This window comes from Triticum urartu, chromosome 5A, assembly GCF_056163025.1.
Source record: "Triticum urartu cultivar PI428250 chromosome 5A, HENAU_Tu73, whole genome shotgun sequence".
Taxonomy (NCBI): Eukaryota; Viridiplantae; Streptophyta; class Magnoliopsida; order Poales; family Poaceae; genus Triticum; species Triticum urartu.
The window spans coordinates 17,021,048-17,093,136 of record NC_141877.1 but is presented as its reverse complement, the minus strand read 5'-3'; the positions used below and the strand labels follow the sequence as shown (position 1 = coordinate 17,093,136).

Below are 72,089 nucleotides of genomic sequence, written 5' to 3'. Positions count from 1 at the left end.
ATGCATAGGTAGATGCTTTTTTTTGTAATAAGTTATTTTTTGGCAAAATGTAGGTGCCAATTTAGTTAAATTTGCCACTTGTTTTTTTAATCAATTATCTTAGGCAATAGGGGCCAGATGAGATGAAATGTCTTGGTAGTTGGTACCCTTATTTGGTAGATATTTGTGAAAAGTTTTTTCGGCAATAGGTGCCACCGAAATGCTTTGTCCATAAAATTGCTTCTCGCGGAAGAACCAAAAATATCACATGCTACTGTTTTTCTTTCGTGTGAAGTGAATCATTAATCCTTTGCTCATATTGCTTTAGGAAAATAGCGCCGCCACAACCACCACTATGTCGACTGTGCAAGTCAAGGTGCAACAGCAGCCTTGCAACTGGCAAGCTGTTCGGCATCTACTTCCAGCCGAGTTTTCGTCATGTGGCGGTAAGAAATTAGATGAAATGTAACAACTATTTTATTTTTAGTGTTGGCATTACTGCATTATGTCATTTTTCTTTTTTTACACAGGTCGTCCCATGCAATGTGAGGTTGAAATTCAACAAGCTAACAGGAGACACTGTGACATTTGAGGCTCCTGGGGGGCGTACACTATGGAGGTCGAGAAAGGATGCAATATGTCGCAGATTGGAGGAGATGGATGGGCCCGTTTCCTTGCCCACATGCGTCTTACTGGTGGTGAGTTGATCAGCTTCTCCTTCAGATCAGAAATACCCAAGCTGGCTGTCATTTATCTCAACTTGGTGGAAGATGACGAAGATGATGAAGATAATGAGGACCCACTCGATGAAGATGATGAGAACCCACTTCATGAAGCCATCATAGCTCAAAGAATGAGGCTGAGCGACGAGGAGGTGTGCAACCTATGGGACATAATTTCGCCACGTGATGACTTTGTCGGGGTGCCATTCGTGACCCGCCTGACAAGTACCATGGTCGATCGGCATGAAATGGTATGTTATATGTACTGCCTGTAGTAATTTGATGATATATATATATATGCTTTATTGTTATACTTACAAATGCAAATTATTCGATGATATGCTTACACTAGTGCAGAACCGGGCAATAGCACCGGTTCGTAAGGCCCTTTAGTGCCGGTTCGGTAACCGGCACTAAATTGTGGGCACTAAAGCCCCCCCCCCCTTTAGTACCGGTTCAGCACGAACCGGTGCTAAAGGGCAACCACATGGCACGAGCTAGCTCCATGGGCGCGTAGGACATTAGTATCGGTTGGTAACACCAACCGGTACTAAATGTTTGGGTGTGTTTTGGTTTTATTTTTTATTTTTACTTTAATTTTGTGTTTTCAATTTAATTTAGTGATTGTTTTACATTATAATGAGTTGTTAAATCATTAGGTGAATGTACCACAGATTAGTTTGACTGGATGCGTGGATCCTAACTAAGTCATCAAGTATATGTCATATCCATATTATATATACTTGATCACCTACTTAAGTGATCGAGGTAATATGGATATGGCATATACTTGATCACTTAGCTAGAATCCATCCAGTTGAAACTAATATGCAGTTTCTTTCATAAATGATATAATAACTCATCATCATCATCATATTAATATAAAAACTCTTGCATCATATATATCATCACCAACGGTTTTCATAGAAAAGATATCATCGAGTTCAACATGGTAATGATATTATAAGCGTTCATAACACCACAAAAGCAAATCACTCTTTGAGATTAAAATCAGGATGAAGAACACGGACATGAGAGGACAAGTACTAAGAGCATGAACTAGCTAATTAATCACTCCTGCTGCTCTCTCTCTCAGGTAAAATAGCATAGAACATGTATAGCTTTGCTGATTCATCATATTGGAGCATGCAGATGAACCTGTCTCCTAATCATGGGTTGCGCTTCTGATTGCTGCCCCCTAGTACTTCTCTGTGATCATTCACAATTTTGCTCCAGTCTTTTAGTATTAAGCATTCCTCGCTATTAGAAATCCTAAATGCACTAAAGTGCATTGTAGGATATCTTGGCCGTAAGCTAACAATATTCATGGTACCTTTAGTCTCGATCCAATCAGGCACAACATTCATCGGGAGTCCCTGTTGAAGAACATCGTATAGTAACATACTTAGCAATGAAGTTTAGCTTAAAAAAATAATGTATGCAAAAGATGCACTGAGGAGAAATAGTAGAAATCTTACCATCTTTCCTAAATATATGTGACCGTAGTTCAGTACGAACACTATTGGTCGCACGTTTTGAGTACTAACATTTCTAAGTGCAGGAAAGAAATTTGTCTTGACAGCATCAAGATCCTCAAGCCATGAAACATAATGACTTGTCTCCTCGCAGTTTAGTTCAGCCCCGGGACAGTGCACGGTCATGTCTACCAAGCGCCGGACATGTTTGCTTGATTGGAAGTAAGCTGTCAATATAAATTGAGATCTATTAATTATTCAACTGGTTCAAATAATCTCATATCGAAGACATAAATATGGTTGAGAAACTCACATAATGGTAGAACTGGAGGCGTCTGCACATCGACCCAGATGTCTCTATTACCTTCAATATCATCTTCCGGACGAATATCAAAGATGGTAACCATATCAGGCTCAAATGCATAAGCCTTGCATAGTGCTTGCCAAGTTTTGCATTCAAAATAGGTGTATGTGTCTGCATTGTATAATTTGACATTGAGGGTATAACCATGCTCGGTCTTCAAGTAAACTCTTTTTACCTCCATAGTTTCGTTAGGACTGAAACCTGACTTATACAAGACAAAAATTCTTGCATGGCAGGGGATACGCTAGTAGAATAGTGAAAAATTAAAATTAAAAGTTGAAGCAAATGAAGCATAAGTCACGCTTAATTACGAAAAAAGACTTGTCGTTGTCACTTACTGTATCCACTTCGAAGTTCTCATCCAGCTTGATGCTGAAGCGTCTATCATCAACTAGAAAATTTCTGCCGCACAGGCCGCGCTGGTCTTCGCAGTATTCACACATAATGAAATCGTGTTCGCCGTCAGACGACATTCCTATGTTCATAGGTGAAACATTAAACACTTATTAGTTCTATTAATTCAACTAATTCTGTTAATTCAACTAGTTCAACTAATTAATTGAACTAATTCAACTAAGCACTTACGAAAAAATACCTAATTAATTGAACTAATTCAAATAACTAGTTCAACTAATTAATTCAACTAATTCAACTAAACTAGTTCTATTAATTTTCTTACTAAAAATAAGGTAGCTAGTTCTATATAATAAAATGTTAATTAGATAATGAAATCTCATATAACTAAATTAAATATATATCTAACATATAATTTATATCTAATTCATTTAACATTTGACATTAATATCTAACATATGTTCATATATAGGTGAAACATTAAACACTTACTAGCTAGTTCTATTAATTCAACTAAATAAACTAGTTCTATTAATTCAACTAAAAATAAGGTAGGTAGTTCTATATAGTAATATTTTGATTAGATCATCAAATCTCATATACCTAAATTTTCTTACTAAAAATAAACTTGTTCTATTAATTTTCATACTAAAAATAAACTAGTTATATTAATTCAACTAGTTCAAATCTCATATATATACCTAATTAATATCTAGCTATACTAATTCAACTAGTTCAACTTATTCTAATTCATGTAAAATTGACATTAATATTTAACATCTTTTCCATATAATTCATCTAACATTAGCATTCTAACATTATTATCTACGTAATTTATCTAACATTAATCTAAATAACATAAAATAGAAAATAAGTAAAAACAATGTGTGTGTATGTGTGTGTATGTGTGTGTGTACGAGCGGGGGGCGGCGGCGTACGGGCGGCGGCGGGCGATGCGACGGGGACGGGCGGCGGGCGAGGCGGCGGCGACGGGCGGCGGGGACGACGGCGGTGACGGCGACGACGGGTGGCGGGGGCGACGACGGGCGGCGAGGGCGGCGCGCGATGGGCGACGGGCGCGGCGAAGAAGTTGGATCGAGAAGAAGTGGTGGTCGATGAAACTGATTTTTTCATAAGTGCCATATATATAGGAGGGGTCTTTAGTACCGGTTAGAGTCACCAACCGGTACTAAAGGCCAATTTTCGCCAGGCCAAGGGGCGGGAAACGGCCCCTTTAGTACCGGTTCGTGCCATGAACCGGTACTAAAGGCCCAATCATTAGTACCGGTTGGAGCCACCAACCGGTACTAATGGTTGTGCGCTGCCACCGGCGGTGCACAATGTTTAGTCCCACCTCGCCGAGCGAAGGGCAGCCGCACTGGTTTATAAACCCAGCCGCCGCTGCTCCTTCGAGCTTCTCTATATATCTGTCTTCTGGGCCTAACTAGGGCGCACTGCCCTTTGAGTCTGCTGGCCCTTCTGGGCCTGCATTTGCACACCCTAGGTCTAGCAGGCCCACTGGGCAGCGCCCCAACAAATTTTTTATATAGTTTTTTCTTTTCTGCATTATTTATTTTCTTCTATTTATTTTTGAGTAATTTTTTATATAGTTTTTTCTTTTCTGCATTATTTAATTTCTTCTATTTATTTTTGAGTAATTTTTTATATAGTTTTTTTCTTTTCTGCTTTATTTACTTTCTTCTATTTATTTCTGAGTAGTTTTTTTGTGACCCTCTCTACTCTGATACTCCGAGATGATAATACCATTGCAAGTTTCAACATTTTCAGAATTCATTTTATAGTGATTTTCAATTTCACGGTCATTTAGCTCTCTAAACAATTAGGTAAATGACCGAAAAACAACAAATGATGTCAGAACATGTTGGAAATTGATGACGTCGCTTTGAATGCTGCATACTGAACACAAAAGAAGTCCGGAGTTCAAATAAGTTTAAAAAACATTGAAGTGCCCGTGTAACAGATGAGTTCTCGTCCGAAACCCTGATACTCCGAAAGAGTTTGTCCAGTTTGTACACGAAGTGCGTCCAGTTTTTACCATGACCCTCTCTACTCTTTCGCACATGCTATGCGGGTGAAATGATGATACCATGCCAAGTTTCAACATTTTCAGAGTTCATTTTGTAGTGATTTTCAATTTCACGGTCATTTAGCTCTCTAAACAATTAGGTAAATGACCGAAGAACAACAAATGATGTCAGAACATGTTGGAAATTGATAACGTCGCTTTGAATGCTGCATACTGAACACAAAAGAAGTCTGGAGTTCATATAAGTTTAAAAACCATTGAAGTGCCCGTGTAACAGATGAGTTCTCGTCCGAAACCCTGATACTCCGAAAGAGTTTATCCAGTTTGTACACGAAGTGCGTCCAGTTTTTGCCGTGAACCTCTCTACTCTTTCGCACATGCTATGCGGGTGAAATGATGATACCATGCCAAGTTTCAACATTTTCAGAGTTCATTTTGTAGTGATTTTCAATTTCACGATCATTTAGCTCTCTAAACAATTAGGTAAATGACCGAAAAACAACAAATGATGTCAGAACATGTTGGAAATTGATGACGTCACTTTGAATGCTGCATACTGAACACAAAATAAGTCCGGAGTTCAAATAAGTTTAAAAAACATTGAAGTGCCCGTGTAACAGATGAGTTCTCGTCCGAAACCCTGATACTCCGAAAGAGTTTGTCCAGTTTGTACACGAAGTGCGTCCAGTTTTTTTCGTGACCCTCTCTACTCTTTCGCACATGCTATGCGGGTGAAATGATGATACCATGCCAAGTTTCAACATTTTTAGAGTTCATTTTGTAGTGATTTTCAATTTCACGGTCATTTAGCTCTCTAAACAATTAAGTAAATGACCGAAAAACAACAAATGATGTCAGAACATGTTGGACATTGATGACGTCGCTTGAATGCTGCATACTAAACACAAAAGAACTCCGGTTTTCAAATAAGTTTAAAAAACATTGAAGTGCCCGTGTAACAGATGAGTTCTTGTCCGAAACCCTGATACTCCGAAAGAGTTTGTCCAGTTTGTACACGAAGTGCGTCCAGTTTTTGTCGTGACCCTCTCTACTCTTTCGCACATGCTATGCGGGTGAAATGATGATACGATGCCAATTTTCAACATTTTCAGAATTCATTTTGTAGTGATTTTCAATTTCACGGTCATTTAGCTCTCTAAATAATTAGGTAAATGACCGAAAAACAACAAATGATGTCAGAACATGTTGGAAATTGATGACGTCGCTTTGAATGCTTCATACTGAACACAAAAGAAGTCCGGAGTTCAAATAAGTTTAAAAACATTGAAGTGCCCGTGTAACAGATGAGTTCTCGTCTGAAACCTTGATACTCCGAAAGAGTTTGTCCAGTTTGTACACGAAGTGCGTCCAGTTTTTGCCGTGACCCTCTCTACTTTTTTACACATGCTATGCGGGTGAAATGATGATACCATGCCAAGTTTCAACATTTTCAGAATTCATTTTGTAGTGATTTTCAATTTCACGGTCATTTAGCTCTCTAAACAATTAGGTAAATGACCGAAAAACAACAAATGATGTCAGAACATGTTGGAAATTGATGACGTAGCTTTGAATGTTGCATACTGAACACAAAAGAAGTCCGGAGTTCAAATAAGTTATTAAAAATAAAAAAGAGGTGCAATGCTGGTTAATTTGCTTCAAGCCTTTCGGAATAGTGTAGACTGCACTGCACATAGCTCAGTGCAATCTATGCTATTCCGAAAGGCTTGAAGGTAATCAATGTGCAGGTGAGCATTGCGCCTCTTCGTCATTGTCTCAGCACTCACGGCTTATAAACCGCTCATACTGCCTCTCCCTTGGCGAGGTGGGACTAAAAATCAGCTTACTAAGAAACTCTAGTACCGGTTCATGCCATGAACCGGTACTAAAGGTCTTCATGGGGGCCCTAGCCTGACAACAGCCGCACTGGCCTCATTAGTACCGGTTCATGGCATGAACCGGTACTAAAGATTGCCCACGAACCGGTACTAATGATGCCCGCCCGCCTAGCCGTTGGAACCGGCACTAATGGTCACATTAGTGCCGGCTCAAATTCAAACTGGCACTAATGTGCTTAACATTTGACCCTTTTTCTACTAGTGTTAGTGAATCCGATGATATGCTTAGTGTAGAGTCCAATGATATGCTTTGTGGAATCTAGTCGATGATATGCTTTAGTGTAGAGTCTGATCACATGCTCTTATTAGTGTAGAATCCAATGAACTATTAATAGTGTAGATAATCCATATATACTTATTAGTAGAATTCATGATTAGTTAGTACAAATGCGTAGTACTGTGTCTTCTGATAGTGTAGAAATCTAGACTTAATAGAAATATATTGGCAAGAGTATGTGCGAGGCTATTTATTAATTGATATGTTTTTCTTATTCAGAAATTGCCAAAGAACCTATCTGTGAGTTGTGGTATCGAGCCTGATGAAGAAGGCTCAGCTAGACTATGCCTTACCGCAAGGGGCTCCGTCACCACCTGTACTTACCGCATGGACACAGACGGTCGCACACACTTAAACTCAGTTGGGTGGAAGAGATTCCTCGTTGGCATGAATCTTCGTGTTGGACAGGCCATCCTAATTACTATCAGGAACACCCACCGCCCAGGCTTGAGAATGATGATCGTCGTCTATATCATCTAGAACTACATGTGTGTGTGTGTGGCTATATCATCTAGAACTACATATGATGATCGTCGTCGATATCATGTAGAACTACATATGATGATCGCCGTCGATATTCTCTAGAACTACATATGATGATCGTCATCGATATCACCTTGTACTTCTTGAGGATGCATGTTGAGTATATATGAAATTATTATCTAGTACTCCCTCCGTTCCAAATTACTCGTCATGGTTTTAGTTCAAATTTGAACTAAAACCACGACGAGTAATTTGGAACCGAGGGAGTACTACCTAGTACCTATAATGCTTTATGAAATTGATATCTAGTAGTACCTAGTATTTGGAAATTGCTATTTATTGAAGCTAAAATGTACTAGAAATTGCTACTTATTGAAGCTGAAACGGGGTAGGAAGCCAGGGGGAAATGATGAAAGATATAGCAATAGCGCGGGGCAAGGAAATCGCTACAGCTAATTAATAGTAGCGCGTTCCGAAAACGCACTGCTGATACAGTCCAGAGTAGTAGCGCGTGTACAGACCGCACTACTACTAACAGTTAGCTGTAGCGCCTTATTGGTAGTGCGGCTGCCCGCGCTGCTAATAGCCCCAAAACCCGCGCTACTACTAGGGTTTTCCCTAGTAGTGAGGGGACGCCGGACATCGCCCAGTTTGGACCAACACTTAGAGAAGCACTGGCCCGGGGGGTTAAAATAAAGATGACCCTTGAGTCCGCGAAACCCAAGGGAAAAAGGCTAGGTGGCAAATGGTAAAACCAAGGTTGGGCCTTGCTGGTGGAGTTTTATTCAAGGTGAACTATCAAGGGGTTTCCATTATAACCCAACTGTGTAAGGAACGCAAAATCAAGGAACATAACACCGGTATGACAAAAACTAGGGCGGCAAGAGTGGAACAAAACACCAGGCATAAGGCCGAGCCTTCCACCCTTTACCAAGTATATAGATGCATTAAAGTAAACAAGATATAATAATGATATCCCAACAATAAACATGTTCCAACAAGGAACAAACTCCAATCTTCACCTGCAACTAGCAACGCTGTAAGAGGGCTGAGCAAAGCGGTAACATAGCCAAACAACGGTTTGCTAGGACAAGGTGGGTTAGAGGTTTGACATGGCAATATGGGAGGCATGATAAGCAAGTGGTAGGTATCGTAGCATAGGCATAGCAATAGAGCGAGCATCTAGCAAGCAAAGATAGAAGTGATTTCGAGGGTATGATCATCTTGCCTGCAAAGTTCTCCGAGTTGACGTAAGCTTGATCCTCGTAAACATTCTCAACGGATTCCTCGATCACATACTCATATCCCGGCTCTACCCAAAGCAAGAACACAAGCAAAGGGAGACTTAATCAACCAAAGTGCAATGCGCAAGTCACATGATGCAAAACATGGCATGATATGCGGGATGTGATATGCGATGCATATGCATGTTTCGGAAAAGAAATATTGAACCTGGCCTCAACTTGGAAAACCAAGAGTGCCACTGGAAAGAGAAGTTGATTTCGGTCGAAATCGATATAAAGATCACCGGAATCGGATGCACGGTTTGCAAATGGCAAGCAAAACAATAATGGCGCAAAGCAGCAATTAACAGCACGAGGCCATCTAAATGCATCAAGAACAACAATCTACTGCACTCTAACGTAACAACCAAGCACATGGCAGTGATCCACTCAAGATGCTTGACAAAAGATGAACACTGAGCTACGGCCAATTCACTCAATAGTAGGCTCAAACAAGCATGGAAAAAGTGCAAAAGATAACAGGTTACAGACTTTGTGAAAATAACATGTCAGGAATTTAACATCAGGAAGCAAAGTTTAGAGCACGATAACAACATGCTACAAGAACATATCATGGCAAAGCAAGGCATGGCATGAAGCCACTCAAAGCATACAACAAAATTCCTTTACTGACCATAAGCCAAAAGGGATCAGAAAATACAATGGCAACCATGTGAACATAGCAAGTTTCGTTAACAGATTCAGACTTACTAGAAAACTGGAACATGGCAAAACAAATTCACGTAGGCATGTTTACGAGCTCGATGCACTCACCACAAGACATTGCATGACAAACTAAGCATACAACCAGTAAGTAGACATGGCATAAAAGCTAAACATGGCAAGAACAACCTCATAGCTTGCACAGATCAACTACAACAACCTCGGCAAAATTTCTTAACATGTAAACAATCTGCCAGGAACATTTTATAGCAAAAGTAGAGCAAGATTGAGTCATTCTAGGGTGCTACATAAATGCAAACAAAGACATGAATGGATAGAGCACAACAATATCTCAAAAACATCCTTACTGAACATGCTCAAAAGAGGCATGGATCACTCTGTAGCAACAAGAATACATGGCATAAAAATATTATCAGGGAAAGACTTGGAAGATTTCTAAGTCCCTGAAATCAGCAACATCACGGGAGCTACTTTGCATGCTTGTGCTAGTCACCACAAATATCACAAAAATACATGGCATACACCCCTGTAAAGATGGCATGACATACTTCAAAACACATGTAGGGCTCAAGTTCATAGGAGGCACACATTAATCATGGCAAAAATGACAAATGTCCAATTACTGATAAGAATCTGAAACTAACATTACATAGCACTCTTGCAACAACATTTAGGGCATCAAGATGAACTCAAATGAACATCGCGCAATGAAATGAAATGAAGTACTCATCAAGACGAACAATTTGACATGCTACACGCCCAAACAGAGCCACGGATGCAAAGTTATGGCATGATGAAATATGCTAAAAGTATTGGGACTTCGGGAAAAAGTCAACCGGTTAGGGTTCGTCCAGATCTGGATCCGGCGGCATGCAAAATGGAGTTGACCGGACTTCTCGCCGGAGCCTTGCCGGAATCGGCGGGGAGGAGGAAGATGGAGAAGCCGGCGGGGTCGGAGCGGCGGACGGCGGAGGAGGAGGCGGAGGCGACGGGCGGCGCGGGCGGAGCCGGGCGGAGGCGAGCGGCAGCGGATGGCGGCCGGCGACGGCGAGGCGATGCGGCGCCGGCGCGGAGGAAGCTAGAGCGGGCGGCGCTCGGGTGCGGCGGTGAACCGGTGGAGGCGGGTGGCGGCGCAGGCCTCGGGGGCCCGTCCCGGGCTCGGCGGGCCGACGGCGTGGGAGGCGGCGGCGGGCCACGTGGCGGCGCGGGATTCGTCGGGCGGTGGCAAACAGACAGGTCCTGCCTGGCGGTTTTCATCCGGCGGCGCGAGGAGAGGGACAGGTTAGGGTTTCATCCACGAATTTCTGGAGGGGATCACATATTTATAGGTAGAGAGAGCTAGGAGAGTCCATATGAGGTGCGGTTTTCGGCCACGCGATCATGATCGAACGACCGAGATGATGGAGGGGGTTTAGGTGGGTTTTGGGCCACTTCGGAGAGGTGTTGGGCTGCAACACACACGAGGCCTTTTCGGTTCCTCGGTTAACCGTTGGAGTATCAAACGAAGTCCAAATGGCACGAAACTTGACAGGCGGTCTGCCGGTAGTAAACCAAGGCCGCTTGGCAAGTCTCGGTCCAATCCGAGAACGTTTAACACTCGCACACGAAAAGACGTAGAAGGGGACACTGGAGGACATAGAAGCGTCGGAATGCAAAACGGACAACGGGGAAAATGCTCGGATGCATGAGACAAACACGTATGCAAATGCGATGCACATGATGACATGATATGAGATGCATGACAAAGACAAAAGAAACACGATGAAAAAAACCCAACAATGAGGAAATATCATAACTTAGTGCCGGAAATGGCAAGAGTTGGAATACAAATATGGCATGTTACATATGGGGTGTTACAACACTCCACCACTACGAAAGGATCTCGTCCCGAGATCTAGGACTGGAAAAACTCCGAGTATTCAGAACGGAGGTGGTCCTCGCGTTCCCAGGTGGCTTCACGGTCGGAATGATGTGACCACTTCACTTTCAGGAATTTGATAGACTTGTTGCGAGTCTTGTGCTTCGTTTCTTCAAGAATAGCAACGGGATGCTCATGATAAGACAGGTCTTCTTGGAGATCAATCTCTTCGAACTTGATTGTGCGGTCAGGAGTCTTAAAACACTTGCGAAGCTGAGACACGTGAAACACGTCGTGCACGCTTGCAAAGTTGGATGGAATCTCTAGTTGATAGGCGAGATCGCCTCTTTTGCCAATGATCTTGAAAGGACCCACGTATCTAGGGGCAAGCTTCCCTTTGATACCGAAGTGACGAGTACCTTTCATTGGAGAGACGTGGAGGTAGACATGGTCCCCGATCTCAAAAGCCAAGTCACGATGCTTGCTATCATAGTAACTCTTCTAGCGCGATTGCGCGGCTTTGAGATTTTCATGAATGACTTTGCACATTTCTTCAGCCTCTGTGATCAAGTCATTGCCAAGAAGTTGGCATTCACCAGTCTCTGACCAGTTAAGAGGAGTACGGCACTTCCTGCCATAGAGAATCTCGAATGGGGCCTTGCCCGAACTCGCTTGGAAGTTGTTGTTGTAGGAGAACTCGGCATATGGAAGACAATCTTCCCACTTCATACTTAAAGAAATGACACATGCCCTGAGCATATCTTCAAGAATTTGATTGACTCGCTCGACTTGGCCACTGGTTTGAGGATGAAAGGTTGTGCTAAAGCGAATGTTGGTGCCCATGGCCTTCTGAAAGGAATCCCAGAACTTAGAGGTAAAGATGCTACCACGATCTGAAGATATCAACTGCGGAATGCCATGCAGAGAGACAATCCTGGAGGTATATAGCTCTTCCAACTGAGCTGTTGTGATAGATTCTTTGATAGGAAGAAAATGAGCCACTTTAGTGAGCTTGTCGATGACAACAAACATAGCACCATTGCCACGCTTGGACTTTGGAAATCCAGTCATGAAGTCCATCTCAATATGGTCAAACTTCCATTCTGGAATGGAAAGAGGTTGGAGGAGACCAGCTAGTCGTTGGTGTTCTGCTTTCACTCTTCTGCAGACATCACATTCATTCACGAACTGAGCAATCTCGCGCTTCATTCGAGTCCACCAATACGACTGCTTGAGGTCCTGGTACATCTTTGTACTTCCAGGGTGAATAGAGAGGAGTGAATTGTGAGCCTCGTTCATAATGATTTTAAGAAGGTCACCTTTAGGAACAACAATATGATCCTCGAAGAATAGAGTATTCTTGTCATCAAGGCGATAGCACTTGTACTTGGGTTGACTCTTGGGAATCCCAATCTTCACCTTCTTCACCATAGCATCAAGAAGTTGAGCCTCACGAATCTGATCTTCCAATGTAGGAGAGACTTGGAGGTTGGCAAGGAATCCTTGAGGAACAACTTGGAGATTAAGTTTGCGGAAAGCTTCACAAAGCTCTGGTTGGTAGGGCTTGATAATCAAACTGTTGCAGTAAGCCTTCCTGCTCAATGCATCAGCAATTACATTGGCCTTGCCTGGAGTATATTCAATACTTGGATTATACTCTTGAATCATTTTGACCCAACGAGTCTGTCTGAGGTTGAGGTTGGGCTGAGTGAAGATGTACTTGAGACTCTTGTGATCAGTGAAGATGTCCACTTTTCTTCCCAACAAGAGATGTCTCCAAGTTAAAAGAGCATGGACAACTGCCGCCAACTCGAGGTCATGAGTGGGGTAGTTCTTTTCATTGGGCTTCAACTGGCGAGAGGTATAGGCCACAACTTTCTTCTCTTGCATCAACACTGCACCGAGACCTTGAAGGGAAGCATCACAGAAAACCTCAAACGGTTTGGATTCATCAGGAGGAGTCAGAATTGGAGCTGTGACTAACTTCTCTTTGAGGGTGTTGAAAGCGATGTCACATTCAGGCGACCAGACGTACTTCACATGCTACAGGAGAAGGTTGGAAAGAGGCTTCGCGATCTTTGAGAAGTTCTCAATGAACCTTCGACAATAGCTTGCGAGCCCAAGGAAGCTGCGGAGTTGCTTCACATTCTGAGGAGGTTCCCAATTCACAATTGCAGACACCTTCTCAGGATTAACAGATATGCCCTTGGCGGAGATGATATGCCCAAGGTAGAGAACCTCATTGAGCCAAAACTCGCACTTTGAAAACTTCGCGTAGAACTGATGTTCTCTGAGTTTATCCAGCACCAATCTCAAATGTTAGGCATGATCCTCCTTGTTCTTGGAAAAGACCAAAATGTCATTGAGGTAGACCAAGACGAAGTCATTTGTGTAGGCATTGAAGATGAAGTTCATCATGCGAGAGAATGTTGGAGGTGCATTGACAAGGCCGAAAGACATGACAGTGTATTCATATGAACCATAGCTTGTTCTGAATGCTGTCTTGGGGATATCTTCTTCACGAATGTGAATCTGATGATAGCCCATACGGAGGTCAGGCTTGGAGAAAACTTGAGAACCTTTGAGTTGTTCAAAAAGCTCATTGATGTTGGGAAGTGGGTACTTGTTCTTTATGGTCTTCTTGTTCAATGGACAGTAGTCGACACAAAGTCGGTCCGTTCCATCCTTCTTCTTGACAAAAAGAACACCACAACCCCATGGAGAAGAACTTGGTTGGATGAGACCCATACGCTCTTGAATATCGAGTTGTTTCTTCATCTCCTTCAACTCTTCAGGTCCAAGCTTGTAAGGACGTTTGCAAACAGGTTCCGTGCCAGGCTCAAGATCGATGACGAATTCAACTGGTCGGTGAGGAGGCATTCCTGGAGGCTCTTCTGGAAAGACGTCTTGATATTCGCAAACGACTGGAATCTGAGATATGGCATCCAACTCGCCCTTCTCATTGAGAGAAAATAGTCGAATTGTATCATCACGAGCGGCAAAAACGATTACATCCTCAGACGAATGTGTCAATTGAATCTGCTCGGCAACACAATCAAGCTGAGCCTTGTGCTTAGAAAGCCCATCCATTCCGAGAATAAGATCAATATCCGAGTTACCAAGGACCATTGGAGAAGACAGAAACTTATAGTCGCCCAACATGATAGAAACATCCGGAGCCATCATTTTGGTGTTCATGAACAAACCGGAGAGGTAACCGCTATCGGCTTAGGCAAATCGACAGTATGCAAATCGTGCATGGATGCAAAAGGCTTCGATATGAATGACAAAGATGCACCAGTATCAAAAAGAACTCTTGCAGGAATATCATTAACAGGGAGGTTACCCATGATCACTTCTAAAGAGTCATCTGCTTGAACTGCGTTGATCATGTTGATCTTAGCAGACTTTGGATTATGCTTGACCACTGCAGTGCTAGCAGATCTCACAGGAGGAGGAGGAGGAGGAAGACGCCTCTGATTGAAGCATTTGTTGGCATAGTGACCCTTCTTCTGACACTTGTTGCACGTAACCTCCGAGAGCGGACGGTGATACAGAGCACTTGATCTTGGAGTATGAGACGAAGTCTTGTTCTGAAAGCCTAGGTTGGGTGGGTGGGAAGATCCATTGCCACCTTTGCTCTTCTGCTGATAAGGCTGACGGAACGGAGGAGGAGGAGGCAACCAATACTTTTGATGCTTAGTTGTCACTTGAGTTGAGGAAGAAGGAGTTGCATCCCTGACTCGCTTCTTGGAAGCATCGCACTTGAGTTGAGCAGCCTCTTGTTTCAGTGCCATATTGTAGAACTCATGGTACTTCTTCGGCTCGAAAAGCACGAGAGCTAGTTGCAGATCTTCTCTGAGGCCACCTCTAAACTAATAAATCATGCTCTTCTCGTCAGGGATGTCTTGCTTAGCGAAACGAGCGAGCTTCTGGAACATGATGGTATACTGGTAAAGAGACAAGCTGCCTTGCTTCAGATTGCGGAACTCCTCACGCTTGCTCTCAACAACACTCTGAGGAATGTGGTGAGCTTTGAAGTCTTGACGGAATTCATCCCAGGTAATCACACGACCTCCTCTGGAATCTTTGTATTGCTGATACCACTCTGCGGCTTGGTCTTTGAGTTGGAACGAGGCAAACTTGACAAAGTCCTCAGGCCTGACGTTGCTGCACTCGAAATGCTTGCAGATATCCACGAGCCAATCATCAGCGTCTGTTGCCTCGACACAGTTACTGAAGGACTTTGGCTGGTTTGCGAGAAACTGGTTGAGTGTAGCAAACTGATTCTGATTGTTGCCATGGCTTTGATTTCCTTGGTTGCGCTCTTGCAAGAGTTGCATAAGCATCTGCGTGTTGGCGTTGGTAGAGGCCATCACAGCTTGCCATGCCTCTGGAGGTGGAGGTGGTGGCAGCGGTTCAGGATTCTGACGCGTTGGAGGAGCCATCCTGAAGAGGGTGACATCCGTTAGCATCATGACAGACATATATTCAAGCTGAATCAAATGGCTCGAAATTGCAACATATAGTATTAGCATTCGAACAAGAATGAATGAATGCAATCCAAATTAAATGGTCACACTTCCATAAATTGAGAAGCCACTTAGATAGAAATAGAGGAATAAAACAACAAGCTACGGACAAGAAAAAATACTTGGTGAGGATTACCCAATCACAAACCAAATATTTGCGGAAGAAATACTAGAGCTACATGAAGTCCCTGTAGGGGAACGTAGTAATTTCAAAAATTTCCTATGCACACGCAAGATCATGGTCATGCACAGCAACGAGAGGGGAGAGTGTTGTCTACGTACCCTCGTAGACATTTCGCGAAAGCGTTATATCAACACGGTTGATGTAGTCGTACGTCTTCACGATCTGACCGATCCAAGTACCGAAAGCACGGCACCTCCGAGTTCTCCACATGTTCGACTCAGTGACGTCCTTGCCTTCTCGATCCAGCAAGAAGGGCGAAGTAGTAGACGAGTTCTGGCAGCACGACGGCGTGGTGACGGTGTTGGTGAAGAACAATCTCCGCAGGGCTTCACCTAAGAACTACAAAAACTAGGATGGAGGATAAACTAGAGGGGGCGGGGTTGCCGGCACACGGGTTGGTGTTTCTTGATCTCTCTTGGGTGCTAGCCCTACCCCTCTATTTATATGTTGAGCCTTGGGGTCAAAACTTGGAGTAAAAGCCTCCACAAAGTCGGTTTCACCCGAAAGGCAAGAGTCCTTCTCGGACTCCAGGGCCAGACGCCAGGGTTCCCAGCGTCTGGACCAAGACGCCAAGGACCCCTGGACTCCGCAAAACTTCCTTTTGCGCTTTCCAAAAACCTCGTGGGCTTTCCCCTTTGGCCCAGATAAAGAGTTCTCGTGCCCAAACATTTCGGGAAACATCTGGAACCCCTTCCGGTGAATTCCGGAACCCTTCCGGTGACCAAACACTATTATCCCATATATCAAACTTTATCTCCGGACCATTCCGGAGTTCCTCGTCATGTCCGTGATCTCATCCCGGACTCCGAACAACATTCGGTCACCAACATACATAACTCATATAGTACTATATCGTCAACGAATGTTAAGCGTGCGGACCCTACGGGTTCGAGAACTATGTAGACATGACCGAGACACCTCTCTGGTCAATAACCAATAGCGGGACCTGGATGCCCATATTGGCTCCTACATATTCTACGAAGATCTTTATCGGTCAGACCGCATAACAACATGTGTTGTTCCCTTTGTCATCGGTATGTTACTTGCCCGAGATTCAATTGTCGGTATCTCAATACCTAGTTCAATCTCGTTACTGGAAAGTCTCTTTACTCGTTCCATAATACATCATCCCGCAACTAACTCATTAGTTGCAATGCTTGCGAGGCTTATAGTGATGTGCATTACCGAGTGGGCCCTGAGATACCTCTCCGACAATCAGAGTGACAAATCCTAATCTCGAAATACGCCAACCCAACAAGTACCATTGGAGACACCTGTAGAGCACCTTTATAATCACCCAGTTACGTTGTGACGTTTGGTGGCACACAAGGTGTTCCTCCGGTAAACGGGAGTTGCATAATCTCATAGTCATAGGAACATGTATAAGTCATGAAGAAAGCAATAGCAACAAACTAAAACGATCAAGTGCTAAGTTAAAGGAATGGGTCAAGTCAATCACATCATTCTCCTAATGATGTGATCCCGTTAATCAAATGACAACTCTTTGTCTATGGCTAGGAAACATAACCATCTTTGATCAACGAGCTAGTCAAGTAGAGGCATACTAGTGACACTCTGTTTGTCTATGTATTCACACATGTATCATGTTTCCGGTTAATAGAATTCTAGCATGAATAATAAACATTTATCATGGTATAAGGAAATAAATAATAACTTTATTATTGCCTCTAGGGCATATTTCCTTCAGTCTCCCACTTGCACTAGAGTCAATAATCTAGTTCTCATCGCCATGTGATTTAACATTAATAGTTCACATCACCATGTGATTAACACCCATAGTTCACATTGTCATATGACCAACACCCAAAGGGTTTACTAGAGTCAATAATCTAGTTCACATCGCTATGTGATTAACACCCAAAGAGTACTAAGGTGTGATCATGTTTTGCTTGTGAGAGAATTTTAGTCAACGGGTCTGCCATATTCAGATCCATATATATTTTGCAAATTTCTATGTCTACAATGCTCTGCACGGAGCTACTTTAGCTAATTGCTCCCACTTTCAAGATGAAGACTTAGAGTCATCTAGATCAGTGTCAAAACTTGCAACGACGTAACCCTTTACGACGAACCTTTTTGTCACCTCCATAATCGAGAAACATATCCTTATTCCACTAAGGATAATTTTGACCGCTGTCCAGTGATCTACTCCAAGATCACTATTGTACTCCCTTGCCAAAAACATTGTAGGGTATACAATAGATCTGGTACACAGCATGGCATATTTTATAGAACCTATGGCCAAGGCATAGGGAATGTTTCATTCTGTTTCTATCTTCTGCCTAGTCGGGCTTTAAGTCTTACTCAGTTTCACACCTTGTAACACAGGCAAGAACTCTTTCTTTGACTGTTCCATTTTGAACAACTTCAAAATCTTGTTAAGGTATGTACTCATTGAAAAACTTATCAAGCGTCTTTGATCTATCTCTATAGATCTTGATGCTCAATATGTAAGCAGCTTCACTAAGGTCTTTCTTTGAAAAACTCCTTTCAAACACTCCTTTATGCTTTGTAGAATAATTCTACATTATCTCCGATCAACAATATGTCATTCACATATACTTATCAGAAATGTTGTAGTGCTCCCACTCACTTTCTTGTAAATACAGGCTTCACCGCAAGTCTGTATAAAATTATATGCTTTGATCAACTTATCAAAGCGTATATTCCAACTCCGAGATGCTTGCACCAGTCCATAGATGGATCGCTGGAGCTTGCATATTTTGTTAGCACTTTTAGGATTGACAAAACTTTCTTGTTGCATCATATACAACTCTTCTTTAATAAATCCATTAAGGAATGTAGTTTTGTTTATCCATTTGCCAGATTTCATAAAGTGTGGCAATTGCTAACATGATTCGGACAGACTTAAGCATAGATACGAGTGAGAAACTCTCATCGTAGTCAACACCTTGAACTTGTCGAAAGCCTTTTGCGACAATTCTAGCTTTGTAGATAGTAACACTACTATCAGCATCCGTCTTCCTCTTGAAGATCCATTTAATCTCAATGGCTCGCCGATCTTTGGGCAAGTCAATCAAAGTCCATACTTTGTTCTTATACATGGCTCTCATCTCAGATTTCATGGCCTCAAGCCATTTCGTGGAATCTGGGCTCATCATCGCTTTCTCATAGTTCGTAGGTTCATCATGGTCAAGTGACATGACCTCCAAAACAGGATTACCGTAGCACTCTGGTGCGGATCTCACTCTGGTTTACCTATGAGGTTCGGTAGTAACTTGATCTGAAGTTACATGATCATCATCATTAGCTTCCTCACTAATTGGTGTAGTAGTCACAGGAACAGATTTCTGTGATGAACTAATTTCCAATAAGGGAGAAGGTACAGTTACCTCATCAAGTTCTACTTTCCTCCCACTCACTTCATTCGAGAGAAACTCCTTCTCTAGAAAGGATCCATTCTCAACAACGAATGTCTTGCCTTCGGATCTGTGATAGAAGGTGTACCCAACATTTTCTTTTGGTTATCCTATGAAGACGCACTTCTCCGATTTGGTTTTGAGCTTATCAGGTTGAAACTTTTTCACATAAGCATTGCAACCTCAAACTTTAAGAAACGACAGCTTAGGTTTCTTGCCAAACCATAGTTCATACGGTGCCGTCTCAACGGATTTAGATGGTGCCCTATTTAACGTGAATGTAGCTGTCTCTAATGCATAGCCCCAAATCGATAGTGGTAAATCGGTAAGAAACATCATAGATTGCACTATATCCAATAAAGTACGGTTATGACGTTCGGACACACCATTATGCTGTGGTGTTCCAGGTGGCATGAGTTTGTGAAACTATTCCACATTGTTTTAATTGAAGGCCAAACTCGTAACTCAAATATTTTACCGTTGCAATCAAGGTTGTCAGAATCGCGATTCTGTAATACGATTCTACGACTTTACGATCCAAACTAACCCTTGTGATTCCATGATTTTAGTTCATAGAATCTATGTTTATACGATCCTGATAGTGAAGATTCTATGATTTGCGATCCTACCATCGGAGCTATGATCCGATTCAAAATCGCGATTCTGACAACCTTGTCTGCGATCATATCGTAGAAACTTTTATTTTTGTTACGATGATTCTCCACTTCACTCTGAAATTCTTTGAACTTTTCAAATGTTTCAGACTTGTGTTTCATCAAGTAGATATACCCATATCTGCTCAAATCATCTGTGAAGGTCAGAAAATAATGATACCCGCCGCGAGCATCAACAATCATCAGACCGTATACATCAGTATGTATTATTTCCAATAAGTCAGTTGCTTGCTCCATTGTTCCGGAGAACGGAGTTTTAGTCATCTTGCCCATAAGGAATGGTTCGCAAGCATCAAGTGATTCATAATCAAGTGATTCCAAAATTCCATCAGTATGGAGTTTCTTCATGCGCTTTATACCAATATGACCTAAACGGCAGTGCCACAAATAAGTTGCACTATCATTATTAACTGTGCATATTTTGGCTTCAATATTATGAATATGTGTATCACTACGATCGAGATCCAACAAACCATTTTCGTTGGATGTATGACCATAGAAGGTTTTATTCATGTAAACAGAACAACAATTATTCTCTAACTTACATGAATAACCGTATTGCAATAAACATGATCCAATCATATTCATGCTCAACGCAAACACTAAATAACATTTATTTTAGGTTTAACACTAATCCCAAAGTATAGGGAGTGTGCGATGATGATCATATCAATCTTGGAACTACTTCCAACACACATCGTCACCTCGCCCTTAACTAGTTTCTGTTCATTCTGCAACTCCCGTTTCGAGTTACTACTCTTAGCAACTGAACCAGTATCAAATACTGAGGGGTTGCTATAAACACTAGTAAAGTACACATCAATAACATGTATATCAAATATAGCTTTATTCACTTTGCCATCCTTCTTATCCACCAATTACTTGGGGTAGTTCCGCTTCCAGAGACCAGTCCCTTTGCAGTAGAAGCACTCAGTTTCAGGCTTAGGTCCAGACTTGGGCTTCTTCATTGAGCAGCAACTTGCTTGTCGTTCTTCTTGAAGTTCCCCTTTCTTCCCTTTGTCCCTTTACTTGAAACTAGTGGTTTTGTTTACCATCAAAACTTGATGCTTTTCTTGATTTCTACCTTCGTCGATTTCAGCATCACGAAGAGCTTGGGAATCGTTTCCGTTACCCTTGCATATTATAGTTCATCACGAAGTTATACTAACTTGGTGATGGTGACTAGAGAATTTTGTCAATCACTATTTTATCTGGAAGATTAACTCCCACTTGATTCAAGCGATTGTAGTACCCAGACAATCTGAGCACATGCTCACTGCTTGAGCTATTCTCCTCCATCTTTTAGCTATAGAACTTGTTGGAGACTTCATATCTCTCAACTCAGGTATTTGCTTGAAATATTTACTTCAACTCCTGGAACATCTCATATGGTCCATGACGTTCAAAACGTCTTTGAAGTCCCGATTCTAAGCCGTTTAAGCATGGTGCACTGAACTATCAAGTAGTCATCATATTGAGCTAGCCAAACGTTCATAACATCTGCATCTGCTCCTGCAATAGGTTTGTCACCTAGCGATGCACCAAGGACATAATTCTTCTGTGCAGCAATGAGGATAAACCTCAGATTAAGGATCCAATCCGCATCATTGCTACTAACATCTTTCAACTTAGTTTTCTCTAGGAACATATCAAAAATAAAACAGGGGAGCTAAACGCGAGCTATTGATCTACAAGATAGATATGCTAATGCTACCAGGACTAAGTTCATGATAATTTTAAGTTCAATTAATCATATTACTTAAGAACTCCCACTTAGATAGGCATCCCTCTAATCCTCTAAGTGATCACGTGATCCATATCAACTAAACCATGTCCGATCATCACGTGAGATGGAGTAGTTTCTATGGTGAACATCACTATGTTGATCATATCTATTATATGATTCACGCTCGACCTTTCGGTCTTAGTGTTCCGAGGCCATATCTGTTATATGCTAGGCTCTTCAAGTTTAACCTGAGTATTCCGCGTGTGCAACTGTTTTGCATCCGTTGTATTTGAACGTAGAGCCTATCACACCCGATCATCACGTGGTGTCTCAGCACGAGAACTTTCGCAACGGTGCATACTCAGGGAGAACACTTGTACCTTGATAATTAGTGAGAGATCATCTTATAAAGCTACCGTCGAACTAAGCAAAATAAGATGTATAAAAGATAAACATCACATGCAATCAAAATATGTGACATGATATGGCCATCATCATCTTGTGCCTCTGATCTCCATCTCCAAAGCATCGTCATGATTTCCATCGTCACCGGCATGACACCATGATCTCCATCATCTTGATCTATATCAATGTGTCGTCACATGGTCGTCTCTCCAACTATTGCTCTTGCAACTATTGCTATCGCATAGCGATAAAGTAAAGCAATTATTTGGCGCTTGCATCTTATGCAATAGAGAGACAACCATAAGGATTTTGCCAGTTGCTGATAACTTCAACAAAACATGATCATCTCATACAACAACTTATATCTCATCATGTCTTGACCATATCACATCACAACATGCCCTGCAAAAACAAGTTAGACGTTCTCTACTTTGTTGTTGCAAATTTTACGTGGCTACTACGGGCTTAGCAAGAACCGTTCTTACCTACGCATCAAAACCACAACGATAGTTTGTCAAGTTGGTGCTGTTTTAACCTTCGCAAGGACCGGGCGTAGCCACACTCGGTTCAACTAAAGTTGGAGAAACTGACACCCGCCAGCCACCTGTGTGCAAAGCACGTCGGTAGAACCAGTCTCGCGTAAGCCTACGCGTAATGTCGATCCGGACCGGTTCATGCAACAATACCGCCGAACCAAAGTATGACATGCTGGTAAGCAGTATGACTTATATCGCCCACAACTCACTTGTGTTCTACTCGTGCATATGACATCTACGCATAAAACCTGGCTCGGATGCCACTGTAGGGGAACGTAGTAATTTCAAAAATTTCCTACGCACATGCAAGATCATGGTGATGCATAGCAACGAGAGGGGAGAGTGTTGTCTATGTACCCTCGTAGACCGTTCGCGGAAGCGTTATATCAACGCGGTTGATGTAGTCGTACGTCTTCACGATCCGACCGATCCAAGTACCGAAAGTACGGCACCTCCGAGTTCTGCACACGTTCGGCTCGGTGACGTCCTCACCTTCTCGATCCAGCAAGAGGGGTGAAGTAGTAGACGAGTTTCGGTAGCACGACGACGTGGTGACGGTGTTGGTGAAGAACAATCTCCGCAGGGCTTCGCCTAAGCACTACAAAAACTAGGACGGAGGATAAACTAGAGGGGACGGGGTTGCCGGCACACGGCTTGGTGTTTCTTGATCTCTCTTGGGTGCTAGCCCTACCCCTCTATTTATATGTTGAGCCTTGGGGTCGAAACTTGGAGTAAAAGCCTCCACAAAGTCAGTTTCACCCGAAAGGCAAGAGTCCTTCTCGGACTCCAGGGCCAGACGCCAGATTTCATAAAGTGTGGCAATTGCTAACATGATTCGGACAGACTTAAGCATAGATACGAGTGAGAAACTCTCATCGTAGTCAACACCTTGAACTTGTCGAAAGCCTTTTGCGACAATTCTAGCTTTGTAGATAGTAACACTACTATCAGCATCCGTCTTCCTCTTGAAGATCCATTTAATCTCAATGGCTCGCCGATCTTTGGGCAAGTCAATCAAAGTCCATACTTTGTTCTTATACATGGCTCTCATCTCAGATTTCATGGCCTCAAGCCATTTCGTGGAATCTGGGCTCATCATCGCTTTCTCATAGTTCGTAGGTTCATCATGGTCAAGTGACATGACCTCCAAAACAGGATTACCGTAGCACTCTGGTGCGGATCTCACTCTGGTTTACCTATGAGGTTCGGTAGTAACTTGATCTGAAGTTACATGATCATCATCATTAGCTTCCTCACTAATTGGTGTAGTAGTCACAGGAACAGATTTCTGTGATGAACTAATTTCCAATAAGGGAGAAGGTACAGTTACCTCATCAAGTTCTACTTTCCTCCCACTCACTTCATTCGAGAGAAACTCCTTCTCTAGAAAGGATCCATTCTCAACAACGAATGTCTTGCCTTCGGATCTGTGATAGAAGGTGTACCCAACATTTTCTTTTGGTTATCCTATGAAGACGCACTTCTCCGATTTGGTTTTGAGCTTATCAGGTTGAAACTTTTTCACATAAGCATTGCAACCTCAAACTTTAAGAAACGACAGCTTAGGTTTCTTGCCAAACCATAGTTCATACGGTGCCGTCTCAACGGATTTAGATGGTGCCCTATTTAACGTGAATGTAGCTGTCTCTAATGCATAGCCCCAAATCGATAGTGGTAAATCGGTAAGAAACATCATAGATTGCACTATATCCAATAAAGTACGGTTATGACGTTCGGACACACCATTATGCTGTGGTGTTCCAGGTGGCATGAGTTTGTGAAACTATTCCACATTGTTTTAATTGAAGGCCAAACTCGTAACTCAAATATTTTACTGTTGCAATCAAGGTTGTCAGAATCGCGATTCTGTAATACGATTCTATGACTTTACGATCCAAACTAACCCTTGTGATTCCATGATTTTAGTTCATAGAATCTATGTTTATACGATCCTGATAGTGAAGATTCTATGATTTGCGATCCTACCATCGGAGCTATGATCCGATTCAAAATCGCGATTCTGACAACCTTGTCTGTGATCATATCGTAGAAACTTTTATTTTTGTTACGATGATTCTCCACTTCACTCTGAAATTCTTTGAACTTTTCAAATGTTTCAGACTTGTGTTTCATCAAGTAGATATACCCATATCTGCTCAAATCATCTGTGAAGGTCAGAAAATAATGATACCCGCCGCGAGCATCAACAATCATCAGACCGTATACATCAGTATGTATTATTTCCAATAAGTCAGTTGCTTGCTCCATTGTTCCGGAGAACGGAGTTTTAGTCATCTTGCCCATAAGGAATGGTTCGCAAGCATCAAGTGATTCATAATCAAGTGATTCCAAAATTCCATCAGTATGGAGTTTCTTCATGCGCTTTATACCAATATGACCTAAACGGCAGTGCCACAAATAAGTTGCACTATCATTATTAACTGTGCATATTTTGGCTTCAATATTATGAATATGTGTATCACTACGATCGAGATCCAACAAACCATTTTCGTTGGATGTATGACCATAGAAGGTTTTATTCATGTAAACAGAACAACAATTATTCTCTAACTTACATGAATAACCGTATTGCAATAAACATGATCCAATCATATTCATGCTCAACGCAAACACTAAATAACATTTATTTTAGGTTTAACACTAATCCCAAAGTATAGGGAGTGTGCGATGATGATCATATCAATCTTGGAACTACTTCCAACACACATCGTCACCTCGCCCTTAACTAGTTTCTGTTCATTCTGCAACTCCCGTTTCGAGTTACTACTCTTAGCAACTGAACCAGTATCAAATACTGAGGGGTTGCTATAAACACTAGTAAAGTACACATCAATAACATGTATATCAAATATAGCTTTATTCACTTTGCCATCCTTCTTATCCACCAATTACTTGGGGTAGTTCCGCTTCCAGAGACCAGTCCCTTTGCAGTAGAAGCACTCAGTTTCAGGCTTAGGTCCAGACTTGGGCTTCTTCATTGAGCAGCAACTTGCTTGTCGTTCTTCTTGAAGTTCCCCTTTCTTCCCTTTGTCCCTTTACTTGAAACTAGTGGTTTTGTTTACCATCAAAACTTGATGCTTTTCTTGATTTCTACCTTCGTTGATTTCAGCATCACGAAGAGCTTGGGAATCGTTTCCGTTACCCTTGCATATTATAGTTCATCACGAAGTTATACTAACTTGGTGATGGTGACTAGAGAATTTTGTCAATCACTATTTTATCTGGAAGATTAACTCCCACTTGATTCAAGCGATTGTAGTACCCAGACAATCTGAGCACATGCTCACTGCTTGAGCTATTCTCCTCCATCTTTTAGCTATAGAACTTGTTGGAGACTTCATATCTCTCAACTCAGGTATTTGCTTGAAATATTTACTTCAACTCCTGGAACATCTCATATGGTCCATGACGTTCAAAACGTCTTTGAAGTCCCGATTCTAAGCCATTTAAGCATGGTGCACTGAACTATCAAGTAGTCATCATATTGAGCTAGCCAAACGTTCATAACATCTGCATCTGCTCCTGCAATAGGTTTGTCACCTAGCGATGCACCAAGGACATAATTCTTCTGTGCAGCAATGAGGATAAACCTCAGATTAAGGATCCAATCCGCATCATTGCTACTAACATCTTTCAACTTAGTTTTCTCTAGGAACATATCAAAAATAAAACAGGGGAGCTAAACGCGAGCTATTGATCTACAAGATAGATATGCTAATGCTACCAGGACTAAGTTCATGATAATTTTAAGTTCAATTAATCATATTACTTAAGAACTCCCACTTAGATAGGCATCCCTCTAATCCTCTAAGTGATCACGTGATCCATATCAACTAAACCATGTCCGATCATCACGTGAGATGGAGTAGTTTCTATGGTGAACATCACTATGTTGATCATATCTATTATATGATTCACGCTCGACCTTTCGGTCTTAGTGTTCCGAGGACATATCTGTTATATGCTAGGCTCTTCAAGTTTAACCTGAGTATTCCGCGTGTGCAACTGTTTTGCATCCGTTGTATTTGAACGTAGAGCCTATCACACCCGATCATCACATGGTGTCTCAGCACGAAGAACTTTCGCAACGGTGCATACTCAGGGAGAACACTTGTACCTTGATAATTAGTGAGAGATCATCTTATAAAGCTACCGTCGAACTAAGCAAAATAAGATGTATAAAAGATAAACATCACATGCAATCAAAATATGTGACATGATATGGCCATCATCATCTTGTGCCTCTGATCTCCATCTCCAAAGCATCGTCATGATTTCCATCGTCACCGGCATGACACCATGATCTCCATCATCTTGATCTATATCAATGTGTCGTCACATGGTCGTCTCTCCAACTATTGCTCTTGCAACTATTGCTATCGCATAGCGATAAAGTAAAGCAATTATTTGGCGCTTGCATCTTATGCAATAGAGAGACAACCATAAGGATTTTGCCAGTTGTTGATAACTTCAACAAAACATGATCATCTCATACAACAACTTATATCTCATCATGTCTTGACCATATCACATCACAACATGCCCTGCAAAAACAAGTTAGACGTTCTCTACTTTGTTGTTGCAAATTTTACGTGGCTACTACGGGCTTAGCAAGAACCGTTCTTACCTACGCATCAAAACCACAACGATAGTTTGTCAAGTTGGTGCTGTTTTAACCTTCGCAAGGACCGGGCGTAGCCACACTCGGTTCAACTAAAGTTGGAGAAACTGACACCCGCCAGCCACCTGTGTGCAAAGCACGTCGGTAGAACCAGTCTCGCGTAAGCCTACGCGTAATGTCGGTCCGGACCGCTTCATGCAACAATACCGCCGAACCAAAGTATGACATGCTGGTAAGCAGTATGACTTATATCGCCCACAACTCACTTGTGTTCTACTCGTGCATATGACATCTACGCATAAAACCTGGCTCGGATGCCACTGTAGGGGAACGTAGTAATTTCAAAAATTTCCTACGCACATGCAAGATCATGGTGATGCATAGCAACGAGAGGGGAGAGTGTTGTCTATGTACCCTCGTAGACCGTTCGCGGAAGCGTTATATCAACGCGGTTGATGTAGTCGTACGTCTTCACGATCCGACCGATCCAAGTACCGAAAGTACGGCACCTCCGAGTTCTGCACACGTTCGGCTCGGTGACGTCCTCACCTTCTCGATCCAGCAAGAGGGGCGAAGTAGTAGACGAGTTTCGGCAGCACGACGACGTGGTGACGGTGTTGGTGAAGAACAATCTCCGCAGGGCTTCGCCTAAGCACTACAAAAACTAGGACGGAGGATAAACTAGAGGGGACGGGGTTGCCGGCACACGGCTTGGTGTTTCTTGATCTCTCTTGGGTGCTAGCCCTACCCCTCTATTTATATGTTGAGCCTTGGGGTCGAAACTTGGAGTAAAAGCCTCCACAAAGTCAGTTTCACCTGAAAGGCAAGAGTCCTTCTCGGACTCCAGGGCCAGACGCCAGGGTTCCCGGCGTCTGGACCCAGATGCTAGGGACCCTGGCGTCTGGCCCATGGACTCCGCAAAACTTCCTTTTGCGCTTTCCAAAAACCTCGTGGGCTTTCCCCTTTGGCCCAGATAAAGTGTTCTCATGCCCAAACATTTCGGGAAACATCCGGAACCCCTTCCGGTGACCAAACACTATTATCCCATATATCAAACTTTATCTCCGGACCATTCCGGAGTTCCTCGTCATGTCCGTGATCTCATCCCAGACTCCGAACAACATTCGGTCACCAACATACATAACTCATATATTACTATATCGTCAACAAACGTTAAGTGTGCGGACCCTACGGGTTCGAGAACTATGTATACATGACTGAGACACCTCTCTGGTCAATAACCAATAGCGGGACCTGGATGCCCATATTGGCTCCTACATATTATACGAAGATCTTTATCGGTCAGACCGCATAACAACATACGTTGTTCCCTTTGTCATCGGTATGTTACTTGCCCGAGATTTGATCGTCGGTATCTCAATACCTAATTCAATCTCATTACTGGCAAGTCTCTTTACTCGTTCCGTAATACATCATCCCGCAACTAACTCATTAGTTGCAATGCTTGCGAGGCTTATAGTGATGTGCATTACCGAGTGGGCCCTGAGATACCTCTCCGACAATCGAAGTGACAAATCCTAATCTCGAAATACGCCAACCCAACAAGTACCTTTGGAGACACCTGTAGAGCACCTTTATAATCACCCAGTTACGTTGTGATGTTTGGTGGCACACAAGGTGTTCCTCCGGTAAACGGGAGTTGCATAATCTCATAGTCATAGGAACATGTATAAGTCATGAAGAAAGAAATAGCAACAAACTAAAATGATCAAGTGCTAAGCTAACGGAATGGGTCAAGTCAATCACATCATTCTCCTAATGATGTGATCCCGTTAATCAAATGACAACTCTTTGTCTATGGCTAGGAAACATAACCATCTTTGATCAACGAGCTAGTCAAGTAGAGGCATACAAGTGACACTCTATTTGTCTATGTATTCACACACGTATCATGTTTCCGGTTAATAGAATTCTAGCATGAATAATAAACATTTATCATGATATAAGGAAATAAATAATAACTTTATTATTGCCTCTAGGGCATATTTCCTTCAGTCCCACCTATGAAACTCCCGAAATTTTCCCGGTTATGTAATCAGGTGTTGGGGATACAGGGGAAGCATAATATCTCACCCAAAGCTAGGAAATCCTACATCCAGCTGTATCCATCCTTCAACACATAACCAAACCTTCGGAAATCATTTACCTCAACCTTCAAAAAGCATCCGTTATACGAGTTATGGCAATACTCCCGAACTCCCGCCCCAGTACTGGGTGGCATCGAGGTTATCTCACCAACAACTGCATAAAAGAGTTTTTCGATGTCGGCGAAACTCAGGTATTCCAGAACTACAACGATAAAATTGTGACGACAACACCTCGGAGCTCAACTCCCCGGGACACTGCCACAACCCCTAAATGTCAGGAGGCACCAAGAACAATGTTCTCGTCACAAAACCATCGGAACGATTCCAAGATACCCGCGTGATCCTAAAAAAAATTAGTGAAATTTGAGAAGAGAAGAGTCAAAACTCTACGTCAGGATGCCTCACCAGAGCGACGAAGGGATTGAGGAGTAAAAAGAATCCTACTCTCTGATATATATAATCCTAAATGACTCAAAACATTTTTCTAGACTCAACAACGCCAACGATTCGATCAAGCAGGGGGGGCTCCTAAGTCGGGGAAGGCTCTGATTACCAACTTGTAATGCCCACGATGCGGTTATATCTCCCATGTGTTGAAGCACAACTTAGAGGCATAACCGCATTGTAAGCAATGTCGCAAGTGGGGTAATCTTCACACAACCCATGTATTGAATAAGAAAAGAGGTACATAGTTGGCTTACAATCGCCACGTCACACAATAGCATAAATATATCATTAGAATCATCCAGATACAATCAAGGTCCGACTATGGAACAAAAATAAAGACAACCCCAAATGCATAATGTCCCCGATCGCCCCAACTGGGCTCCACTACTGATCGTCTGGAAAGAAAACGTAGTATCATCCTGAGTCCTCATCGAACTCCCACTTGAGCTCAGTCGTATCTCCTGGAGCGGTATCATCGGTCCCTGCATCTGGTTTTGGAAGTAATCTGTGAGTCACGAGGACTCAGCAATCTCACACCCTCGCGATCAAGACTATTTAAGCTTATAGGTAGGATAAAAGGTATGAGGTGGAGCGGCAGCAAGCACTAGCATATATGGTGGCTAACATACGCAAAAGAGAGCGAGAAGAGGAGGCAAAGCGCGGTCGAGAAACTATGATCAAGAAGTGATCCTAGAACAACCTACGTTCAAGCATAACACGAGACCGTGTTCTCTTCCCAGACTCCGCCGAAAAGAGACCATCACGGCCACACACTCTGTCGTTTTAATTAAGTTAAGTTTTAGGTTTTCTACAACCGGACATTAACAAATTCCTATCTGCCCATAACCGTGGGCACGGCTTTCGAAAGTTCAAATCCCTGCAGGGGTGTCCCAACTTAGCCCATCACAAGCTCTCACGGTCAACGAAGGATATTCCTTCTCCCAAGACAACCCGATCAGACTCGGAATCCCGGTTACAAGACATCTCGACAATGGTAAAACTAAACCAGCAAAGCCACCCGAATGTGCCGACAAATCCCGATAGGAGCTGCACATATCTCGTTCTCGGGGCACACCGGATGGGAAAGACGTCGGGTTGGCATAGACCCTGGTTGCCCAGGGGGCGCCGGACATCGCCCAGTTTGGACCAACACTTAGAGAAGCACTGGCCCGGGGGGGTTAAAATAAAGATGACCCTTGAGTCCGCGAAACCCAAGGGAAAAAGGCTAGGTGGAAAATGGTAAAACCAAGGTTGGGCCTTGCTGGAGGAGTTTTATTCAAGGCGAACTTTCAAGGGGTTCCCTTTATAACCCAACCGTGTAAGGAACGCAAAATCAAGGAACATAACACCGGTATGACGGAAACTAGGGCGGCAAGAGTGGAACAAAACACCAGGCATAAGACCAAGCCTTCCACCCTTTACCAAGTATATAGATGCATTAAAGTAAACAAGATATAATAATGATATCCCAACAATAAACATGTTCCAACTAGGAACAAAGTCCAATCTTCACCTGCAACTAGCAACGCTATAAGAGGGGCTGAGCAAAGCGGTAACATAGCCAAACAACGGTTTGCTAGGACAAGGTGGGTTAGAGGTTTGACATGGCAATATGGGAGGCATGATAAGCAAGTGGTAGGTATCATAGCATAGGCATAGTAATAGAGCGAGCATCTAGCAAGCAAAGATAGAAGTGATTTCGAGGGTATGATCATCTTTCCTGCAAAGTTCTCCGAGTTGACGTAAGCTTGATCCTCGTAAACGTTCTCAACGGGTTCCTCGATCACATACTCGTCTCCCGGCTCTACCCAAAGTAAGAACACAAGCAAAGGGAGACACAATCAACCACGGTGCAATGCGCAAGCAACATGATGCAAAATATGGCATGATATGCGGGATGTGATATGCAATGCATATGCATGTTTTAGAAAAGAAAGATTGAACCTGGCCTCAACTTGGAAAACCAAGAGTGCCACTGGAAAGAGGAGTTGATTTCAGTCGAAATTGATATAAAGATCACCGGAATCGGATGCACGGTTTGCAAATGGCAAGCAAAACAATAATGGCGCAAAGCTGCGATTAACAGCACGAGGCCATCTAAATGCATCAAGAACAACAAGCTACTGCACTCTAACGTAACAACCAAGCACATGGCAGTGATCCACTCAAGATGCTTGACAAAATATGAACATTGAGCTATGGCCAATTCACTCAATAGCAGGCTCAAACAAGTATGGCAAAAGTGCAAAAGATAACAGGTTACAGACTTAGTGAAAATAACATGTCAGGAATTTGATATCAGGAAGCAATGTTTAGAGCACGATAACAACATGCTACAGGAATATATCATGGCAAAGCAAGGTATGGCATGAAGCTACTCAAAGCATACAATAAAAGTCCTTTACTGACCATAAGCCAAAAGGGATCAGAAAATACAATGGCAACCATGTGGACATAGCAAGTTTCGTTAACAGATTCAGACTTACTAGAAAACTGGAACATGGCAAAACAGATTCACGTAGGCATGTTTACGAGCTCGATGCACTCACTACAAGACATTGCATGACAAACTAAGCATACACCCAGCAAGTAGACATGGCATAGAAGCTAAACATGGCAAGAACAACCTCATAGCATGCACGAGTCAACTACAACAACCTCGGCAAAATTGCTTAACATGTAAACAATCTACCAGGAACATTTTATAGCAAAAGTAGAGCAAGATTGAGTCATTCTAGGGTGCTCCATAAATGCAAACAAAGACATGAATGGATAGAGCACAATAATATCTCAAAAACATCCTTACTGAACATGCTCAAAAGAGGCATGGATCACTCTGTAGCAACAAGAATACATGGCATAAAAATATTATCAGGGAAAGACTTGGAAGATTTCTAAGTCCCTGAAATCAACAACATCACGGGAGCTACTTTGCATGCTTGTGCTAGTCACCACAAAGATCAAAAAAATACATGGCATACACCCCTGTAAAGATGGCATGACATACTTCAAAACACATGTAGGGCTCAAGTTCATAGGAGGCACACATTAATCATGGCAAAAATGACAAATGTCAAATTACTGATAAGAATCTGAAACTAACATTACATAGCACTCTTGCAACAACATTTAGGGCATCAAGATGAACTCAAATGAACATGGTGCAATGAAATGAAATGAAGTACTCATCAAGACGAACAATTTGACATGCTACACGCCCAAAACAGAGCCACGGATGCAAAGTTATGGCATGATGAAATATGCTAAAAGTATTGGGACTTCGGGAAAAAGTCAACCGGTTAGGGTTCGTCCAGATCTGGATCCGGCGGCACGCAAAACGGAGTTGACCGGACTTCTCGCCGGAGCCTTGCCGGAATCGGCGGGGAGGAGGAAGATGGAGAAGCCGGCGGGGTCGGAGCGGTGGACGGCGGCGGAGGAGGCGGAGGCGACGGGCGGCGCGGGTGGAGCCGGGCGGAGGCGAGCGGCAGCGGGCGGCAGGCGGCGGCGGCGAGGCGATGCGGCGCCGGCGCGGAGGAAGCTGGAGCGGGCGGCGCTCGGGCGCGGCGGCGAACCGGTGGAGGCGGGTGGCGGCACGGGCCTCGGGGCCCGTCCCGGGCTCGGCGGGCCGGCAGCGCGGGAGGCGGCGGCGGGCCACGTGGCGGCGCGGGATTCGTCGGGCGGCGGCGAATGGACACGTCCGGCCTGGCGGTTTTCGTCCGGCGGCGCGAGGAGAGGGAGAGGTTAGGGTTTCATCCGCAAATTTTTGGAGGGGATCACATATTTATAGGTAGAGGGAGCTAGGAGAGTCCAAATGAGGTACGGTTTTCGGCCACGCGATCGTGATCGAACGACCGAGATGATGGAGGGGGTTTAGGTGGGTTTTGGGCCACTTTGGAGAGGTGTTGGGCTGCAACACACACGAGGCCTTTTCGGTTCCTCGGTTAACCGTTGGAGTATCAAACGAAATCCAAATGGCACGAAACTTGACAGGCGGTCTACCTAGTAAACCAAGGCCGCTTGGCAAGTCCCGGTCTAATCCGAGAACGTTTAACACTCGCACACAAAAAGAGGTAGAAGGGGACACCGGAGGACATAGAAGCGCCGAAATGCAAAACGGACAACGAGGAAAATGCTCGGATGCATGAGACGAACACGTATGCAAATGCGATGCACATGATGACATGATATGAGATGCATGACAAAGACAAAAGCAACACGACGGCAAAAACCCAACAACGAGGAAATATCATAACTTAGTGCCGGAAATGGTAAGAGTTGGAATACAAATATGGCATGTTACATATGGGGTGTTACAGTCCTCCTCGCGATCCTCCATCGAAACCGCTTGATGCTCCTCTTCTTCCTCCAGCTTCAGTGAGTCCGGAGGCAGGCCGGCTGCGATGCGGGCGGAGCGCCTTGCCCGGCTCTCCTCCTCGATCTGGAAGCGGCACTCCGGCGTCAGCATAGCATGGGTGGTCTTCTTCTGTCAGGCCATGCCGGACGGCGAGGGAAGAGGGAGGTGGAGACGGAGAGCAATGTGCTCGGGCTGGCAGCGCGAAGAGGGGGGAAGAGGTTGTGTCTAGGGTTGGGGATGGAGCGGCGCCATGTAGCGTTCACATCCCCACCGAAGGAGACGCTCGTCAGACTATTGGGTTTCCGGGCAATTCCGTGTGGGAAACGGTCGTCAGTTCGACGTGAAGGAAGCGTCCGGGCCTCCCCATAACTACCCTACATTTAGACTGGATATGAGGTGTGCCGGTCAACCCGGACGTTTGAGACTTGTTTGAGGCGCCTGTCTGCACTGAGTTTTTTCGATTGATCACTGACCGGGCCGTCCGCCCATGCGTATGAGGGGGGTTTAGGGTGCCCGGTTGTAGATGCTCTTATATAACCAAAAAGGAGAGGGCAGAACTAGTCCCTCCATTTTCTGTATATAAGATCACTATGAAAAATACATTTTGCAGCTATACAATGGAGGGAAAATTGATGACACTATGTCATACTAGCAAACTCATGGTTTAACTACTCGCATGCACGTCGTGGATGATAATGACACCCTCAACTACTTCCTTCCTCACGTTCTGTCGGTTTCTTTAATTTGCGTGCACGTTATTAATTAACTTGGTAAACAAAAAGACAAGTTGGCTTGTAAAACATGAATTATTTTTTATCTTAGTATCTATAATTTAAATTTATGGCCTTGTATATATATAGAAATAAAGAGAGCATCTTCATTTGGGTTTATTAGACCCCTTGTATTTTTTGTTTAAACTCTGATTGTTGATATGCAAAATAGAAAAGCGATATATAGTAGTAAAATTTATATTACTCGATTTGCATTCGAATAAGTTTTTAATGATACCATTTTTTCTACATAAACCGGCCGGAGGTAGTATGTTTATATATGTTTCAAAGGGGAAAGGTGTTCATATATATATATATATATATACTCTCTCCGATCCTTTTTAGTTCGCATATAAGATTTGACTGGAGTCAAGTCTCGTAAAGTTTGACCAACTTTATAGGAATACCAATATTCACAATTTAAAATCAATATCAATAAATGTGTCGTGACTTAAAGTTTCATATCGTATAACTTTAGCATGGCAGATGTTGATATTTTTTCATATAAATACGGTCAAACTTTGTGAAGTTTGACTTCAGAGAATTCTAATATGCAAAGTAAAAAGGACCAGAGGGAGTATATATAAGCGCTTGCGTTTGTACTATGTTAAAAAAAGATCGTTGACCTGTTGCGGGACGGTCAAAGTTTGGACCGGACTGTAATTACACGATGTTAGAGGGACCAGTTGGGGAGAAGGCATCTTACTTAGCCTTAAACCGGAAGTAACAAGGGAACACGGCAACCAAGCAGAGTATCCATCGCCCACGCCACGCCACGCAAGAACACAACACCACACACCCGAGTCGCCAAGAAGAAAGCCCCAACCTTTTTTCCTCCCGATCCGTCGTCCTCGTCGTCGCCACAAGAGTTTCTCTCCGGATTCGCCGCCCTCTCCTTCTCTCCAGCCAGCCGGCCAGCGAGCGAGCGAGCGAGCGAGCGATCGATCGGATCCCGCCCGTCGGAGGTTCCAAGTCTCGCCTGATCTATCAGAGATGGCGGCCAACGCCGGCGCCGGCGCCGGTGGCAGCAAGATCCGCAACGCCAAGCTGGTGAGGGCCCCTCACCCCCGCGCCCGATCCCTACCATCTCCGTTTCGATTTCCTGTTCCGGCGGCAGGCGCCTGGATATTTTTATTTTATTTTATTTTTCGGTCCACGCTTTTTAGGCCTAAGTCTCGTTGCGAATTAGCTCCTGGCTCTGGGCGCTTCGTGCCCGCGATCGGATCAACAGCCGGCCGGCTCCTGTGTTTATTTTAGGAATTATAAATCGGACACATTTTCTTGGGTGCTGCGAAGATTCACTTCGCTGTGTGAAGTTTTCTCATATGCTGATGATGTGTGCTACGCCTCCTGTGGTGCTGGATCGATGGTCAGGTTCTTCTGGGGGATGTCGGCACCGGCAAGTCCAGCCTGGTGCTCCGGTTCGTCAAGGGCCAGTTCGTCGAGTTCCAGGTCAGCCCCCGCCCCTTCCTTCACATGCCCCAGGCTGTGCTCCAAATTGGGCATGACCGCAGGAATCTGTGTGTGCTGCTGGTGGTGGTGCTAATTTTATTTTTGCGGTTTGGCTGGCCGCAGGAATCGACCATCGGCGCGGCCTTCTTCTCGCAGACCCTGGCGGTCAACGATGAGACGGTCAAGTTCGAAATCTGGGACACGGCCGGCCAGGAGAGGTACCACAGCCTGGCGCCCATGTACTACCGCGGCGCCGCGGCCGCGATCGTCGTCTACGACATCACCAACGCGGTGAGTATGAGCAGAGCATGAGTATCTTGATTTGACAGTAATCCTTTACCGCAGCCATGATTAATAGCAATTACCTGTAAACAATTGGTAGCTCTTGATAAGAATTTCCCTTGCTCCTTCTGCGAAATCAAATCGCCAACTGTGATCTTTGAGGCAAACTGGAAACAGCTTTAAGTCTATAAAATCTTGCTCTTTCATAGTACTAACAACATTGGCGCGAAATGTTTGAGCTTCAAAAACCATATTGTGGTAACCCTCTTCTGGGTGAGTTGTGCCTGTGTCAGGTTTTGTGTACAAACCTAGAGGATCTGAACTTATTAGGCAGTTGAAACTTCTTTATCTAATAATCATTATCAGTTGCACTCGCCACCCTACTCTGTTCAACAGAGCCATGCCTGTTTGTCTTGATGACCATACATGCTTCTTTACCCCATTGATTAATCTGGAACTCAAGTGTATTGATGCCAAAATTATTAGCACATTTAGCATTCTTCTGAGCAGGCGTATAACTGTATGTAACTGTATTCAGCAAGAACAAGTATGCACTAGTTCTGAGCTCTGACAGTCCAGACACCGTTCTGTGTGGTCTTTTCCTCCTGACCTCTTTGTCTAAGTTGGCTTTTCTAGTGATTTGTATGAATCTATTTCTGTATATGGACATATGCATTGTAGTGCTTTTACGATTCAACACTGTTCACTCACGGAATGTGTTATATTTTAACCGTGCTTTTGCATATGTTGCCTAGTTGCTTTGCTAAACGAGTAATCTGAATTCAAAACTGAAGTACGATGTAGTACCAAAACTGAACCAACAAACTCTTTGCAGTTGCACTTTGTTACTTTTTGCTTGCATCTTGTGAGCAAGCCAAATGCAGAGAAGATATGGTGTCTCTTTTTGTTTGTTTGTTTTGGTGTTCATGGGTTGTTACTTGATAATAACAAAAGAACCATTTAGTTTGTATTTCAGGATCTTATATATTGCTAGTGATCTCATTAAATACCTTGTTTATAACTCCCTCTGTCGCATAATATACAAGTGCCAAAAACGCTCTTATATTATTGGACGGAGGGAGTAGGTGATATGCACTCGCAATGCATGGCTTGTGAATCTCGACTTGACCTGCACGCATGCAAAAAAAAGTCCTGATTTGCATCATGCAGATATGAATCAATCTTGATTTGTATCACAAGTTTAAACCCATTCTCATTTGCTACTTATCTAAAGAATGTAACTGTTGTGTAAAAGTAGGTGGATAGTTATTTAGTCCAGTTGATTATAACATTATTGTTTCTACCTCACAGGCCTCTTTTACACGTGCAAAGAAATGGGTTCAAGAACTTCAAGCACAAGGTAATCCATTTTACCCCTTTATGATGTGTTTTCTTCATTTGAGCCATAGAAATATTTATGTGGCTGTAAAACTGACCTTGTGAGTTGTAATGGTGGGCATTGCTAGAGAGGATGTCTTTGAGCATTTTGTGTAAATAAGCTGGCAGATATAGTTTTTAATTCTTGATGCATTTTCCATGCAGGGAATCCAAACACAGTAATGGCTCTTGCTGGGAACAAGGCTGATATGTTGGAGGCAAGGCAGGTGCCAGTGGAAGTATGTAATTCTGCTTCTTGGATCTCACTTTTGACATTACAGACATGCATTTTGCTTGGAAATTTGTCACATTTCAAATACTGCACCTTGTCCAGTTACATCATGTGCAGCTTGTTTGGTTCCTGTAGTGTTTTATTACGACAGAGATGCCATTTTTCTGTGAGAGAGAAACATGTTGGTACTGTCCGAACGAGAACAGCACAATGATACAGCCTGTACTACTACTATGTTGTTTGAATGATTTATCCAAAGCTAAACTCTTGTTGGCGGTGCAGGAAGCGACGACTTACGCACAAGAGAATGGGCTCTTCTTCATTGAAACGTCTGCCAAAACAGCCATCAATGTGAATGACGTATTCTATGAGCTCGGTGAGTACTACATACTATAGATCACTTTACTGTGGGATGGCCGGTTGTTATTACATACTACAAAAGAAATTTCTCTGTTCCCTTTTCCTGCTAATTAATGTCTAAGCACTGCTCTGTTTGGCAACATCCGGTTTCAGCAAAGAGACTGCTCGCGGGGCAGCAGGCGCAGAACCCGCAGGCGGGGATGGTGCTCTCACAGAGACCGGCCGAGAGGATGGTGAGCAGCACGTCGTGCTGCTCATCATAGGATGCTTGGCCGTGGAGAGACGGCCGCCATGGATGGCCTCAGAAGCCACAGGAGGAAAGAAAAATGTTTGCGCTGTGGACGATTGCTGCCATCCCAGCTTGCTACACTACAGTCTAGCCCTTGTTTCTTGTCATATGTTGGTTCTGTAAATGTGAATAGTAGTGGGGTGTTGCTGCTGCAGATGTTCAGATATGTTGTTGCAGTGCATTCTGGTGCTTAAATATATTTCTGGATGACCTTTGTGCTTCAATTATATATTTTATTTTCTAACGTTTCGGTCAGGACACAGAAAATATTGGTCATCGCAATGCAAATATGTCTCAATAATCTGGCAATTCATTGGCTAATCATCATTTGCTACTTTAGCTGATTGTGTTGAGCACAAGTTGTGAAACCTCCCAATCCCAAGCATGAGTAGCTCCTGGACTGTGAGCAACACAAGACCAAAAGGAACAGAATAAGAACTTGTTTGCTGATGAACAGATGATACAAACAGTTGCACAGTGCTCAAATTCTCTGCAGCTTACAGGTTTATTCTCTCAAGGAATAAACCAGTTACTCCCTCTGACCCATAACTTTGTACTAAATCAGTGACAATTAATATGGATTAGAGGGAGTATTTATTTATTTATTTATTTTAACCGTGCTTGTGTGCATATGTTTGCACTGGTAGTCTGAATTCAGAACTGAAGTGCAACGTGGTACCAAAACTTAATCAACAGACCCTTTTGCACTTGTTACGCCTTGTCTGCATCATGCGGGCAAAGCTAATTGCAGAGAAGATGTTGTGTCTGTTCTTTTAGAATACACATCTATTTGTATTTCAGGATCTTATGTATTGTTAGTTATGTCGTTAAATATCTAGCTTCTTAGGTAATGTGTACTCGCATGGAATGCGTAGGTGGTGAACATCGACTTGACCTGCATGACATACAAATTTAACATGACAAAAGTTTATAGGGGCCTAAATGAATTTCTTTTATTAGACAGTAAGCAGTGGCCCTGCACCCAGGTTTTTTCCGATAAATGGTGGATTTTATTGACTCAAAATGAAACATCAAGATATACAAACACAAAGAGCACACACCCGGCCTCTGCATAATTAGGATGCACACAACCAACACCAAAGCACTCACACTAAAAAATACGCCGGCAAAAAGCTAAGTCATACAAAACCAAAGCTATGCCTAAGCGAGTAAAAAGAACCCTATGATCAAAACAACGACTGACAAACTACATCAACGACCATATCCGCACCAATCATCTCTTGACACCACAAGGACAATGACAAAGTTCTTCAACAACAACACCTTCAACAAGGGAACTATGCTCAAACACCGCTGTCACCGGATCCAACCATCAATGATCAGAATCTAGGTTTTCACCCTGAAGAAGCATAGGGAGCAAGATGACTACAAAAGTAAATGAGCATCTCATGGTACCCCACATAGCCCTTTGTACCAGTTCTGAAAGAGCGAAGAAAAAGGGATGTTTTGTTAATGGGAACAAGGAACTGTTTATAGTTGTTGTTAGGAAATAGAGACTGCTTACTGGGCAGCAGGTGTGGTGCTCTCACAGAGACCGGACGAGAGAATGGCGAGGAACATCTCCTCGTAGAATGCTTTGCTGCTAAGAGATGGCCACCATGGCCTTGAAAGCCACCGAAGAAAATATGTATGCACCATGGACGATTGCGAAGAGGCTGCGGCTGCTGCGGCCGGTGCGTCTAAGCTTGCTACACTACAGTCTAGTGGGCCCTTGTTTCTTGTCATATGTTGGTTCTATAAATGTGAATAGTAGTGGAGTGTCGATGATGCAGATGTTGGGATACGTTGTTGCAGTGCATTCTGGTGCTTAAGTATGTTTCTGAATGACCTTTGTGCTTCGATTATATATATATATATTTATTCAATGGTCGGACAGGGCACACAAAAATTTGGTCATTGGAATACAACTTGTGACACTGGCTAAGCATTTGCTAATTATAGCTGATTGCCGTTGAGCACAGGTTATGACACATCCCAAGCATTGAAGCTCCCGGCCTTCAACTCACATAAGACTTGTAGCAGGCTCGTTAATGTTTTTTTTCTCTGTCCACTTATAAGGATGAAGACAAGGACGTAAATTTTAGGGTTGTGCTTCAAGGATTTCTTGATTATCTTGTTGCGTCATGGAGATAAGACAAGAGTTTGCACAGGGATGCTGGAGCAAAAGCGTGCAATGCGGTGCATGTTGAAGTTATGATGATATCTTGGTAATTCCCGGTGCCTTCTGAAAGAACCTGCGGTGCCCCCATGTTTGGTTTTGGTAATTGATGACAATCTCTATGGACTAATGGTTGCCTTGAGTTATATTTAAAGGTTTTTGTCCATAGGCTTTTCTTGGAGTACATGTGTTGGTTTCAAGGAGAGTTTGTGTCGACCAAGGTGCTATTCAAGGAATTACCTTGTGAGAGGTTGATCAGGACTAAGTCAAAGAGTGAATCAAGTTGACCAACCCACAAAGCGTAGAAGATGTACCAAGAGGGATCAAGTGATCCCATGGTATGGTAAGCATTGTCAATTACGCTTCGTGTACTAACCCATGGTCTTCGTGAGGATTCTTTGTGGGGTTAGGTTGCGGTGTGCAAGTTCAAGTGGAGCATCACAAAGAGATCAAATGCTTGAAGCTTGCCGTCCTTTGTGGTGACAATGGACTTGTGAAGATGTGCGGAAGAGTGGCTCACCCATAGTAGAGTATGGGGGAGCAATCAACTAGTCTTCATCAAGTCAACCCAATCAAGAAAGGTGGTCCAACTTGAGGGAGTCAAGATCGTCTTCATCTAGCTCAAGTGGACCATGTGCAAGGAAAAGGTTTGCCCTTGATAGATTTTCTATTTTACCGGTCTCATGATGGTAGTTGGGAGACTGGGTTATAGGATCGATTGCCGTACTATCAAGGAGGGCTCTCGATGAGTAGCTTGATCGTATCGTTCGCTGAGAGCTCAAACCATTGCATCCTTGCATCATCTTTCTTGGTTCTTATTTGGTTCTCTTTGAGAGTCTTAGAGCTTTTGGTCATCTTGATGACAAGCTTGAGTTCATCGAAAACGGGGTTCGCTTACATACTCTATGATGTTTTCGTTGTTGAAGGTTTTGCCGGTTCTTCTCGGTTGGAGGTTTCACTCCTCTATTTGTTGGCATACCTCCCCTGCCTCTTCTTACTATAACCAGTCGCTGTTTTGATGCTACTCGTTGTCTTGTTTCCAACAAGCTTGAGTTTGCTCAATTCGGAGCTCATATGCAGAAGTTATGGCAGTTCTTGTTCTCTTGAGTATGGTTTTGTCAGGGTCCGCGTTGGAAAGGTTTGGGTGGATTCATCACGTTCACGTCTCCTTCTTTTCCCCTCCTTCTTCCTTGGAGCTTCCTCCGTTTTCTTGCCTCCCTTGTGTGGCTGCCGTTGTTGGTTACGGTAGTACTGCTCCCAGGAAAGCGGTAGTACCGTAGGCGTCAGCGGTAGTACCGTGCAGTGGCACGGTAGTACCGCAGGTGCCCACGGTAGTACCGCAGGTGCCCACGGTAGTACCGCTCCCCTGGAGCCGCACTACCGCTGCCCACCAGGCTAGTGCCGCCCCTTTGCGGTAGTAGGAGCGGATGTAATTTTTTACATCCGCACCTACCGCGGTAGTACCGCTTTCGCCGTGCAGTAGTACCACGCTATGCGGTCAGGCAGTAGTACCGCCCCTCGGCAGTACTACTGTGTCGGGTTTTTGCTACTTCCGTTTCTTTGCGGAAGTAGGCACGGAAGTTTCCCTTTTCCCCTGGCTGGGACTTTTGCCTCGCGGTAGTACCGCATGGGGGGCACGGTAGTACCGCGCGTGCGGAAGTTCCGCCCCCAGCTCCTGTGCGTCTGTTTATCGGTTCTGTGTTGGGGTTGCGGCAGTACCGTGGGTCGGTACGGTAGTACCGCACAGCCGTGCGGTAGTACCGCTTGGGTGCAAGCAGTAGTATCGCGCGGCCTTGCAGTAGTACCGCTGGCCAGGCGCGGTAGTACCGCTGGCCGCAGGCTGGTTGGTGGGTAACGGTTGGATTTTTCCCCACCTATAAAAGGGGGTCTTCTTCCCCAATGAACCTTATCCTTTTAGCTCGTGTTCTTCCCCCATTGTTGACCTTCTTCGAGCTTTCTAACTCTCAATCCCTCCAATGATTCTTGCTAGTTCTTGAGGAAAAAGAGAGAGGAGATCTAGATCCACGTTTCCACCAATCACTTTCTCCTCTTTGTGAGGGGAACCCCTTGGATCTAGATCTTGGAGTTCTTGGTGTTCTCCTTCTTGTTCTTCTTCTCATTTTCCTCCCTAGCACTAGTTGCTTCCGTGGGATTTGAGAGAGAAGGACTTGGGCACTCCGTGTGCCCTTGCCATTGCATTTGGTGCATCGGTTTGAGTTCTCCACGGTGATACATGGAAGTTTCAAGTTGAGAAGCTTATTACTCTTGGGTGCTTGGTACCCTTGAGCTTGTTCCTCTTGGGTGCTTGGGCGCCCTAGACGGTTGGTGGTGTTCGGAGCTCAATCATTGTGGTGTAAAGCTCCGGGCAAGCTTCGGGGTCTCCAATTAGGTTGTGGAGATCGCCCCGAGCAATTTGACGGGTACCGGTGACCGCCCCCAAGGGTTGCCAAAGTGTACGGGTTCAGTGACCGCCCCCAAGGGTTGCCATTTGTACGGGTTCGGTGACCGCCCTCAAGGGCCCCTTAGTGGAATCACAACATCTTGCATTGTGCGAGGGCGTGAGGACATTACGGTGGCCCTAGTGGCTTCTTGGGGAGCATTGTGCCTCCACACCGCTCCAAACGGAGATTAGCATCCGCAAGGGTGTGAACTTCGGGATACATCGTCGTCTCCGCGTGCCTCGGTTATCTCTTACCCGAGCCCTTTACTTATGCACTTTACTTTGTGATAGCCATATTGTTTCTTGTCATATATCTTGTTATCACCTAAGTAGTTTATCTTGCTTAGCATAAGTTGTTGGTGCACATAGGTGAGCCTAGTTGTTTTAGGTTTTATGCTTGGCAAATTAACCGCTAGGTTTATTCCGCATTTGTTCAAGCCTAAACAGTAATTATTTTAAAGCGCCTATTCACCCCCCCCTCTAGGCGACATTCACGATCTTTCACCTTCTATGCCTATGTCTATCGAATCCATATTCCTAATGTGCATAAACATGACAAAATGATGCACGGACTATTCAAAGATAGAAAGATGAAATGGAGAATAAGCTGTTCACCACTTGTTGGGGGAGCCTTGCTCCTTATAAATCCTTGGATGGTAGGCACTAACATGAAGCCTTGTACTCTGGTAGGTCAATATCAACACATCACTTGCTTAAGTGGTTTGTCCTCTCGTAGGTCAGAGGCTATGGAACTTTTTTCAAAATTTCGAAGGGAAAAAAGGGTGGGGCAATCGATTCAATGTCAATTTTAGTCATGTGTATGGAGTTGAATGAGCGTGGTCCAGTGTGGTAAAAAAGTGTTGTTGATTGTCGAGTATAAGATGAACCTTGGGGGTTGAAATTTTACCTTTCATCCTTTCTTTTCATTTTGTGTTTCACTTCGAGTCAAACCAAAAACTTGGTTCGTTGCTAAGGATTTGTACCTTAATTTAGATATCCCGTGTGTAGACTCAGTTCAAACGATGCTTTGAACCGCTTTCGGACCATATGGTTGACGGCCTTAGTTTTTATTAGGAAGAGTTAATTGATCCACTGATCTGTGTGCCAACATCAAGATGCACATAGCCAACACATCCGTTATTACAAAAATCATGGAACAAACCCCGATAGACGTGACCATAATTAGAAGATACCTCCAATAGCACAACAAATCAATTGCTCAACGAAAATTGTAACTAAAAAGTCAAAAGCCCCATAGAGAAGAGACTAACTACCAGTTTTGAGTAAACTTGGTCGAACAAATCTGGAAAAGAAATTGCGGTTGGGGTGCACGGTGGAGTATGAGAGTAGTTTGTTGAATGTGAGCAATACAAGACCGAAAAGAACAGAAGAAAAACAAATTGTTTGCTGATGCATAGATGAACAAACAGTTGCACAACGCCCTAAATCTCTAGAGCTTATAGGTTTTATTGCGCGTACTTGTGACTTTATTTTTGGAAAATCTATTTTTTGAAATTCTGAAAACTATGAGACTCCTTGGAGCCAAAAATCCTGACTCGTGTGTGTTGTATGACTTCCAATATGATGAAGTAAGGAAGGTTCTTTGTACGGAGTGATCTTCACCACTGTCAAAAACCCAATGTTGCAAAACGATATCCCATGGTTAAACTTGGAAAGCCACCACCCACGCACACTGAACTATACCATGTTCATCTCGACAGATTTGCGCTGACTGCCGCCTCCCCCCCCCCCCCCCCCCCCCCCCCCCCCCCCCCCACAAATAAATGTTTTGGCCGCTGCGATTCACTCCTTCCCGCTCTGTCACAATATATAGACATTGTCATTGTAGTGTTTTGGCGATTCAACACAAATGTTCTCTTCTCTCAAGGAATGTGTTAACTCCCTCCTATCCATATTAATTGTACTAAATTGGCGACAATTAATATGGATAGGAGGGATTATTTATTTATCTTAACTGTGTTTGTGGGCATATGTTTCCGCTGGTAGTCTAAATTCAGAGTTGAAGTATGATGTGGTACCAAAACTTAACCAACAAGCCCTTTGCACTTGTTACGCCTTGCCTGCATCATGTGGGCAAAGCCAAATGCAGAGAAGATGTTGTGTCTGTTCTTTCAGAATACACATCTATTTGTATTTCAGGATCTTATATATTATTAGTTATGTCATTAAATACCTAGTCTCTTAGGTACTATGTACTCACATGGAATGTGTAGGCGGTGAATTTCGACTTGACCTGCACCACATGCAAATTTAACTATGTCCTGATTATTTATTAAGTTTGAATTTGCAAACTTAAGTATGCAAATATTTTAAATAATGACAAAAGTTCAGAGGGGCCTAAATGAATTTATTTTATTAGATAGTAAGCAATGGCCCTGCACCCCGGTAAATAAGGAACAAGATGACTACGAAAGTTAAATGAGCATCTCACACACAAATGGTATCCCACATAGGCCTTCACTCAAACCCCAGTCAATAACATAAACAAAGTAGAAAAGACACCAAATTCTGTACCAGTTCTGAAAGAACGAAGAAAAAGGGGGTGATTTTTTAATGGGAATAAGGAACTGTTTATAGCTGTTGTTAGGAAATAGAGACTGCTCGCTGGGCAGCAGGCGCAGAACCCGCAGGCAGGGATGGTGCTCTCATAGAGACCGGCCGAGAGAATGGTGAGCAGCACGTCGTGTTGCTCGTCATAGGATGCTTTGCTGCTAAGAGATGGCCACAATGGCCTCAAAAAGCCACTGAAGGAAATATGTATGCGCTGTGGACGATTGGGAAGTGGCTGCGGCTGAGCCGGTGCTGTCTAAGCTTGCTACACTATAGTCTAGTGGGCCCTTGTTTCTCATCATATGTTGGTTGTATAAATGTGAATAGTAGTGGAGTGTTGCTGCTGCAGATGTTGAGATACGTACTTGTAGTGCATTCTGGTGCTTAAGTACATTTCTCAATGACCTTTGCGCTTCGATTATATATATTTTATGTTCAATGCTCAGCAGGGCACATAAAAATTTGGTAACCGGGATGCAATTTGTGACATTAATAATCTGGCAATGCATTGGCTTCGTTTGCTGATTGTAGCCGATTGTCGTTGAGCACATGTTATGACACCTCCCAAGCTTTGAAGCTCCCAGCCTCCAACTCACATAAAACTTGTAGCAGGCTCGTTGATGTTTTTTCTCCATCTACTTATAAGGATGGAGATAAGGACGTACACTTAGTGTTTAGAGTTGGGCTTCAAGGACATCTCAATAATCTTGTCGCGTCATGGAGATAAGACGAGAGCGTGGCGCATGGGGTTGCTGGAGCAAAAGTGTGCCATGGTACGCTGAGGGCCAGAGCAGTTAGAGAATGATCGAGACGGTGGAGCATGAGGGAGAGGTGCAACGCCAAGAGATGCAATGAGGTGCATGTTGTACTCATGATGATATCTCGGTAATTCCCGGTGCCTTCTGTGCCTATGTCTACCGAATCCATATTTCTACTGTGCATAAACATGACAAAATGATGCACAAACTATTCAAAGATAGAAAGATGAAATGGAGAATAAGCTATTCACCACTTGTTGGGGGAGCCTTACTCCATATAAATCCTTGGATGGTAGGCACCAACATGAGGCCTTGTACTCTGGTAGGTCAATATCAAAACATCACTTGCTTAAGTGGTTTGTCCTCTCGTAGGTCAGAGACTATGCAACTTTTGTCAAAATTTCGAAGGGAAAAAAAGGGTGGGTCTCTGGATTCAGTGTCAATTTTAGTCATGTGTATGGAGTTGAATGAGTGTGGCCCAGTGTGTTAAAAAAGTGTTATTGATTGTCGAGTATAAGATGAACCTTGGGGTTTGAAATTTTATCTTTCATCCCCTCTTTTCATTTTGTGTTTCACTTCGAGCCAAACCAAAAACTTGGTTCATTGCTACAGATTTCTACCTTAATTTAGATATCCCGAGTGTAGACTTAGTTCAAACGATGCTTTGAACCGCTTTTCAGGACACATGGTCGATGACCTTAGTTTTTTTAGGTAGAGATAATTGCTCCACTGATCTATGTGCCAACATCAAGATGCACACGTTATTGCAAAGATCACGGGACAAACACCGGTAGTTGTGACCATAATTAGAAGATACCTCCAGTAGCACAACAAATCAATTGCTGAACGCAAAATGTAGCTAAAAGTCAAAAGCCCCAAGGAGAAGAGACTAGCTACCAACTTTTAGTAAACTTGTCCGAACAAATCTGGAAAAAAATTGTGGTGGGGTGAAAGGTGGAGTATGAGGGTAGCTCCTTGACTGCGAGCAATACAATACCGAAAAGAACAGAAGAAAGAAAAACTTGTTTGCTGATGCATAGGTGATACAAATAGTTGCACAATGCTCTAATTCTCTAGAGCTTATAGGTTTTATTGCGCGTACTTGTGACTTTATTTTTGGAAAATCTATTTTTTGAATTTTTGAAAACTATGAGTCTCCTTGGAGCCAAAAATCCGGACTCGTGTGTTTTGTATAACTTCCAATATGATGAAGTGAGGAAGGTTCTCTATACTGAGTGATCTTCACCACTGTCAAAAACCCAATGTTGCAACTTGCAAAAGATATCCCATGGTTAACCTTGGAAAGCCACCACCCACGCACATTGAACTATACTATTTTATGTACCGGTTCGAAAGAGTGAAGAAAAAGGGGATGCTTTGTTAATGGGAAGAAGGTACTAGTTATATCCGTTGTTAGAAAATAGAAATTAGCAATGCAAATTTCGCTTCTCTAACATTTGTAGTCACAAATTATATGCAGGTATGACGAATTTTTCCTCCTATTACAAGAACTAGCTAATTCTCTGTGTTTGATTTACTTTTTTATTCACTCTTTGAATGCCTAAAGTTGAAGCTAGACATTCGAAAAAATACAAATAAATAAATAAATATGGGGGCCGCGGTTTGGCTACTCTGTGTTTACACACAAGCCCGACAACCTCCAAAAAATCATGGAGCGCAGTCCATGTGGCTTTTAGCGACTCTTCTAGAGCTATTCTTACCAAAAACCGACAACTTTACTAGAGAATAACAAAACAATTTGGTAGGAAACCAATTGATAACTAACACTCCATCTGTTTCAAATATAAGGTGCATAATTATTTTAAGTTAAATGTGTCCTATGTTTAACCAAGCTTATTTATATTCAGAAATATATATTAATATTTGTTACACTAAATAAATAAAATCTAAAAGCATATTTTATGGTGGATCTAATAATGCCTATTTAATATTGTAAATGTCGATGTTTTTCTCTATAAATGAACTTTTCCAACATAGAGAAGTTGTACTAAAACATTTTAGTGTCGAACCAAATCATGCTTATGCATTTTTAGGGGAACCTAAGCATGCACTAACATGTGATCTCCAACAAGATTAGATTTCCACGAGTTGCCTCTCTTTTTCCTCCCCTATCCTATGCGGCTAGGGCAAACTTTTCCCTCCAGACTTCACTAATAAGCTTGTGGTTCCGCCTCCCTTCTGCCTGCCATATCAGCGGCCGGTGGCGGTGAGGGGAATCCCGGTGCCTCCGTTTCGGTTAGTAGTTTAGTTAGGGTAGTCCTGACAGTGCGATGCTCGGGCGGATGGCATTGATACTTCTTCTAGTTTGTTTTTCGGGCTCCGATCCTCCTCGAGCTCGTCCATCTAGACATAGTCGACAGATCTTTGGTGTAGATTCATGTCGTCTCCTCGGGGCGGTGAGTGTTTCTCGTTATGTGGCGAGATTTGGTGTCAAATGCTTCAGATCTATGCAAGGATTCAACGACTACGACTCTGGCTCCAGAGCGCTGCTTCTTAGGGGCACGTGCACGAAGACTTCTCGGCTGCCATTAACAAGGTCAAGCCCGCTCCGGTAGAGGAGCGGCAACAACGGCTCGTTCGGCAGCAGTAGTGGTCGTTTGGTGGCCACGGAAATCTCGATGTAATTTTTATTATGTTTGACCGCGGATAGCCTACTGGGCCCTCGCGCGCCTGGCCACGACGCGTAGCTGGGCCTCAGTTGTGGCCTCGAAGGCGGCCAGAAAAGCCTAAGAGTAACCGAGGTGGGGCCCATCTACGACGGCGGCCGGGTCTCCGTCTCTCTCTCTCGGCCGATCCGTCGCTTGTCCGCAACCGCAAGCGAAGCAATCCATCCCTCCCCTCCTCTCCGGCGGCGAGAGAGCGATCTCCGGCCACGAGACGCGAGCGGGACTAGGGTTCGGCGCGCCGCCGCCGCCAAGGAAAGCCGCGGAGACCCGCACCGGACGCCTCGTATCTCCGGCCACCTTCTCAAAGGTACGCAGTAGCAGATCTCCGGCACCCGCTTGAGGCGTCCCCTTTCTTTGCTGGACTCTGTTCTGGCTGGCACTAATCGTGGCGCCCCTTGTTCTGGTCCATGGTTTGGTTCTTGATGATTTGATTTAGGGAGTACCTAGAACTCATCTAGATGAGACGGAGGTCTCGTTCACCTGAAAAACAAGAACGAATATAACCCACGTCAGCACACACGCATCTTATAGCACCACATCCAATGGCTATAAAAGGTGAATGAGACCAAATTAAAATCTCATCTAGATGAGTTCTAGCAAAACTGTTTGATTTAATAACATATCACAAGTTCTGTAAATCGACGCGGAGGAAATAGCACGGCCTGACGGAGCTGAACAAAGACATCACATTTATGCCCTGTATATGGCGTTTCCAAAACGTGGCCTCTTTGCTAGCACTACTGTTAACAAGAAAGCCTGTAGGATGGGAAATATCCCATTACTCTTTTGGACTTTGGAGTGCCAAATCATCATTTCCTCCGGACAAATTTGATAAACATCATTCACACCGCCAAATCCTCTGTTATGCAATCTCCATTTTCCGTTTGTATTGTGTTTAGGTTACACTTCTGTTGAGGCAGAACATGAGCTCCGCCTTACTTCGTTGCTAACGGTGTTTTCATGTGCTGGGCGTTGTAGGTCTTGAAACATGGTGGCCATGTCAACGCTTGCCGCTGGATCGTTGCCGGGAACTGTGGTCCCCAATGGTCTTTTAACAAGGAGGTTTCAAGGTAATGAATTGTTTTGAGAATTTAGGCTGTTTAATGCGCTCTATGGTGATGCATCGGTTGCGTACTCATATCTATCGTCTGGTTTTGCAACTTGAAAGTTGCTTGGCGTCTTCTTTCAGTTCTAAGCCGATTATTACGGCCACTGAATCTTATGAGACACGTACATATCAGCCATAGGGTTCGAATGTTGATAACAAATATGACCTGTACTGAGGAAACTTTGTGTCACCTTACAAATTCTTAGCTCATTTGCTACTTTCTATTCTCTGGCTGTTTCCATATTGTGGTGTTTTTTGGGGGGTTCAGCTCATGTTGTTAGTGTAGAAGTTTTGACTTGGCTCATTGTCATCCAGTATGAAATTGTATTAGCATAAACTTAAGTGATGGCTGTAATTTTACAATCTTTTGCAACCATGGAAAAGTTCCTGAATCTGGCAAGGATTGAACTATTTCTGTGAAGTTTATGTTTTCTGGACACTAACCCTTTTCTTTTCTTTGCAAAGTTCATTATGTAGCCTTGACCTTGAGTTACTTTTGTAAATGGTACGGGGCTGAGAATGAGTTCACTTAATTTGGTCGATAGATGTTTCCTACGTTCATTCTTCGGGACTCCTTGTTGATTTGTTCTTGTTCAGAATGCACACAGATGCATTTTGTGATTATAAAAACAACTCAAAATAGTTGTAATTTGTAGTGCTGTGCTGGTATGGAAAACAATTACAGATGTTTCGAGGCCAGTGTATGACTCTCAGACCACTACTTCCTGAAGTGATTTCAATGTTTATGTCTCCTTTAATCATTGTCCTGTATTGGTGGTGATTTTGCTCCTCTGTCGGAAAATTCTTTGGTTACCACATTTCAAAAGCTTTTCATGATCTGCTCCTTGCAGTACCGTGTTACCTTACTACACCCTCTGTTTGTAAATGTAAGACGCTTTGGCAGTTCAAATTTGAACTGCCAAAACGTCTTACATTTAGGAACAAAGGGTGTATCATTCTTCTTATTGCCTCATTCACAACTTTACAGCCCTAGTGATGTTGTTCAGGAAACTTGGTATAACTATTCCAGTACTCAAATCTTGACATCACGCCATTTGCTGTCTGAGCAATTACAATTTCATAATCACATGACAGCGGTTCCTGAATGCTGCTTTGCCTAGCATGCTTATAGTATTCATTTCTTCTTATCCCTACGCGTGTCATCTGAAGATGCTTATGGATGTGTTACGGTTTGTGTAGGTTCACAATTTCAGAAAACTCAAGTTAACCGCATCTCATTTGAACGGGAAGTTTCTACTAAAGCAACACTGAGGGTAAGTCACAAATATTCAATGGACCCGTATCTATTCTTATCAACCTATACGTAAAAATGAGTGTTCAATGTTGAGAGTTTATCATTCAAATTTGATCATTTCTTATTAGATTGTTGATATTGAATTTAGGAGTATCTATTGTATTTTCATGTCCAAAATGGGAAGTTGGGAGCAGAACAGGTCATGAGCTTGACATGATTCATAACTTGTACACTTCTTCGGTTCTACCTCGTAACTTTAGTGCTCAATAAAAACTACTCCCTCTGTAAACTAATATAAGAGTGATCTAAACGCTCTTATATTAGTTTACGGAGGGAGTAATATACTATATCTGCTCACTATGATGCTTGCGTTCAATTGTGAATGTGTCTAAATGAAGAAGGGAAAGGGCCAGCTTGGTAAATTGATTATGGCCTGTTTCACTATCAGATCCTTTATTTGACCGTTTTTTCTTGTGTTCACTCTGTTTGCTTCAGAGTGTAAAATGCAGTGCTCAAACCCAAAGTGTTCAGCGCAAATCTTCAACCGCGACTGTCAAACGATCTGACCCCAAAGGTGGTTTTTTCTGTTCTGTTCTGTTCTGTTCTCACACTGCATGAAATCGAAATCTTGTTCTCATCGGAGCGGACAATCAGCCGACTTGGATTGCTTAATTTTGCTTCTGGTTTCAGGAAAGGTTCAAGGACCTAAGTTGGACGATGGAAGCGGTGGGTTCCCTCCGTTCCGTTTCGGCAAAGGAGGCGGCGGAGGTGGAGGCGGTGGGGGTGGTAACAGCTACTTTGGCGGGTTCCTCCTCTTCACTATCGTGCTGCTCCTGGATTACCTCAAGGAGTTTGAGAAGTACCTGCTCGCTCGAAAGCATCGTGCCGGAGACGACGATGACGCGGGCTACGACACGAGCGGCGGGATGCTAGGACAATCACCATGATGAGTCTTGTTAGCAGTAGTCGTCTCTAGCTACTAGAAGTGCATCAGTCAGTTAACTGGCTTTGGTTATGTTACATATCCTTATCTTGGAAAATTCATGCCTATGCAGAGCTCAAAATGTTTATAGGATTGTGTGGTGAGATGCTTAAACTTGATGCCATCTGGCTGTTGTGCCGAAGTATGAAGAAATTCCATCTATGTACAACAAATGTTTTGCTACTAGAAATTTCCATGTCTGGATTAGGGCCAAGTCTGGATATTACTGTCGAGTGGCTACCGAAGATCATGCACATTATTTCTTCTCTCTTGCCGTTGCATTTGGCATTGCGATGGATTCTTGTAATCCTGTTTGTTCCTATTTTAGTTTTGTGGGGTTTGCTTTTGTCTACTTTTATGCTTGGTTTTTCACATCAAATTGTAAAATAATTATTAGGAGAACATTTTGTTCCTATTTTAGTTTTGTTGGGGTTGCTTTTGTCAACCTTTATGCCTTACTTTTCACATCAAATCGAATTATAAAATATAAGCATCAGGAGAAGATTTTTCTAATTCAGTGGCCGACCACGCACCTTCCACTTAATAATTGATGATGTTGTCCAACAGAAAAGGGAAAATGGTAGGTAACCAAGCTTCTTTGCTGTTGCAGAAGATACCAAAAGAGAATGAATAATGGAGGGACAGCCAAACAAAACAAACAAACAAACAAAGGTGGAAGTATCATTTTGTTTTCCCAGTGTCAACCAATTTTCGACAGGGTGGATTTTTTGTCAGGGGAACACATTATTCCGAACAGGAAGTCATCGGTATATGCGGCATTCTCATATCTTCTTTCTAATGCTATATCTATGATTCAAGTTTTAAACTCTTCATTCACTGGATGTAGTCGTCGTTGTAGGTGTCGCTCATCACCGACACGAACCGCTCGAGCCACGGCAGCTGGTGGAGGTCCTTCATGGTGTCGACGATGTACGAGTCCGCCGCGCAGCGGGGCGGCGACGACTGCTGGCTCAGGTGGTGGTGGTCGCCGCTCAGGCTGAAACCCCCCGCCAGGAACCGCTGGATGAGCGCCAGCTGCGCCCGCTCCTGCTCCGAGTAGCCGTCGGCGGCCGTGGGCATGCAGTCGAAGGTGTCCCACGCCCAGATCTCAGATGCCTGGCAGGACTGCGCCGCCGAGGGCTCAGCGTTGTCTTCGTCCCAGAATACGCACTGGCATGCCTGTACGCCGTTGTTGTACTCGGCGCCACAGGAGTAGCAGAACTCATGGCCACACCTGCAGAAAATGGCAAAGGGCCTTCATTAGCCTGGATACAAGAATCGCATGAAAACACACACATGAATGAATGAATGGATGGATCTTCAATACTAAATGAGAGTCTGCCCAGTAGTCTGCACTAAATAGGAACATTATTTGAGGCTCTGTGTGGTAACATCCTTCAGTTCACAGGCCAGCAATTACTAGCCATTTTAAATAATGTTCTAAAGATTCACTATTTTTATGCTTTTGTCGAAATCTCATGCATCTCAGGGAATCTGAGGGTTAACAAGAAACAACAAGAAGGCTTTACTATACGACAAATTGAAGCTACAAATATCTGGAAAATGCAGGGAACGGACATGCAGAGCATACCAGCAAGTCATGTGGAAGCAGCCCTGCGTTAGTTCAATCATCCGTCGACATCTCTGACATCGCCTCCAACTATTGTTTTGTGCTAGCCGATGCAAAGATAGGTCCCCTGCACCTCCTTCCTCGACAGGCAGGCTCTGGTACTCATCACACCCCATCATGATGTGCCATGGCACTCCACAGTTGATACAGATATCTCTGTGGCATTCCGGGCACTCGATGCAATTGAGGTCCGACTGACTGGACGAGCTTGCCCTGGAGAAGTGCTGACTGAGGTCTAACGAAACCGAACAGTTTGGATAGGGGCAATAGAACCCCTCCATGTCATAGGTGCTGCCGCCCACCGCGAAAGCCCTCTCCAGGGACTCATAGCTGCTCACCGGAAGGAATGATTTACACTCACCAGCCGAAATATGATATTTACACCTTAACTGTGGGCATCTAATAGGCAGCTTCGAGGCATGCAGCCTGCCTTCAACATACACAATCAAGCAACTGTAGCAAAATTTGTGGGAACAGCCGACCTTGATCATATGAGAACCTCGTCTTTCCTCGCAGCATAGCGGGCAGGTGGCAACCTCATAGGGAGATACATACACGATGCCTATTGCTTCTTTGGCCAACTTCAATGGCCTCTCAAGTTCAAAGCTAGGAAGCAATATTAGATCAAAATCCTCCAGCTTCTCAACCAGTTCAAGAATCCTGTGTCCTAAAGCTACCAAAAGCTGGTCTTCAAGAATTTCAGCTTCTGCAATCTGTCGCAGAAAAATAAAGAAAACAAAGACTTGTTCAGTTGACTTAATCCAAATATGCATAGTTTCAGTTTGATACACTGCCGCGAGAAAGTTAATTAATTGAACAGAAATAGCACATCAGACTAGCAAGTATTCTATAGCTTCTGCATGGAATACCTTAAATAGGGCACTGCGTGCACACTCACTCCATATTCACATTTCACCATTCTGTTCCCCACATTTTAATTCTAACAACATTTTTCCATAACAACTACGGCTATATATAAATCAGCCATGAGGTCAATAGGTCAGAATTAGCTTATGGTTATCCAGATTTAGCAGTCAAGATTGTGAATTTTCCAAGATGAAATGCACCATCCTGTGAATACACCTCAAGAAAGCAACAGCAATACTCGATTTGATTAAACTGAAGAGACCGTTGATTTTTATTTTTACTTTGGCAAACACAAAGTCTGACTGAAAAATCATCAGTCAGTGAGCTGACTGAAACCAATATCTTAATGTATCCAGTTATATGAACCAGTATAGAACATCTACTGGAAAAACCAGAAACTCTTGCCTGGAAGTATAGCTTCTCTGAATTAGTGAAGGCGAAGATCTTGCGTATGCCCTTCTGCAATGCCACCAACAGGCCATCCATGAGTGCCAAGTGCTCAGCCACCAGTTCATCCACATAGAAATCCAGCTTCTTCTGCACCCTGTGAAGAGGCACCCCAGGTGTCCTCTCCATCACCACACCGATCCCGGACAGCTTCTTCCCATCCACGTCCGAGCTCGACACACCCTTGAAGAAGAGCCGCACTGAAGTCTCGTCGAGCTCCGCTTCGGAGACGCCGGCCATGAAGGACTCCTCCGTGTCCTCCCACTCCTCCTCGTCCCCACAGCAGCTCCTGAAGTCGTCCTCGCCTCTCGAGTTGGCAGCGACGTCCTCACCTCTCGGATTGCCAGCGGCATCCTCAGCGCTCGGATTGCCAGCGGAGCCATCGCCGGCATCATACAGCCTCTCCTCCATCCTCAAACCCAATCCAGTCAAAATGACCTCCCCTCTTAAAAATCAGCTAAAAAATCATTTCAGCCCCAATTACAGCAATCCTAATCCAATCTGCACCGACAGGTTGGGAATCAGAAACAGCGTGAGATTCTGGCTCAGAAGTTGGCGGAGAAGATGGCCAGGAAGCACCAGGCGGAGCTCCACAGCGCGAATTCCACCACGGCGATGGCGAAATTGGCAGGGACCGCCACCAAATTCACCCAGACGTTGGAGCCCTCCACGAATCTCCAGCTGCTCATGCGCGGCGCTCGATGATTCGGCCCCGAGAATCACCCGCCGCCGAATCTGCAGGACAAAAATCACCAGAATTAGATTAGACGGAAGCTTTCCTCCAACCGCGCAACGAATCGCTAAAAGCCCCAGAGAGGAGCCACAAATCAGCCGCCGATTCCTGGAAAACCCGGCCTGGCAGATCTAGAAAAGTAGGAGCATTTGGCCAAGGCAACAAATTCCGGCAGCTCGAAATTCAGAGCAGGCAAAAGAATCGCAAGCCGCGCACCCCTTTCCCGTGCGCCGAACGAAACCGCGGAATTTGCAAGGAGGAGGTCGGGGAAAGAACCACGGACTTCCGTCCCGGCGCGCGGCAATCGAGAAAGAACGAACAGCACCCCGGACTTCAGCTCGGAGGGGAGCACGGGGAGTGAGCGGAATCACCTGGCAGAGGAGGAGGGGGTCACATGGAGTGCGGGATCATCGGGGGCGCCGGGAGGGAGTGGCCGCGGCGGGCAATGGGGACAAAGGCCGAAGCTTTTCCGCCAGCGGTGGCTTCCGTGAGGCAGCGGAGGAAGAATTGATTCGGGGGGGAGAGAAGGGGGAGGTGGAGTGCAGTTAAAGCAAGAACCCTAATAATTCCGTCCCCCTGCAGCCGCGTGGAAATGATTTGCTTCTATTTTTCTTTTTCATTTCGGCTTTGACGGGCCACATTTGCAGTGTGATCCCTACGGATGCAAGTAATTCAGCTCCATTCATCAGAGGACTAATGTAGTCTCGCTCATGTTTTTCTCTGCGTTTATTCAGCTAAACGAAGCTTGGGAGACCTAACTAGTAAGATTTAGTGATAGGCTTCAGGACCGTCGGGGTAATATTGTCGGGTCGCCGAGATGATTTACGAGTGTGGTGTATGGGGTTGGTGGAGCGAAACGGTACAATGATGTGCTAGTAGACATTATGGTGGGAGAATGGTAGAGAGAATGGAGTAGGGGGCGCCATGGTGGAGTAGGAGGGCGAGGTGCGACGTCGAACTGACAGAGGCGGCGGTGCATGGTGTAGTTATGATGATATGTCGGTGATTCCCTCCGTGCCTTCTATGCCTTTATTTGTAGGATTTATGTCCCTAATATGCATACGACAAATGATGCATGAAATGTGATTGGACAATTCGACGATAAAAAGGTGAAATGAGAAATAAGCTAGTCACCACTTGTGTGTGTGTGTGGGGGTGGAGGGGGGGGGGTCGCTCCTTATAAAAGCCTTGGATGGTAGGCACTGACATGAAGTCATTTGTCCTCCGGTAGGTCAATAAAGAAAAAAAATTTATCTTCTTATGTGGTTAGTCCTCTAGTGGGTCGGATGCTATGAAAGTTTTGTCAAACCTTTAAACAAATTATGAACCGACTTAAAGCAAAGAAAGGTGGGGGACTTTAGATTCAAGTTTAGTCATGTGTATGAAACTAGGAAGTGGGGCCTAGACCCAGTGTTAGAAATGAGTTATTGACCATTGAGTATAGCCTAACTAATCTGGAGACTTGAGATTTCAGCACTTTTAGTCTTTGTTTTCATTTCTATTCACTTGGAGGAAAACAAAAGCTTGGTTTGTTGCTAGGGATTTGGACCTTAATTTTGCTACTGAGTTTAAATGGTATTTTGAACCACTTTTCAAACCACAAAGTGGATGGCCTTAGGTTTTTCCACGAGTTAAATTACTCGAATATGCATCTAGCCAACCCATCACGACCACAAAATCATGAAAAATAAAACTCAATACTTATAACCAAATTAGAAGCTTTCCCCAATAGCACAATTAGTCAATTGCATGCTTCAAATTAAAACAAGAACCCTAATAATTATGTTTCCTACATCTGCGTGGAAATAATTGATTCCATTTCTTCTTCTTTCTCATTTTTTTATTAGCCACATTTGCACTGTGGTCTCTGTGGAAGCTAGAAATGCAGCTCTATCCTAGGAATCTTGTAAGCTCGTCGATATTATTTTCTCCATTCATCCAGCTAATGGAAGCTAAAAGGCATACAATTAGTGCGATTTAGTCTTGGGATTCACGACAATCTTGGTAACATTGTACCACTACGGAGATGCTATGGGTGTGTGGCGCACGGGGCTGCCACAGCAAAACAACAATGGTAGGTAGTTGGACGAGGCGGGGGGACATTGGTCGAGATGATGGAGTAGGAGGGTGAGGCACACTGAGAAATTGATCCATTTAATGCATATTGTATTTATGGTGATATGTCGGTGATTCATGGTGTCTTCTATGCCTATTTCTATCCGATCTATACCCCTAATGTGAATAAACATGACAAATGATGCACCAAATGTGATTGGACTATTTGAAGATAGAAAGGTGAAATGGGAAATAAGCTATTTCGTCACTTGTTGGGGGGCCTTGTTCCTTATAAAAGCCTTTGATAGTAGGCGCTAACATTAAGCCTTGTCCTTCGGTAGGTCAATATCTAAAAATCTCTTGCTTAACTGGTTTGTCCTCTGATAGGTTAGAGGCTATGAAACTTTTGTCAAATCTTTGGACAAAGGATGAAACCATTTGAAGCATAATAGGTGGGGCTCTAGATTCAGCGACAATTTTAGTCATTTGTATGGAGATGAATGAGTCGGGTTCAATGTGTAAAAACATAAGTTATTGACTATCAAGTATGGCCTAGCCAAGCCTTGGGAGTTGAAATTTCGTCACTTTCATTCTTCCTTTGATTTTCTCTTTGATTGGAGCCAAACGACAACTTGGTTTACCGCTAAGGATTTCCACTTAATTTTGATATCCCTGATGTATGGATTCAATTCAAACGGTGCTTCACCGCTTCTGGACCACACCATGGATGGCCTTAGGTTTTATACGTAGAGTTAAATTGCTCCGCTGAACTTTGTGTGCCAAGATCAATATGCACCTAATCAACACATTAATTATTACAAAATTCATAGAAAATAAACCCAATAGTTGTGGCCAAAATTAGAAGCTTTCTCCAATAGCACAAGGAAACATTGCTCTTCGAAATTTTTAGCTTAATATTTGAAACCCCTAGAGAGAAGTGACTCTAACTATCGATTGCGCATAAACTCGAGCAGGAAGATCTAGAAAAATGTGCTTCTATTTTTTTTCATTTCACCTTTGATTGGATACATTTGTAGTGTGATACATACAGATGTGAGTAATGCAGCGCTATGCTTGGAGGTTGTAGGCTCGCTCATGTTTTTTCTACGTCTACCCAGCTAAACGAAGCTCGAGGCGTCCAGCTAATAAGATTTAGTGCTAGGCTTCACGATCATATAGGTAATCTTGTCGGGTCACCGAGATGATTTAAGAGTGTGGTGTATGGGGTTGATGGAGCGAAAGGGTACAATGGTGTTCCACCACAGAAGATCGTCGTGGGAGAACAGTCGAGACGATGGAGTACGAAGGCGCCATGGTGCAGTAGGAGGGCGAGGCACGACGTCAAACTGACGGAGGCCGTGCATGGTGTGGCTATGATGATATGTCGGTGATTCCTGGTGCCTTCTATGCATATGTCTATCAGATTCATGTCTCCAACATGCATAGGCATGGCAAATGATGCACAAAATGTGGTTGGATAAATTGAAGGTAAAACCCTTAAAGGAGAAATAAGCTATTCACCACTTGTTGGGGAGCCTTTGCTTCTTATAAAATCCTTAGATGGTAGGGACTGATGTGAAGTCATTTGTCCCCTGGTAGGTCAGTAGAGAGAGAGAAAGAGAGAGAGAGGGGGGGGGAGAATCTCTTATTATGTGGTTAGTCCTCTGGTGGGTCGGAGGCTATGGGAGTTTTGTCAAACCGTTTTGAACAAATTATGCACCAATTTGAAGCAAAGAAAGGCGGGGGGGGCTCTAGATTCAATGTCAATTTTAGCCATGTGTATGCACTTGAGAGAATGTGGCGGAGATGCCCAATGTTAGAAACATGGTATTGCCCATTAAGTATAGCCTAGCAAACCTTGGGAGTTGAAATTTCATCACTTGCAACCTTTGTTTCCATTTTCTATTCGCTCGTAGCCCAACAAAAACTTGGTTCATTGTTAAGGATTTCTACCTTAATTTTGACATCTCCAGTGTGCCAAGATGGCCAATCAAAGGTTCAAGCATTGCTTTGAACCTTTTTTAGACCACACAAAGGGATGGTCTTAGGTTTTTTCTATGAAGCTCTGTGAGCCCTGTGTGCTAAGGTGAAGATGCATCTAGCCAACACTTTCATGATTACAAAATTCATGAAAAATAAAACCCAATAGTCCTGACAACAATTAGAAGCTTTCTCCAATAGCATAGTGAATCAATTGCTCAATGAAATTGTACCTTAACTGTTGAAAGCCCTAGAGGGAAGGTACTATAACTATCAATTTTGTGTAAACTTGTCATATCTAGAAAAAGTTGGAGCATTCGGTCAAGGCAACAAGTTCAAACCACTCAAAATTCAGAGTAAGAAAAATTCACCAACGAGCAACAAGTTTCTTTTGAGCAGTCACATTTGCGATGTTATCCTTGTAACATTAAGGAATACAACACTCTAAGACGACCTTACTACCTCACCAGCGTAGTTATTTCTATAAAACCGACATCATGTCCATGACTTTGTTATAAACATGGCATGTAGGCTTGTGCTCATATATTTTTAATTTGTTTTTAACACCTACTAGGCCCAAGTGTTGGTGAACAAACAAAATTGATAGTTCCTGGTGCTCCTATGCATGCCCGCATCTATGCATATTCCTAACATTTAGGGACTCAACAAGCACGAAGTTGGATTGAAAAACTCTAAGACCGAAATAAGCTCTTCACTATTTGCTTGGCGGAAATCTTGCTCCTTATAAAAGCCTTGGGTGATAGGCTCTGGCATGCAGCTATATGTACCTCCGCAGATAAATAGTTAAAAATATTTGGTTATTTTGCTGGCACTCTAGTAAGTCAAAGGCTATGAGAACTTTGGCAACCGTTAAAAATGATGGATTTGTTCGCCCATCTATATATAGTGTTGGACCAATACGAAGCAAAAAAGGATGGGCTCCTAATGAAATTCTAATTTTAGTCTGGTGTATGGAGATGAATAAGTGGAGCCAATTTGTACAAATAACTGAGTTATTGACTTCCTAGTTTAGCCTCGACGAACCTTAGGAGCTAAAATTCCGTCTCCTCCAAGTTTCCCTCTATTCCTCTATTCGCTTGGAGCCAAACCAAATACTTGGTTCAATGCTAAGGATTCTGACTTAATTTTGATGTGTAGTGCGTAGACCGCCTTGTGACCACACAGTGGATGCTCTTAGGGGTTTAAAATACCGGAGTTAAATTACTCTACCAAGCTCTTTCTGCTAAGATTATAATGCACCTAGTCATCACATTAATTATTTACAAAACTCATGGGAAATAGAACCCAATAGCTATCATTCTGTTCCTAACCCCGTAGCACTTTTTTTTATTCCCCAACCATTATTTTCATGGGAAAACCCTTTGTTATGTTCTTGGTACTCCTTTGTTTGGTCAGACGCTATGAGCACTTGAAGATTCCTTTAAATAAATAATGTATTTCCTTCAGGCATCTTTATAAAGAACTAAATTTTTGTAATGAACTATATATCAAGATAAAGATGCATCTAGCCAACACCTTCATCATTACATAATTCATGGAGAAAACCAGATCCAATGGTTGTCAATCTGCCCGTTCCCTAGAGGGAAATGAGTATGCTAAGTAAAGCTAGCATTGCCAAGTAATCCAAATAAAAGAAGTGATGACACCTTTCCAATATCCATACATTATTCACATGGAGAAACTAAGATTATGTGGTAAAATATCCATTTTTTATATTTCACCCCCGTCACCATTTAGTTGGTCTCTACTCGATGAAATAAAGATGACATGGAACCCGTTGTCTAAATTAGGAAAAAATACGAGGTGAGAAAACATGAACGCAAAAGATTGATATTTTAGGTTAGGGTGAATAAAGTAGCTGGTGGACTGGACTGAGTGCAGATTAATTAGTGACATGTGAGTGAATGAACAAAGAAAAAAGTGGTTAACAATGTTGCGGCATGGAGCCCACAGGAATGAGGCCCTGTTCCGTGCCACGCCTGGAAACTATCCTATATGTGTCCGTATCGCCACATGAATGTGTCGGTGACACTGGAAAGAAAATAAATCAGAATGTATTAGTTGTGGCTCCACCAATGAACAAACAAAAACCCAGAGCGTGCGTACATGTTGTCTCTATCCATCAGAGGATTCCGGTAGGCTCATCGATGTTTTTCTCCCCATCCACCCAACTAAAGGAAGCTCAATGTCTACAATGTATAAGATATAGTGCTAGGCTTCACAATGGTGTACATAGTATTTTTGGGTCACCTAGATGGCTCGAGAGCGTGGCGTGCGGGGTTGGTGGAGCAAAAGGGTGAATGGTGTGCCAACAAATGAGGTGGTAGGAGAATGGCCGAGATGATGGAGTGGGAGGGCGCCATGGTGGAGTAGGAGGGCGAGGCGCGACGTCAAACCGATGGAGGTGGTGCATGGTGTAGTTATGATGACATGTCGGCGATTCCTGGTGCCTTCTATGCCTATATCTAGCAGATTCGTGTCCCCAATGTGCATAGGCACAATGAACGATGCACGAAATATGATTGGAAAATTCAAAGATAGAAAGGTTAAATGAGAAATAAGCTATCCACCACTTGTGTGTGTGTGGGGGGGCGGGGGAGGGGTGTTGCTCCTTATAAAAGCCCTGGATTGTAGGCACTGACGCGAAGTCATTTATCCTCTGGTAGTTACATAGAAAAAATATCTTATTATGTGGTTAGTCCTATAGTGGGTTGGAGTCTATGGGAGCTTTGTCAAACCTTTGAACAAATTATGAATCGACTTAGAGCAAAGAAAGGTGGGGGCTTTAGATTCAAGTTTAGTCATGTGTATGAAACTGAGTGAATGGGGCCTAGACCAAGTGCTAGAAATGAGTTATTGGCCGTTGAGTATAGCCTAGCTAACCTTGGGAGTTGAAATTTCATCACTTTCAGTGTTTGTTTCCATTTCTATTCACTTGGAGGAAAACAAAAGGTTGGTTTGTTTCTAGGGATTTGTACCTTAATTTTGCTATGGGGTTTAAATGATGTTTTGAACCACTTTTCAAACCACGTAGTGGATGGTCTTAGGTTTTTCTACGAGTTAAATTACTCCGCTAAGCCTGCTGTGGCAAGATGAATATGCATCTAGCCAACCCATTCACGACTACAAAATAATGGAAAATAAAACTCAATAGTTATAACCAAATTAGAAGCTTTCTTCAAATGCACAATTAGTCAATTGCATACTTCAAATTAAAGCAAGAACCCTAATAATTCTTTTTTCCTACAACTGCATGGAACTAATTGGTTCCATTTCTTTTTTCTTTCTCATTTCCCTTTTCATTAGCCACATTTGCACTGTGGTCTCTATGGAAGTTAGAAATGCAACTCTATCCTAGGAATCTTGTAAGCTTACCGATATTATTTTCTCCATTCAGCTAACGAAAGCTAAAAGGCATACAATTAGTGTGATTTAGTCTTGGGCTTCACAAAAATCTTGGTAATATTGTTCCACTACGGAGATGTTATGGGCATGTGGCGCATGGGGCTACCATAGCAAAAGAACAATGGTAGGCCTTTGGACGAGGCGGGGGAGATTGGTCGAGACGATGGAGTAGGAGGGCGAGGCACGCTGAGAAATTGATCCATTCAGTGCATATTGCGTTTATGGTGGTATGTCGGTGATTGCTGGTGCCTTGTATGCTTATTTCTATACAATCTATACCCCTAATGTGAATAGACACGACAAATGATGCACCAAATGTGATTGAACTATTTGAAGATATGAAGGTGAAATGGGAAATAAGCTATTTCATCACTTGTTGGTGGGCCTTGTTCCTTATAAAAGCCTTGGATAGTAGGCACTAGCATGAAGCCTTGTCCTCCGATAGGTCAATATCTAAAACTCTCTTACTTAACTGGTTTGTCCTCTGATAGGTTAGAGGCTATGAAACTTTTGTCAAATATTTGGACAAAAGATGAAATGATTTGAAGCAAAATAGGTGGGGCTCTAGATTCCGCGACGATTTTAGTCATGTGTATGGAGATGAATGAGTCGGGTCCAATGTGTAAAAAATGAGTTATTAACTATCGAGTATGGCCTAGCCGAGCCTTGGGAGTTGAAATTTCGTCACTTTCATCCTTTCTTTTATTTTCTCTTTGCTTGGAGCCAAACCAAAAACTTGGTTCACCTCTAAGGATTTCCACTTAATTTTCATATCCCTGATGTATGGATTCAATTCAAATGGTGCTTTGACCGCTTCCAGATCACACCTAATCAATGCATTAATTATTACAAAATTCATAGAAAATAAACCCAATATTTGTGGCCAAAATTAGAAGCTTTCTCCAATAATACAAGGAAACATTGCTCTTCGAAATTTTAAGCTTAATATTTGAAATCCCTAGAGAGAAGTGACTCTAACTATCAATTGTGCATAAACTCGGGCAGGCAGATCTAGAAATTTTTCTTCTATTTTGTTTTATTTTTCATTTCACCTTTGATTGGATATATTTATAGTGTGATCCCTATGGATGTGAGTAATGAATCGCTATGTTTGGAGGCTGTAGGCTTGTTCATGTTTTTTCTGTGTCTACCCACCTAAACGAAGCTCGGGGCATCTAGCTAATAAGATTTAGTGCTAGTCTTCACGACCGTCTGGGTAATCTTGTCGGGTCACCAAGATGATTTAAGAGGGTGGTGTATGGAGTTGATGGAGCGAAAGGGTACAATGGTGTTCCACCACAGAAGATCATCGTGGGAGAACAGTCAAGATGATGGAGTACGAAGGCGCCATGGTGCAGTAGGAGGGTGAGGCACGACGTCAAATTGAGGGAGGGTGTGCATGGTGTGGCTATGATGTCATGTCGGTGATTCTTGGTGCCTTCTATGCCTATGTCTATTGGATTCATGTCTCTAATGTGCATAGGAATGACAAATGATGCACAAAATGTGTAGATAAATTGAAGATAAAAACTTGAAGAAGAAATAAGGTATTCACCACTTGTTGGAGAGCCTTTGCTTCTTATAAAAGCCTTAGATGGTAGGCGTTGACGTGAAGTCATTTGTCCCCTGGTAGGTCAGTGGGAGAGAGAGAGAATCTCGTATTATGTGGTTAGTCCTCTGGTGGATCGGAGGCTATGGGAGTTTTGTAAAACCTTTGAACAAATTATGAACTAACTTGAAGCAAAGAAAGGTGGGGGGTGGCTCTTGATTCATTCTCAATTTTAGTCATGTGTATGGACTTGAGCCAGTGTGGCGCGGATGCATTTCCAGTGTTAGAAACAAGTTATTAACCATTTACTATAGCCTAGCAAACCTTGGGAGTTGAAACTTCATCACTTGCAGCCTTTGTTTCCATTTTCTATCCGCTCGTAGCCCAACAAAAACTTCGTTCATTGATAAGGATTTCTACCTTAATTTTGACATCTCCAGTGGGCCAAGATGGCCAATCAAAGGTTCAAGCATTGCTTTGAACCTTTTTTAGATCACACAAAAGATGGTCTTAGGTTTTTATGACGAAGCTCTGTGAGCCCTGTGTGCTAACATGAAGATGCATCTAGCTAACACATTCATGATTACAAAATTCATGAAAAATAAAACCCAATAGTTATCACAAGAATTAGAAGCTTGCTCCAATAGCATAGTGAATTAATTGCTCAATGAAATTGTAGCTTAAAAATTGAAAGCCCTAGAGGGAAGGTACTATAACTATTAATTTTGTGTAAACTTGTCAGATCTAGAAAAAGGTTGGAGCATTCGGTCAAGGCAACAAGTTTAAACCGCTCAAAATTCAGAGTAAGAAAATTCTCCAACGAGCAGCAAGTTTCTTTTTGTGCAGTCACATTTACGGTGTTATCCAAGTAAAACTAAGGAATACAACACTCGAGACTACCTTACCACCTCATCGGCTTAGTTATTTCTATAAAACCGACATCATGTCCATGACTTTGTTATAAACATGGCATGTAGGCTTATGCTCATATATTTTTTATTTCTTTTTGACAACTACTAGGTCCAAGTGTTGGTGAACAAACAAAATCGATAGTTCCCGATGCCTCCTATGCCCGCATCTATGCATATTACTAACATTTAATGACTCAACAAACAATGCACGAAGTTGGATTGAAAATGCTAAGTCCAAAATAAGCTCTTCACTATTTGCTTGCGGAAATCTTGCTCCTTATAAAAGCCTTGGGTGATAGGCATTGACATGCAGCTATATGTACCTCTGCAGATAAATAGTTAAAAATATTTGGTTATTTCGCTGGTACTCTAGTAAGTCGAAGGCTATGAGAACTTTTGCAACCATTAAAAAATGATGGATTTGTTAGCCCATCTTTAGTGTCTAATTCTACTCCCATGTATGGAGATGCATAAGTGGAGCCAATTTGTAAAATAAAAGAGTTATTAACTTCCTAGTTTAGCCTCGACGAACCTTAGGAACTAAAATTCCATCTCCTCCAAGTTTCCATCTATTCCTTTATTTGCTTGGAGCCAAACGAAATACTTGGTTCGATGCTAAGGATTTCCGACTTGGTTTTGATGTGTAGTGCGTAGACCGCCTTCTAACCACACAGTGGATGCTCTTAGGGGTTTAAAAACTAGAGTTAAATTATTCTACCAAGCTCTTTGTGCTGAGACTATAATGCAGCTAGTCATCACATTAATTATTTACAAAACTCATGCAAAATAGAACCCAATAGCACTTTTTTTATCCCCAACCATTATTTTCATGGGAAAACCTTTTGTTATGTTCTTAGTACTCCTTTGTTTGGTCAGACGCTATGAGCACTTGAACATTCCTTTAAATAATGATGTATTTCCTTTAGGAATCTTTATAAAGAACTAAATTGTTGTAATGAACTATGTATCAAGATAAAGATCCACCTAGCCAACACCTTCATCATTACATAATTCATGGAGAAACCGGATCCAATGGTTGTCAATCCATCCGTTCCTTAGAGGGAAACGAGTGTGCTAGTAAAGCCACCATTGCCGAGTAATGCAAGCAAAATAAGCGACGACACCTTTCCAATATTCATACATTATTCACACGGAGAAACTGGGATTACGTTGTAAAATATCTATTTTTTATATTGCACCCACCCCCACCATTTTAGTTGGTCTCTACTCCATGAAAATTAACATTACATGGAACCTGTTGTTGAAATTAGGAACAGATACAAGGTGAAAAAAAATGAAAATCATAAATAAAACTAGATATTTCATGTTAGGGTGGTTAAAGTAGTTTGTTGACTGGACTAAGTGCAGATTAATTAGTGACTGGTGAGTGAATGAATGAAAGAAAAAAGTGGTTAAAAATGTTGTGGCCTGGAGCCCAGAGGAACGAGGCCCCGTTTCGCGCCACGCCTGGAAACTGCCCCGTATGTGTCTTTATCGCCACATGAATGCGTTAGTGACACTCAAAAGAAAAAATAGAATGCGTTAGTTGGGGTTCCAGCAACGAACAAACAAAAGCCGAGAGCATACGTATGCACTAGTGGGAAAAGTACTAGCCACAATTTTTGCTAGTGGCGCCATGATTCCGAGCAACTCCAGCACTATTTTTTTTAAATAGTGGTGGCGTAAAACAAATTGGTACGACATTGATATGAGTATATCGTTGGCATATAATGTTTCTAGGACGCCATAGCTATTTTCCGAGTTTATTTCTGGTGTGCCATCATTTTTTATGGCGTGGCTCATTAGGCCTACGATAGCACTGTCCATTAGGCTCACACCAGTAAATTTTTTTCCTGTCTAGTAAAAACCAACAAGTCTAATTCATCACTACGAGCTCATTGTTTTCACCCTTCTTCGTCTCCCCCTTCTCGACCAGTTCCGCCACTGCCGCCCGACCACGCCGCTCTTTGATGACCCACAAGCATAGGGGATCTATCATAGTCCTTTCGATAAGTAAGAGTGTCGAACCCAACGAGGAGCAGAAGAAAATGATAAGCGGTTTCCAGTAAGGTATTCTCTGCAAGTACTGAAATAAGTGGTAACATATAGTTTTGTGATAAGATAATTTGTAACGTGCAACAAGTAACAAAAGTAAATAAAGTGCAGCAAGGTGGCCCAATCCTTTTTGTAGCAAAGGGCAAGCCTGGAGAAACTCTTATATAGAGAAAAGTGCTCCCGAGGACACATGTGAATATCGTCAAGCTAGTTTTCATCACGTTCATAAGATTCACGTTCGGTACTTTGATAATCTGATATGTGGGTGGACCGGTGCTTGGGTACTATCCTTACTTGGACAAGCATCCCACTTATGATTAACCTCTATTGCAAGCATCCGCAACTACAACAAAATTATTAAGGTAAACCTAACCATAGCATAAAACATATGGATCCAAATCAGCCCCTTACGAAGCAACGCATAAACTAGGGTTTAAGCTTCTATCACTCCAGCAACCCATCATCTACTTATTACTCCCTAATGCCTTCCTATAGGCCCAAATAATGGTGAAGTGTTATGTAGTCGACGTTCACATAACACCACTAGAGGGGAGACAACATACATCTCATCAAAATATCGAACGAATACCAAATTCACATAACTACTAATAACAAGACTCTCCCATGTCCTCAGGAACAAACGTAACTACTCACAAAGCATATTCATGTTCATAATCAGAGGGGTATTAATGTGCATATAGGATCTGAACATATGATCTTCCACCAAATAAACCAACTAGCATCAACTACAAGGAGTAATTAACACTACTAGCAACCCACAGGTACCAATCCCGGACTTGGAGACAAGAATTGGATACAAGAGATGAACTATGGTTTTGAGAGGAGATGGTGCTGGTGAAGATGTTGATGGAGATTGCCCTCTCCCGATGAGAGGAGCGTTGGTGATGACGATGGCGATGATTTCCCCCTCCTGGAGGGAAGTTTCCCCGGCGGAACAGCTCTGCCAGAGCCCTAGATTGGTTCCGCCAAGGTTCCGCCTCGTGGCGGTGGAGTTTCATCCGAGAAGATGGCTTATGATTTTTTCCTCATCGAAAGACCTCATATATTAGAAGATGGTCATCGGAGGGCCATCAGGGGGCCCACGAGGTATGGGGGCGCGCCCAGGGGGGTAGGGCGTGCCCCCACCCTCGTGGGCAGGGTGTGGCCCCCCTGGTGAACTTCTTGCTCTCAGTAGTTTTTATATATTCGGAAAACATCTTCCGTGAAGTTTCAGGACTTTTGGAGCTGTGCAGAATAGGTCTATAATATTTTCTCCTTTTCCAGCCCAGAATCCCAGCTGCCGGCATTCTCCCTCTTTATGGAAACCTTATAAAATAAGAGAGAATAGGCATAAGTATTGTGACATAATGTGTAATAACAGCCCATAATGCAGTAAATATCGATATAAAAGCATGATGCAAAATGGACGTATCAACTCCCCAAGCTTAGACCTCGCTTGTCCTCAAGGGAAAGCCGAAATCAAAAAATATGTCCACATGTTTAGAGATAGAGGTGTCGATAAAAATAAAATATGGACATGAGGGCATCATGATCATTCTTAGAACAGCAACTTACATAATTCTTGTCATATAATTTCTTATGCTAGAGTAATAATTCAATCACAATTTCAAGTATGAATAGTAAACTTCATTGAAAACTAACAAACTATAATCTCAGTCATTGGAGCAATTGCAATTTATCATAACATAGGAAAGAGTCAATATATAAGAGCTTTTTAGCAAGTCCACATACTCAACTATCATATAGTCTTTCACAATTGCTCACACTCACGCAATACTTATGGTATGGAGTTTTAATCGGACACAGAGAAAGATAGGGGCTTATAGTTTTGCCTCCCAATGTTTTACCTCAAGGGTAATGTCAGCAATAATAGTTCATAAAAACTCACATCCAATTAGCTATATATACCAGGATCTTTCCAACATACTGTGCTTGCCAAAGGATAAAATGTAAAAAGGAAGGGTGAAGATCACCATGACTCTTATGCAAGGTAGGAGATAAAAGTAAAAGATAGGCCCTTCGCAGAGGGAAGCAGAGGTTGTCATGCGCTTTTATGGTTGGATGCACGAAATCTTAATGAGAAAGAATGTCACTTTATATTGCCACTTGTGATATGGACCTTTATTATGCAGTCTGTCGCTTTTATTTCTTCCATATCACACGATCGTATAAAGCTTATTTCTCCCATACTAATAAGTCATACATATTTAGAGAGCAATTTTTATTCCTTTGCACCGATGACAACTTACTTGGAGGATCTTATTCAATCCATAGGTAGGTATGGTGGACTCTTATGGCAAAACTGGTTTAAGGGTATTTGGAAGCACAAGTAGTATCTCTACTTGGTGCGATGAATTTGGCTAGCATGAGACGGATAGGCAAGCTCAACCATGTTGGATGATCCATGACAATATAATTTATCTCAAATGTAAGAAAACATAACCCATTACGTTGTCTTCCTTGTCCAACGTCAACTTTTTAGCATGTCATATTTTAATGAGTGCTCACAATCACAAAAGATGTCCAGGATAGTATATCTATATGTGAAGACCTCTCTTTCTTTATTACTTCCTATTAATTGTAGCGATGACCAAAACTATGCTTGTCAACTCTCAACAACTTTTATTCATCATACTTTTTCTAGGTGAGCTCATTACTCTCCATAAAGATCCATATGATCTCTCTTGTTTCTTTTTATTTCTTTCTCTTTTCTTTTATTCACTTAGGATCATGGCAAAAGAATCAAGCCCTTGACTCAACACCAATATTTATTATATAGCTCACGGACTTGATTACATAGAGGAATTATAAAGCAAAACTCACAACTAGATCATACTAAGAACTTTATTCTACTAGATCAAGATATTACCAAAAGGGTCGAGCTAAGAAAAACGGTAAAGATAAAAGTGATGGTGATACGATACCGGGGCACTCCCCCAAGCTTGGCAGTTGCCAAGGGGAGTGCCCATACCCAGGTGATTATGTCTCTCTTTTTGTGGGTGGTGATGTGATGTTCTTGGCGATGATGCCCCTCACGATACGATTCTCCTCCTCGAGCTTATTGACTTGTTGCTTGAGCTCCATTATTTCCTTTCGGAGTTTTCCTGTAACAGCCAAAACTCCCTGCACCCAAGGGTGCTGCATAGCTGCAGGAGAACTAGTGACACTCTTTTTCATATTCTCATAAGAAAGAAATCTAACATTAGAAGGGATAACCAAGTTTGGAATAGCCGAGCTCTG

At 43.0% G+C, this 72,089-nt stretch overlaps 3 protein-coding genes across 3 annotated transcripts; 2 read left to right on the top strand and 1 right to left on the bottom strand.

Moving 5' to 3' along the window:
• The first annotated feature begins 35,928 nt into the window (after positions 1-35,928).
• Positions 35,929-39,439, top strand: LOC125506982 (ras-related protein Rab5A). Its single transcript, XM_048671690.2, has 7 exons — positions 35,929-36,253; positions 36,578-36,655; positions 36,779-36,946; positions 38,249-38,297; positions 38,480-38,553; positions 38,829-38,922; positions 39,060-39,439. Exons 1-7 carry the CDS (start codon positions 36,197-36,199, stop codon positions 39,167-39,169), a joined length of 630 nt encoding a protein of 209 aa, XP_048527647.1. The 5' UTR covers positions 35,929-36,196; the 3' UTR covers positions 39,170-39,439.
• Positions 39,440-49,903: 10,464 nt separating this feature from the next.
• Positions 49,904-53,401, top strand: LOC125506981 (protein FERTILITY RESTORER RF2, mitochondrial). The gene is made up of 5 exons (XM_048671688.2): positions 49,904-50,137; positions 50,809-50,900; positions 52,139-52,212; positions 52,689-52,767; positions 52,884-53,401. The coding sequence occupies exons 2-5, from the start codon at positions 50,819-50,821 to the stop codon at positions 53,138-53,140; spliced, it is 492 nt and encodes a 163-aa protein (XP_048527645.2). The 5' UTR covers positions 49,904-50,137; positions 50,809-50,818; the 3' UTR covers positions 53,141-53,401.
• A 426-nt stretch (positions 53,402-53,827) lies between these two features.
• Positions 53,828-57,416, bottom strand: LOC125506980 (RING/U-box superfamily protein). Its single transcript, XM_048671687.2, has 4 exons — positions 57,224-57,416; positions 56,078-56,854; positions 54,767-55,518; positions 53,828-54,409 (listed from the first exon to the last, which is right to left on the bottom strand). Exons 2-4 carry the CDS (start codon positions 56,528-56,530, stop codon positions 54,010-54,012), a joined length of 1,605 nt encoding a protein of 534 aa, XP_048527644.2. The 5' UTR covers positions 56,531-56,854; positions 57,224-57,416; the 3' UTR covers positions 53,828-54,009.
• Between the last annotated feature and the right edge of the window lie 14,673 nt (positions 57,417-72,089).

Bases quoted from the DNA above. Each gene is read 5' to 3' on its own strand.
- LOC125506980 (XM_048671687.2), bottom strand. From the start codon at position 56,530: ATGGAGGAGAGGCTGTATGATGCCGGCGATGGCTCCGCTGGCAATCCG. The intron at 55,519-56,077 runs GCAAGAGTTTCT...TTTCTGCGACAG, and splicing joins CAGAGAAGCTATACTTCCAG to ATTGCAGAAGCTGAAATTCT. The intron at 54,410-54,766 runs GTATGCTCTGCA...CATTTTCTGCAG, and splicing joins TGCTTCCACATGACTTGCTG to GTGTGGCCATGAGTTCTGCT.
- LOC125506982 (XM_048671690.2), top strand. From the start codon at position 36,197: ATGGCGGCCAACGCCGGCGCCGGCGCCGGTGGCAGCAAGATCCGCAAC. The intron at 36,656-36,778 runs GTCAGCCCCCGC...GGCTGGCCGCAG, and splicing joins GCCAGTTCGTCGAGTTCCAG to GAATCGACCATCGGCGCGGC. The intron at 38,923-39,059 runs GTGAGTACTACA...ATCCGGTTTCAG, and splicing joins TGACGTATTCTATGAGCTCG to CAAAGAGACTGCTCGCGGGG.
- LOC125506981 (XM_048671688.2), top strand. From the start codon at position 50,819: ATGGTGGCCATGTCAACGCTTGCCGCTGGATCGTTGCCGGGAACTGTG. The intron at 52,213-52,688 runs GTAAGTCACAAA...TGTTTGCTTCAG, and splicing joins CTACTAAAGCAACACTGAGG to AGTGTAAAATGCAGTGCTCA. The intron at 52,768-52,883 runs GTGGTTTTTTCT...TTCTGGTTTCAG, and splicing joins CAAACGATCTGACCCCAAAG to GAAAGGTTCAAGGACCTAAG.